General features: G+C 38.0%; 2 protein-coding genes, 1 long non-coding RNA gene and 1 other non-coding gene across 4 annotated transcripts in view; 1 reads left to right on the top strand and 3 right to left on the bottom strand.

The window, feature by feature from the left end:
* The first annotated feature begins 7,170 nt into the window (after positions 1-7,170).
* Positions 7,171-40,655, top strand: MCMDC2 (minichromosome maintenance domain containing 2). The gene is made up of 14 exons (XM_078072321.1): positions 7,171-7,264; positions 7,359-7,489; positions 7,560-7,619; positions 9,680-9,875; positions 10,791-10,913; positions 11,033-11,137; positions 13,947-14,072; positions 15,702-15,939; positions 20,936-21,141; positions 23,541-23,707; positions 24,213-24,392; positions 29,866-30,008; positions 34,000-34,109; positions 40,201-40,655. The coding sequence occupies exons 1-14, from the start codon at positions 7,171-7,173 to the stop codon at positions 40,365-40,367; spliced, it is 2,046 nt and encodes a 681-aa protein (XP_077928447.1). The 3' UTR covers positions 40,368-40,655.
* On the bottom strand, positions 26,395-45,828 carry LOC118542332 (uncharacterized). Its single transcript, XR_004920532.2, has 5 exons — positions 45,690-45,828; positions 43,094-43,206; positions 42,771-42,832; positions 42,454-42,588; positions 26,395-26,586 (listed from the first exon to the last, which is right to left on the bottom strand). It is a non-coding gene; the product is annotated as an uncharacterized LOC118542332 (long non-coding RNA).
* LOC118542342 (small nucleolar RNA SNORD87) lies at positions 42,907-42,995 on the bottom strand. The gene has a single exon (XR_004920540.1). It is a non-coding gene; the product is annotated as a small nucleolar RNA SNORD87 (small nucleolar RNA).
* A 19,702-nt stretch (positions 45,829-65,530) lies between the features above and the next one.
* The window catches only part of TCF24 (transcription factor 24), a 9,965-nt gene continuing 8,191 nt past the window's right edge, over positions 65,531-67,304 (bottom strand). Inside the window, exon 3 of the mRNA XM_036102423.2 lies at positions 65,531-67,304. This exon is cut by the window's right edge and continues 599 nt beyond it. The gene's annotated coding sequence lies outside the window, so the exon portion shown is untranslated.

Below are 67,304 nucleotides of genomic sequence, written 5' to 3'. Positions count from 1 at the left end.
GAAAGAAAAGAATAAAATTGGAAGACTACACTATCTGTTTTTAAGACTTACTATAAAGCTACAGTGATTGAGACAATGTGGTATTGGCAAAAGAATAGACAAATAGATCAGTGGAACATAATAGAGAACCCAGAAATAGACCCACAGAATTATACTCAACTGGTCTTTAACAAAAGAATAAAGGCAATACAATGAATTAAAGATAGTCTTTTCAATAAATGGTGCTTGGACAACTGGATACCCACATGCAAAAAATGAATCTAAAGAGAGACCTCACACCTTCAAAAAAATTAACTCAAAGTGGATTACAAACCTAAATGTAAAACACAGAACTGTAAAACTCCTAGAAGATAACATAGGAGAAAATATAGTTAACCTTTGTTATGTTGATGTTTTTAGATACAACGCCAAAGGCATGATCCATGAAAGAAATAATTAATAAGTTGAACTTCATTAAAACTAAAAACTTGTGCTCTGTGAAAGACAATGTCAGGAGAATGAGAAGACAAGCCACAGACTTGGAGAAAATCTTTGCAAAAGACATACCTAATAAAAGACTGTTATCCAAAATATACAAAGAGGGGGTGCCTGGTTGGCTCAGTCAGTGGAGCATGTGACTCCTGATATCAGGGTTGTGAGTTTGAGCCCCATGTTGGGTATAGGGAGTATTTAAAAATAAAATATTTAAATAAACATATATATGTATGATATACATATATATATATTCACATATATATGTATATACAAAGAACTCTTAAAAGTCAAGAATAAGAAAATGAACAACTCAATTAAAAAATGGCCTAGGGTTAGTCAGTTAAGTTGTTAGTCGGTTAAGCAGCTGACTTTTGATTTCAGCTCAGATCATGATCTCAGGGTCCTGGGATCCAGCCCCATGTGGGGCTCCATGCTCAACAGGGAGTCCGCTTGAGGATTCTCTTTCTCCCTCTCCCTCTGCCCTTCCCCCCTCTCGCATGCTCTCTGTCTCTCTCAAATAAATAAATTAATTTTTAAAAAATGGGCCAACGGCCTTAACAGACATCTGACCAAAGAAGATATACAGATGACAAATAAGCATATGAAAAGAGGCTCCACATCATATGTCATCAGGGAAATGCAAATTAAAATAATAATGAGATGCTACTACATACCTATTACAATGGTCAAAATCTAGAACAATGACAACACCAAAGGATGGCAAAGATGTGGAGCAACAGGAACTCTCATTCACTACTGGTGGGAATGCAAAATGGTATAGCCACTTTGGAAGACAGTTTAGTGGTTTCTTTCAAAACCAAACATACTCTTATCATATGATCCAGCAATAGTGCTCCTTAGTATCCTCCCAAAAGAAAGGACGTAAGAAAAACATACGTCCACACAAAAACATGCACTTGGATGTTTATAGCAGCTTTATATATAATTGCCACAACCTGGAAACAACCAAGATGTTCATTATTAGATGAATGGATAAACTGTGGTATATCCAGATGATGGAATATTATTCAGTTCTAAAAAGAAGTGATCTATCAAGCCATGAAAATACATGGAATAACCTTAAATGCATCATACTAAATGAAAAAAGTTCATGACCTGAGCTGAAACCAAGAGTCAGATTCTCAACCAACTGAGCCACCCAGGCAGCCCCCTTTTCAAAAAATATTTTGTTTTTAAGTAATCTCTACACCCAACAGGAGGCTTGAACTCACAACCCCGAGATCAAGAGTTGCATGCTCCAACCACTGAATCAGTCAGGTGTCCCTAGGAACTCCCTTTATCTTCTTCTTCTTCTTTTTTTTAGAGAACTCCCTTTATCTTCTGCTCAATTTTGTCGTGAACCTAACACTGCTCTAAAAATTTGTAAATCTTTAAAAAAAAAAAAAAAAACTGTGACAGAAAGCCCTGTGTAGTTGCTGAAAGACAGAAAAAAATGGGAGAGGAAACGAGAATGTAATGGAAAGGGATTTTGATTTGGGTAAAACAGTCCAGTTCTACACCACCATCTCTAAGTTAAAAAATTAAGATGACCCATCAGTTAAAAATTATTCATTTTTATAAATCTGCCTAACAAAACTCCATGTGAATATACCTAAAAATAAATGTTCTTTCTTCCTTAATGTACTAGTTTTACATGTTGGATATCTACTTAAAATTTTCAACCTATTGGGAAGTTTCTAATTCTCAACCTACCACTGAAAATTTATTTGTGATGTTCAGTGATATTCTGTAATAATGAAGTATTTACAGCTATGTCATAATAAAAAGCAATGAAACTTTGACTCTAGATATCACTATCATTTTCAGAGAGTTTGCAATGTGCAGTAATGCACTGAATACTTAAGGTTTTAAATGCTATTCTTACATCTAATATAAATATATGTGTGTATGTGTTTTGTTTTGTTTTGTTTTTTTAGAGAAGGAGTGGGGTTGGGGGGTGGGACGTGGAGGGGCAGAGGGAGAAAGAGAATCTTAAGCAGGCTCCATGCCCAGCACGGAGCCCGAAGCGGGGCTCAATCTCACAATCCTGAGATCATGACTTGAGCCAAAATCAAGAGTCGGATGCTTAACTGACTGAGCCACCCAGTGGCTAATATATTTTAAAGAATGTATTAAATACATAAAAACCTATTAGGTTTTACTGGACTTGGTTGATATAAAACTCTATTATTACTTTGTCATAGAAATGAATTGTTATCGTTAACTGATTAATCAAGACTAAAATAGATGAGTACTTTTTGTGAATTGATTCTACTTTATTTTTATTTATTTATTTATTTATTTATTTGAGAGAGAGAGAGAGAGAGAGCATGAGCAGGAGGGGCAGAGGGAGAGGGAGAGAAAATCTCAAGCAGACTCCATGCTGAGCACAGAGCGGGACATGGGGCTCCGTTTCATGACCATGAGATCACGACCTGAGCTAAAACCAAGAGTCAGACGCTTAACCAACTATGCCACCCAGGTGCCCCAATTGATTCTACTTTAAAATATAAGGCCCATCACCAGACCATAGCCTAGTTCTTCCCATCTAAAATAGTATTCATAACCAAAGAAATGTACAAGACAGTTTTAACATCCTTTTGCTGTTACAAGTTGATTGTAAAACAGGCAAAACATTTTCATCACCTCATCACTAACAAAGATTATATTCCCCAAGAGAAACAAACTCTGAGGTGTTTTGTCAACCCTAGTAAATATTAAAAAGAATGGTTTCATTTACTTTTCCATGGAAAGTGGTCCAACCCTCCACCCCCTGGATCCTCCCCAAAGCATGCAATACAGTGGGACTGATAACTGTACCAAGTAATACTAATGGGGAAGGAGTCAGCACAAGTTTTAAATTTGATTTTCTGGTAACAGCTTTATCGGGATTTAACTCAAATATGATACAATTCACCTATGTAAAGTGTACAATTGGGCGCCTAGGTGGCTCAGTCAGTTAAGTGTCTGACTCTTGATTTCAGCTCAGGTCGTGATCTAAGGGTTGTGAGATGGAGCCCACATCAGGGTCCGTGCTGGGTATGGAGCCTGCTTCAGATTCTCTCTCTGCCCCTTCACATTTCACATTTCACTGGCTTATTTCACATTTTGCTATGTGAAATAAGCCAGTCAAAAATGGTAAGTATCGTATGATTCCAATTATATGAGGCTCCTAGAATTGTTAAATTCATGGAGACAGAAAGTGGAATGCTGGTTGTCAGGTCTGATAGAAGGGGGCAGGGATGGGAGTGGTAAGGCGAGTTATTATTTAATAGGTAGAGAGTTTCATTTTATTTTATGTTGTGTATATTTTACCACAATTAAAAAAAAAAAAAGAAAGAAACCCTATATCCATTACCAGTCATTCTCCACATCTCCTCAAGTCTAAGTAACTACTAATCTACTTTCTTTCTGTACAGATTTGCCTATTCTAGGCATTTCTTATAAATGGAATCATACAATACTTGGCCTTTTATGTCTGGCTTCTTTCACTTTGTATAGTGTTTTCAGGGCTCATCCATGTTGAAGCATGTCAGAATTTCCTTCCTTTTCAAGACTAAATAATATTCCATTGTATGTGCATATCTCATGTTTAATCTTTTTTTTTTTAAGATTTTATTTATTCATTTGAGACACAGAGATACAGAGAAAGAGAGAGCATGAGCAGGGAGAGAGGCAGAGGGAGAAGGAGAAGCAGGCTCCCCACTGAGCCAGGAGCCCGACGTGGGGCTGGATCTCAGGATCCTGGGATCATGACCTGAGCGGAAGGCAGATGCTTAATGACTGAGCCACCCCGGCGCCCCAGTGCATATCTCATTTTTAAGGCCAAATAACATTCCATTGTAGGGATATACCACATTTTATTTATCCATTTATCAGTTGTTTCCACTTTTTGGCTATGAATATTGTGTATAAGTTTTTGTGTGTACATATATTTAAATCCTCTCATTATCTATGTATAATAGATAATGTGTGGCATGGACTTGTTGGATCATACCGTAACTCCACTTCTGAGGTAGTCCCAGGACGTTTTCCAAATTGATTACACCATTTTGCATTCCCAGGAGAGTTTTCAGTAAATTAAAAAACAAAACAAAACAAAACAAAAAACCAGGGAGACCCTTGGCCTGTGAAAACAACAAAAAGCAAAGGTTTGTATCTATCTTTCTCCCTCTTCTTTGCCTTACAGGGAGAGTGCAACAGTGATTTAATTAAAGAGGGCGGAGTAAGGGTCTGGGTAGCCACCCTGACGAGGTGGGGGGCGGGGTCCCGGCAGCCCCCGCGCCACCAACGTCTTCGAGGTGCGCGCACGCGTGCGAGGATCTCGCTGGGTCCTGGTCTCAAGGGAGCGCTCGCTCGGCGGGGTTCGGTGGGTGAAGATTGGGTGTTATGTGCTGTTGGGTCGGGGTTCCTGCTAGCAGAGGCTGCGAATGGCGGTGGGAGAGGTCCTAGATCCTAAGGTGTGAGGTCAGATTCGCTTTTATCCACTTTGTGAGGTGTTTTTCTGCTGACGCGACCGGGAGAAGACGCGACTCGCGCCTGTTGCAAGTGAACCAACACTTGAGTTCTTGAGGGGACGGGAACGCTTGTAGAATTTTACCCCCGTTCTCTTACTTAATGCTTTTCCACAGGCTTCCATGTCGTTTCTCCACTTTCCCCTTCTCAAAAGTGAATCTACTCCCAAGACCTCTGCTTTACACAGGGACACTGGAGCTTTATCTCTCGCCTTTTTTTTTTTTTTTTTTTAAAGCTGCTGGACGCCAGGCCTTGACTTCCGTGGCCCTAGTGCTTATATATATCTGGGTGTCCCAAGAGCCCGTTAGGGTTACGGTATCTAAAGTGAACTTTACATTATTTTCCTGCTCTTCTCCGGGGTTCCATATTTCCATTAGGGCAGCAGCATCCACCCACACCCATCCTGAAAACGCTTACAGGCTGGTCACCATGTCCAGCATGAAATCTTTAAAAGTCCAGAATCCATCCCCTCTACTTCATTTCATTCGTCATGCCCTGGATTAGGCCATACACATCTCTTAGGACTATTTCAGTAGCTAGAAACTGATTATCAACTCTTTCTCTATCCAACCCATCTTGCACTCTGGCAGCAGGCATTGATTACTAACATAAAAATCTGACCATATTTTTCCCTGTTAAAAATTTTGATGGCTTCCCTTTGCCTGTCTATATAATCGTCATGGACTTCAAACATTTTAATAATCTGATTGAGACTCATCCAACCATTTCAGAGCCTCCCTTCATTCAGCCCCAGAAACCTTATGTTCAAATGAAGCACAGATGTAATGTCCTGAACACAACATACACTTTAAGATCATTGTACCTATGACAACTGAGAAACTCTGAACTTTACCCCCTGTATAATAGCAAAAAGGACAGTCTGTTACTTTTATTTGGAAAGTAGCCTGAATGCCAAGTAGTAAGGACATGGATTCAGTAGTGTAGGTCTGAAAATTGGGGTAACAAAGGGTTACCCCATCTTTGGAAAAAATCCTCCTGTCTTTACATCTCCTCCAGTTAGTGAGATCTTTATCAAATATCACCTTTAAAGTAGAATTTATTGCTTTTTCTCTATGACCTATTGTATTAAGTCAAAATGTCCTAAAACAATAGAAAATATTATGACCCCAACACAAGAATGATGTCATTTTGTGAACTATATATCTTGTTCCTTTTGTGCGACTTAGTACATTAATATTTTTTATAGCAAGTCAATTGTAAGTTTTTTACGTATTTCTCATCCCTCACTATACTTTTTGTGAACAGTAGGAATCATATTTTACTCATCTTTGTGTCCCCAGTGTCTAGGACAGTCTGGTATCCAATAAATAGTAAATGCCCAATAAATGTTTGATAATGAATAAATGTGATGGTCATTATTTCTGACTTCTCTAAATTGGCAACTCCTTGAAGGCAGGATCCAATCTTAATCATTTTATTCCTAACACCTAATACAATTATTGGTATATATTGTTTCCAATTACTGTTTGCTGTCTTTGAATGAATTTTACATATTCCATTCTCATTACCAAAGTTTAATGTTTTATGTTGGCCACTAATAGAAGATTTAAAGCCAGAAGAAGCCTTATCATCTAATGAAACCCCCTCATTTTCTACAGATGAAGATACTGAGCCAAGAGAGGTCAGGTGATTGCCCCATAGCAACTAGGAAATGCTGGGTCTAGAACTAAGTTCTCAGATTTTTTAGGTTAACTACACTTTACTTAGATTGAATTTTTGAAACAACTTTTACCACTTTCATTTTTTAAGCAACTCCTGCAAGGGGACCTCATCATCTAATATTTATTTCAACAAGCATTTTTTAGGAACACCTACTCTGTAAAGAGATAGTTGAGGCTCCTGTTCTTAAATTTGCAATCTTGTGGAGAATCTGATGACCTACTGTTGATAAAAAATGTTATTTGGCAAAAAAACCCACAAAGTTTTGTTTCCTTTTGGGTAGGAATTTTTCTAAGTTGGAAATTTTACCTCATTTCATTTCACTCTCAATTTTAAGTTGAACAATTTGTAAGGTTTTATTAGAGATCATGAAGTGTAAATTCTAATTTATTTTATTTCTAGGTATTCTCATCTTTTCTGTGCGTTTCACCATCTGTAGTCTTTACCAGCAACTGTCGTTTAATCATTTAGTAATAGAGAAGAATCATTAATTAGGAGAAAATGTCAAGTCTAAAAATGAAAGAGGCAGCCCTTATCTATCTTGACAGAAGTGGAGGCCTCCAAAAGTTTATAGATGATTGCAAATACTACAATGGTATGTTCAGCAAAGGTGACATTGTATCTTAGAAACTTTAAAATAAATTTCTGCATGTAACTATCCTCATTTTTATATTTGTGTATTTTTACAGATTCAAAACAAAGTTATGCTGTCTATCGATTCAATATTTTAATAAATCCCTCTGATATTGTTGAATTGGATGCTGAACTTGGAAATCACATTTTACACGAGCCTTTAAAAGCTGCTCAAGTTTTTCAATCAGTAAGTTAAAGAAAGAAAGAATTTTATGTCATGTGGAATTTTTGGTAACTTTGTTTGTTTGAAACCACAGGTCTGTTTTACTGCTGTTAAGACTCTCTCATTAATTGGACAATTACAGACTGAAACTCAGGTAAGTTTTAGTTAAATTTAACAAAGAAAACTGAGGTAAAAACCTTTGAAGATTACTTGTAAATAAATACTTTTATATTCATATTTTTGTTTATTAAAAAAGATACTACATTTTTTCAGAGTTCAATAGAATATCTTAAATACACATCTTCACTTCCTGTATTATCACTTATAACATTGAATATTTTTATAATAGAACATTCCAAACATACTGCAAAATAAAGAGAATAATATGGTGAGCCTCTATATATCTATCATTCAGATTTAATAGTTTACAATATTTTGCCATACCTGCATCATCCATTTTTTACCAAAATATTTTAAGGCAAATCCCAGACATCCTAATGTCACCACTCCATCCTTTAGTATCAACCTCTAAAAGTTGTGGACATTTTTCTTATATAACCACAATGCCATTATGACCCCTTACAAAATAACAATTTTTTTGTATCTAATATCCAGTCCATATTTAAATGTACCCATTTGGGCTCTCAAGAGTGTCTCACAATTGATTTGTTCAAATCAGGATCAAAACAAGGCCTATACATTATAATTGGTTATTGTATCTCATTAAACCTCTTATAATCTAGAGCAGTTACCTCCCTCTTCCTTTTTATACCACTGAGTTTTTGAAGAAACTAGTTAATTGTCCTGTTAATGTTTCATAATCTGGATTTGTCTGATTATGTTCTTACGGTATTTAACTTATTCTTCCATACACCATATTTCTGGGAAATATAAATTGGCTCTAAAAACTTGCTTAAATTCAGATTCAACTCATTTTGACAAGAATACATCATACTTATTGTCATGTATTTCATATTGCACTACATTAGGGGAAATACACTATCTGTTTTCTACTTTTAGTAATCCCACAATTGATCAGTGGGTTCTGGTAATGTCGGTCTGATCTCTTCAATATACACTCTCCCATCAACTTTCATCTAATAGTTTTTGCAGCCACTGATGACCATTACCTAGAATCCATTATTTCATTAGAAGTTGTAAAATTGTGATTTTTTCTAATTTCAGCAACCTTTCTGAATTTAGTATCTGAAATTATTCTATAACAGAAGTTTTCTCTCATCAACTGTTTGGTTACCCTGAAATATAATTTGTACCTAAAAGGCAGAATGAATGGTTGATTTTTTTCCATTTATAAATCTTCAGAGAATAATGAGTTGAAATCTAGGAGCCTAAATGATGACCAATAATTTTTTTGGTTTTGTTTTTCCTTTTTTAAAGATTTTATTTTATTTATTTGACAGAGAGGGAGAGAGACAGCTAGAGAGGGAACACGAGCAGGGGGAGTGGGAGAGGGAGAAGCAGGCTCCTGGCCGAGCAGGGAGCCCGATGCGGGGCTCGATCCCAGGACCCTGGCATCATGACCTGAGCCGAAGGCAGACGCTTAACGACTGAGCCACCCAGGCGCCTCTTTCCTTTTTTTTTTATTATGAGGAACTCATGAATTTAAAGATATATCCGATATATTTCAATGAATCTTTGTCATTCTTTTTGATGTATATTATTGAACCTTTGGTCCATTGGGAGTCCAGTCCCTTAAAGTTTGCATTTATGTCCTTTTGACACATCCCATGTTTTAGTTTTTTGTAGCTCCCTTGGTTTCTGGCACAAAGAGGTGCACCAGGTCCATCTGGTATATTTTCTGTCTCAGACCTGCAGTCAGCCATTTCCCTTAAGCAGCCTTGGTTCCTTTTGGTGAAAAATTATATTTAAGAGATCATAATCTGGGCACTGGAAGGGGTCATTGCTATTGGATTCTCATTGTTTTGTAGGTCTTTTCAGTGGATATAGTCAAGAAATTGTGGTTTTAAAGAAAAATTACGAGTTCATAATAATATTTTCAATTAAAATGTAAGATTTAAGGGGTTTGCATCTTTAATTTTATATTTAGATCTTTTTTCTTATGCTTAAATTTGATTCCTAATAACACTAACAAGTTATTTACTTGATTTACTCCACAAATATACTTAATATAGTGTAATGCAAGTCCAATTGGATCTACAATTTTTATTAATACCATTTTTACCTTCTTATTAGATTAATATAGTGCTGAAGTTAACACATTTACCTCCTCTGCGAAGTTATAGTCTTGATCTTTGTGAGTTTCCACTTGATTATGCATCTCAAAGATTTTATATGATGCAAGGAATTGTGATTGCAATGACAACTGTAACCAAGTATACACAAGGTGCAAGATTTCTTTGTTCAGATGAAGCATGCCCTCTTTCAAAAGGTAGATATAAAAATGTAAAATCAAAACATCAAGCAATTTATTGTTTAATCCTAAATCATGTTTACCATTAGTTATGAAACACTCATAGAGTAGAAAGAATGGAATAAAACTTGGTGTTTCATGTTTACAAGTTTACTTCGCATAATCCTGAGGTGCATTCTTTTCTTTCCGTTCTCTCTCCCACAGTGTTAACAGGTGCTCTTGGATTGCTGAAGCACTTGTTCTCATACATTGTTTCATGACTGTTCATTGCTGTTTCCTCTCCCTGTAATGTCCTCTCTCAAACCTTTGGCTTAACTTCACTCCTTCTCAGGACATCTTTTCCATTCATCCCTACTTCTCATTGGCTTGAATGTCATTCCTCTCTTCTCTCTGAATACTCTAAATGAACACCACATATTAAAATTATCTGTTTCTTATTGCTGCCTTTTGAAACTGTGTTTAAGTATCCATATCACCAGTGCCTTAGCATAGTGCCTGGCAAGAAATAGCCATGCAATAAATGTGTTTTTTTTATTATGTTATGTTAATCACCATACATTACATCATTAGTTTTTGATGTAGTGTTCCATGATTCATTGTTTGTGCATAACACCCAGTGCTCCATGTAGAACGTGCCCTCTTTAATACCCATCACCAGGCTAACGCATTCCCCACCCCCCTCCCCTCTAGAACCCTCAGTTTGTTTTTCAGAGTCCATAGTCTGTCATGGTTCAGCTCCCCCTCCAATTTTCCCCCCTTCATTCTTCCCCTCCTGCTATCTTCTTCTTTTTCATGCAATAAATGTTAATTGAACTGCTCTGAACCCACCTGTACAATTGAATTAATTATACTTTGAATTAGAATAATTTTAAAGGAATGAAAATGGATAGCTAAATCCAAAAGCAAATTTAGCTTACCTTTGTTTTCTTTCAGGATTTCAGTATATAAGAGTGCATGTGCCTGGTGCTACAGAATCTGCTACAGTAAGAAATGACTTTTTGTGTAATCTATGTTCATCTTCACTTCAAGAAGACAGAAAATTTAGAGTACTTGGTGGTAAAGATGCATTTATATTTTGTAATTACAAATTTTAAAATAGTATTTGATATCTTAATGTGGAAAGTAAATTGAATGTATATTCAAATAACTAATTCTTTTTTGCTATTGGCCTTAAGATAAACAGATAGTTGAAATAATCACAGCAAAGGCACTTCATGCTTTTCGAGGATATTCTAACAACCAGCCATGTAGGTTTCAATCTCTTACAGTTTTTCTAAGAGGTAAGTAAGTTTTGTGTGAACTAAAAACAAATTGCTGTAAAATATATAAAATATGTAATTGACTTGTTTATAGCTATATATTATAAATGGTACTTCTATAGCTTAAGAATCATAGGTCTTCTTTTGAGTGTTTTAAAGAGTCATGTTTAGCTAAGGTATCAGTTATTCATTGAGTCATACATCATTCACTTAAAAAGATATTAGCACCTGCTGTGTCCCAAGCACCGAGCTAGGTTTCAGGGACACAATTATTTATGGTAATGATCTCCCATCATTTTATGTTGTGTCTTATGTAAACATTGGGGTTATTTAATTTATTTTTTGAAGATTTATTTATTTATTTGAGAGAGAGAATTTACGAGTGGGGGAAGGGCAGAGGGGAAGCAGACTCCCCACTGAGTGAGGAGACTGATATGGGGCTCAGTCTCCCTGACCGGGAGATCATGACCTGAGCGGAAACCTAGAGTCGGTCACTTAACCAACTGAGCCACTCAGGAGCCCCTGGGATTACTTTATAATGTAAACTTCATGAAGGTAAGGACTTGTTTTTTTTACTGCACATAGTAAAACCTCAATAAATATTTGTTTAAAAAAATGAATGAGTTGTGATGTATGATTAACTCTTGAGAACTGCATGAATAAAGACCTGTGAGTAGACAGAATCTGCCATGGAGGAAATCATTATTGGTATTAATCACCCAGGGAATGGTGAGTCTTCGTTGAAAAGCCAGGACTGTGAAAATGAGGGTGAGGCTCAGCCTCTTTTCTTGGGCTGAAATTGGAGAAGTTAAACTGTTTGGAAAGAGAGAACTTGAATGTCAAACATGTATCGGAAACTCAAGAGTTAGGGAAGTAGAAATTCAAATAAGAACTCTTCCCGCTGTGGCCTGACAAGGATGAGGCAAGCATATAAGCACAGATGATAATAGGTCATTTTTAAATAGCAGTTACTGTGTGCCAGGCACTCTTACATATATTAACTCATTTAGTCGCAACCCCATCAAGTAAGTTCTATTATTATGTCAATTTTACAATTTGGAAACTGAGGCACAGAAAGTAACTTGTCCAAAGTTACATAGCTAGTATGTGGCACAGCCATAATTCAAATTCAGGCATTCCAGCCTCAAAGTCTACTTAATTCTATTATATACTACATAAAAACCATACAACATAGAAATATAAGTGGCTATCCAACTTATATTTTGGTAGAAAATCCTTTCTTCAAATAAACTCTTCCATAGAACCTAAATGAATTTTTAAAGATTAAATTAATAAAAAACAGGCCTTTTGGGGTTGACATTAGAAGAGATAACCAGACTTCCCAGCCTCCTTACCTTTTTCTTGACCTTTCCTTGACCTCAAGATACATCTACCAAACTATGATTCCATGGAACAGTAGAAAAACAATTTGCTCTAATTATCCCCTCATAATTCATTCTGTATCCTTCAGTTAGTTGTTTTTTGTTGTTATTGTTTGTTTGATTGGTTGGTTGGTTTGTAGTTTTTATTTTCTCAATTCTCGAGCCTGATTCTTCCCTTCCAGTCTACAGGGTACACCAATATGCTCTGTGGAGATAGATAGATAGATAGATAGATAGATAGATAGATAGATAGATAAAAAAATTAAAATTAAAATTAAAATTAAAATTAAAAAAAAAAAGAAAGGAGGGACGCCTGGGTGGCTCAGTCAGTTAAGTGTCTGCCTCGGCTCAGGTCATGATCCCAGGGTCTGGGATTGAGTTCTGCATCGGGCTCCTTGCTCAGTTGGGGAGCCTGCTTCTCCTTCTGTCTGCTGTTCCCCCTGCTTGGGTGCTCTCTGTCTCTGACAAATAAATAAATAAAATCTTAAAAAAAAAAAAAGAAATGAGAGAGAGAAGAAAAAAAATGATGGAGAAGATCACCTTTTGATCTTCTTCATGGAGAGATGCTAATCCTGTTCCTCCTTTTAAGCCTTTCTTTCATAGCTTTACAACCAGCCAACTTCTGTGTAATGGAGGATCAAGATTTTTAGTGTATATTTTTAAAATAAATTTTGAGGGGTGCCTGGGTGGTTTAGTTGGTTAAGCATCTGACTCTTGATTTCAGCTCACGTCTTGATCTTGGGGTCATGAGCTCAAGCCCCGCGCTGGGCTCCATGCTGGGCGTGGAACCTACTTAAAACAATCAATAAATCAACCAATTTTGAACTTGTGCAAAAGCTTTGTCCAGTCTGTAGATGTGAGAAGGGAAACCTAGCATAATGCAAGAGATACCCAGATCTAGATGTGAACTTCAGTTCTGCTATGTACTATTTAGCCTCGTACAATTTACTTAACTTCTCAGTTTCTTCATGTACAAAGCAGGAATAACAATATCTAACAGTTTTCAATTAGATAATATATGTAAAAATACCTTGCCTATATTGTAGGTAGTGAATAATACCTTTTAAAATTATTTTCTTCTCAAATTATTATTTATAAGGTCATTTTTATTAACATTTTTTATGATTTAATGCAAATATGTTTCATCTTAAATAGAATGATCCTGTTTTTCCTTTAATTGTATTAGAGGAGACTGTCTTGTTGCTGTGTCTCATGCTTCTTGAAATTAATTCATCGTTGTCTATAAATATCAAAATTTATCAGCAATAAAATTGCCTCAATTTACATTATTGGTGTTACTCTATGTAGATATTATACTAAACAAAAGTAAATGCTTTACAACTAACTCAGTTACTAACTTGTTACTTGTTCTAGATTTTTGAACCATATGATCATGTACAAGTTTCATTTAGTGAATACATATTTTCTTTTGTGTTTAATAATCTTAGATGAATCAGTGAGTAAAATGAATATAGGAAATGAGTATAAAATTATTGGAATTCCAAGCTGTGTAAAAACGTCACAAACTGCTGTCTGTATAGAGGCAAACAGTATCATTTCTTGCAATCCAAAAGGTAAGGAAATTGTTAGTATCATATATTAACAAATATTTAAATTTAAGTCCATGTTTTCAGGAAATAAGTATTTGCTCAGGAAATAAGTATTGCTGGACACTCTTCTAAGCACTAGGTATATAGTTATAGTCAGGTTCCTACTCTTAAATCATATGGTAGACAGTCAGTAAACCTGTAAACTAATCAACAAGACGATAATGCTATGAAAGAAATAAAATGTGATAATGTAGAACCTTGCCCACAGGAAGGACTCCTTTTTTTGCCTGAACTTTATTTTGATTTTTTCATAATTAGCAATGAGAAAATTGTGTCCAGATGCCAAGAGTTAAAGGTTCATCAAAAGGTTTTTCTACCCAACCTTTTATTTTCTAACTAAAGCAATGTTAAGTAACTTGTGGTCTGAGAAAAAGAACCCAATACAATAGCATCCTTTTCCTCATCTGAGTTCTGAACCAATCAAGAAATAAGACAAAAGAGAAAGGCGATGGGGACCAAAATACACTTTTGTTACTGGTAATTTCCTTTAACAACTCAAACATAAATAAGCATTAGGTAAAAGTAGAGAGCAGACCTACTCTTAACTTGGCACACAAATAATTAAAGTAGGAAAGATTAGTTAAATCTTGAACAACGTTAGATTTTTTTTTGAATCACCAGATAACCATCTGCAAAAATAGAGGCCCAAGTTGAATTTAAATGCAAGTAGATTCTAGATACCTCTGCTTGTCTTGAAGAGAAAAGCTTCTTAAAAGAGTAAAAATATTGAAGAAAGAAAGCACTAAAGGAAAATAGATATTTTAATGTTATTTTAAATATTTTCTGCTGTGAAGTGTTTCCAGATTTATTGATTTGGTAGCAGAACATGACTTATATGTAGGTGAAAAAGTGTGCTTTCTCATGCTACACTATAGAATTAGGCAGATTTAACCACCCAAATGTGGCAGGAGTTACACTAAAGTAGGTCTCCCTTGGTCCATGGGCATGGATGAATAGAAGAAATCATTGCTCTCTGATGGCAGCCCAAAAGGAAGGAGAAACGGACTGGTTTATGCATGCACAGCTATTCCTCCCAGTGATCAGTTGGATTAAATCACTCATTCCTTTGAGGAGCTGGATAGAGTAAGGGAGTGGAGAAGATCTAGATTGTTACAGTATAGTAGAGTCCAGTGCTTTCAAAGTAGTAGAGAGTAATCTTCCCTTTTAACAGCATCATTCAAGTATTTCCCATTCTCCTGTTTAGCCCTCATTAAAGGTGGTATTATTTTAAACATAGATGTAGAAGCAAACACTGCAATACAGGAGCCCCCTGATCTGGCTTTGTTCATATAGGTCTTAAAAGGAAAAGAATGAGGGATTTGCTTGCCCCCCACAGCCAGTCTATGTGGACACATGGGGTGACTGCTTCCTTTTATTATATTCCCTGGGATAAAATTGAGAGACCAGAGTGACCTCTAATCATAATGTAATATAATATATATAATAATTTAATATTATTATAAGAATTTGAATGTGGCATTACTAGAAGAACTACAATTTGATAATATTTTAGATAAATGGAAGTAGAGATCTATAATGTCGTTTTCTTGTTTTAAAACCCTTTTTAATATATGTGTTAATATTTACTTTCAGTTCCCTCAGGAATTAGCGACAATTTCAAGTATCTTCTCTCTTTGACTTCCAGCTCATGCTGGAAATTTACGGCAATACTGGCCAATATCTTTGCATCACAAATTGTTCCTCCTGGGACTTACAATTTGCTCAAGCTCTGTTTGCTGATGAGTCTAGTACAGACAACTGACCGTAACAAGGAACTGAAAAATTGCCTGGATATTTTAATTATAACAAGTGATACTCTACTTGTAGACAGGTAAAATATGTGATATGAATGTTTTCAAATTATAAATTGGTCACAGATTTGCATAAATCCTTTCCATGAGCATTATTACAAGACAAATATTTAGAATTCATCTGGGCAGTATAAATATTTAAATAAACTTTGAAGTTCAAAACTTTAAAAACAGGAATTGATAAATTGGATATTTGCTTTCAATATTTTGGGAATCTAACCACTCAGAATTTCAACCAATTTCCCCACTCAGACCTTTACAAATAAATGTATCCTTCACAGACTTCTTTTTCCCTCATTCCCTAGTTCATTTTCTGCTTTTGTACTTTGCTTTCATTTTAAAATAATCTTCCCCCCAACAGCCAACAAGCCATTGTCTTATTTTTCTCCAAGATTCCATTCAATAATACTGATGCACTGTATCCAAATAAGTCTGTGAAAAGTGCCAAAATTACTGTTTGGGGACTATCACCCTAACTTTGGAATAAACTTCTACTCAGCATTTTGGGGCTCCCCACTAGCAAGTACTATTTCTAAAATTACTTAAATGTTCAAAAGCCAGGGATAAACTTCTTTTTTTTTTTTTTTTTAAGATTTTATTTATTTGACAGAGACACAGCAAGAGAGGGAACAGAAGCAGGGGGAGTGGGAGAGGGAGAAGCAGGCTTCCCGCTGCGCAGGTAGCCCGATGTGGGGCTCGATCCCAGAATTCTGGGATCATGACCTGAGCTGAAGGCAGACGCCCAACGACTGAGCCACCCAGGCGCCCCCAGGGATAAACTTCTTATATTAATACCTTGGATGAATTTGTAAAGCAAAAGCAAATTTATAGAATGAATTTAAAATTTTAAAAATGCAAATTTAACTTAATTGGACAGATGATGTTTTGCTAAAATTAAAATTAAATTGCAATGTAAATGTGGTACTAACTGCTACAGATTGCACCAATTTAATCTTCTACTGATGAGCATGGGAGTATTTGTTTCCTCACAGCCTCACCAACACTGGGTATTATCAAACTTTTAAAGTCAGCCATCTGATGGGTGGAAAATGGTATTTTATTTTAATTTGCATTTTTTTAACTAGGCGTAAGTTTTAGTATCATTTAGAGTTTGTTAAACACTTTTATTATTTTTTTATGAACCTCCTTGACTCCTGTCCACTTTTCTATTAAGTTGTTTATTTCTAAATGATTTGTGATATCTCTTGTAAATGAAGGCCTTTGCCTCTTTTCCTGTTTGTCATTAACCTCTGGCTTTTCCTGTGGTATTTGGGGTGGTATGAGAGATTTGGGGGGGTTGTTTTGTTTTTTAGTTAAAATTTATATATAGTGAAATAATCAGATCTTAAGGATATACTCCAGTAAGTTTTGACAAGTGCTTACATTGTGATAGCCACCACCACAATAAAATATAGAACATTTCCATCACCTCAGAAAATTCCTTCACTTAGTACCTATCTCCATAGGTGATTTCTGTCACCGTAGGTCAATTTTCCTGTTCTTGAACTTCATAAAAATAGAATCATACAGTGCATACAATGCATATTCTTTTGGGCCTAGTCTCTTTTACTCTACACATTTTTGAGATTGATCCAGTTGTGTATGTCAGTAGTTCATTGTTTTTATTGATGAGTAGTATTCCATTATATGAATGTACCAAAATTTGTTTATCCATTCTCCTAGTGATGGACATTGGGTTTTGCATGTTTTGACTATTATAAATGAAGCTGTTGTAAACATTCCTATACAGGTCTTTTTGTGGATGTGTGTTTTCATTATCTTGGATAAATACCTAGGAGTAGAATTGCTATGTCATTAGGTAGATATATATTTAACTTTATAAGAAACTGCCAAACAGTTTTCCAGAGTGGTTATACCATTTTACATTCCTACCAACAATGTAAGGTTCCAGTTGTTTCTATCATCACCAGTACCTGGTGTTGTCAGTCTTTCTCAATTTAGCCATTCAGGTGCATGTGAAATGGTATCATATTATGGTTGTAATTTTCATTTCCCTGATGACTACTGATCTGAGCTCTTTTTTTTTTTTTTTTTAAAGATTTTACTTATTCATTTGAGACACAGAGATACAGAGATACAGAGAGAGAGAGAGAGAGAGAGCATGAGCCGGGAGAGAGGCAGAGGGAGACGGAGAAGCAGGCTCCTTGCTGAGCCAGGAGCCTGATGTGGGGCTTGATCCCAGGACCCTGGGATCATGACCTGAGCTGAAGGCAGACGCTTAACCATCTGAGCCACCCAGGCGCCCCTGATCTGAGCTCTTTTATATGTGCTTATTGGCTGCTCATGTATCTTCTTTTATGAAGTGTCTGTTCAAGTCCTTTGCCCACTTTTAAAAGGGGCTGTTCTAGATATACATCCTTTGTCACATATATGTACCAAGAAATTTTTGTTTCAGTCTAAAGCTAGTATTTTTTTTCTTAAAAATGTCTGATGAGCAGACTTTTTCATTTTGATGAAATTCAATTTATTGGGTTTCTTTAAGTTTAGTGTTTTCTGGGTTCTGGGTTCTGTTTAAGAAATCTTTGCCTACACTAAGGTCATGAAGATATTCTTTTATATTTTCTCCTAGAAGCATTATAGTTCTAGCTTTTATATTAGGTCTGTTATCCATCATAAGTTAATTTTTGTATATGGTGTGAGGTAGGAGTCAAGGTTAATGTTTTTTCCTATGCATTTATACAGTTTTTCCATACCATTTGTTGAAAAGATTTTCCTTTCATCATTGAATTGTTTTGACACCATTGTTGAAAATCAGTTGAACTGGGTATAAACTAGGTATAAAATTGAACTGGGCAAAAATCTGTTTGAACTCTTTCTGTTATTTTGACCTATTTGTCCATAATTATGCAATACCATACATTTTTTATTATTGTAGCTCTATGTTGTTTTGAATCAAGTGGTGCAACTTTATTCTTCATTTTCAAGATTCTTTTTCACTATTTTAGGTCCTTTGCATTTTCTTATAAAGTTTAGAATCCTGTATTTTCTTATAAGGTTTAGAATCCATATGTTAATACCAGTCTCTCACCCACCCCCCAGAAAAGGCCATTAGAGATTTTTGTTGGAACTGCATTTAACTTATAAATCAATTTTAGTGAGAATTTATATCTTAACAATGTTGAGTCTTTTGATCCATGAATATGGTGTGTATCTCCATTTATTTAAGTCTTCCTTAATTTCTCTCAGCAATGTTTTGTAAAGGTCATGCATATGTTTTGCTAGAGTGATTTCTAAATATTTGAGAATATTGATATTATTAAAAATAGTAGTATTTTATTAATTTCATTTTTCAAATGTTTGCTGTGAATATGTAGAAATATAATTGATTTTTGTATTTTGACCTTACATTATGTGACCTTCACTATTTTTTTGAAAGATTTTATTTACTTATTTGGGGCGCCTGGGTGGCTCAGTCATTAAGTGTCTGCCTTCGGCTCAGGTCATGATCCCAGGGTCCTGGGATCGAGCCCCGCATAGGGCTCCCTGCTCCACGGGAAGCCTGCTTCTCCCTCTCCCACTCCCCTTGCTTGTGTTCCCTCTCTCGCTGTGTCTCTCTGTCAAATAAGTAAATAAAATCTTTTTTTTTAAAAGATTTTATTTACTTATTTGACAGAGAGAGAGAGCACAAGCAGGGGGAGTGACAGAGGAAGAGGGAGAAGCAGGCTGCCTGCTGAACAGGGAGCCTGATGTGGGGCTCAATCCCAGGACCCTGGGATCAACCTGAGCCAAAGGCAGACGTTAAACTGACCGAGCCACCCAGGCGCCCCCTTGTATCACTATTTTTAAAAATTTCTCATTGGATTCCAATGTGTAGACAGACAAGTTTGAGACCCATTGTTCTATATAATAGGTTCTCAGCCGTCCTGCATATTAGAATTACCTGGGAGAATTTTTTTTTCCTTTTTAAGTGGGCTCCATGCCTGGAGCCCATCATGGGGCTTGAACCCATGACCCTGAGATCAAGACCTGAGCCAAGGTCAAGAGTCGGATGCTTTACCGACTGAGCCACCCAGGCGCCCTACTTGGGAGAGTTTTTTAAAAAATTTATGATTTTGGCTCACCCCAAGAATGGTTTGGGGTGGGGCTTGACATTGGAATTTAAAAAATCTCCCCAGGTGATTTTAATGTGAGGTGGGGTTGAAAACCACTGCTTTATAGGCTTGCAAAAGTTTCTTTCTAAATCTCATTCCCCCATTTTATATATCTTCAAACTAACATCCAAATTCCTTGGAATGGCATATACACTAGAAATTTTATAGCATCTACCTATCCATATTTAAAGAATACTGCTTCATCCTCTTTTGCACTGGATGTCTATGTCAGCTCATCATAGTTGATTGCACCAGCAAGCTATGATTTCTGTGGGAAGGTTTTGAAAGCTAAGACAATCATAATCCTTTCTTAGAATTTAAATTTGAGAAATGAAGGGGCTGAGGCAATTGGCAAAGAGATCAGAAAACAGAAAGATGTATCAAGAGTTACCATGATACATAGGCAGCAGAGATAGTCATTATGGGCTACTGGCAAGCCTAAATGTGAAAATTCTGAATAAACAAAAGAAAGCAATCCATAAAGAGAAAGGCCCAGTTCAAATGTCATCTCTCTGTAGCTTTCTCTGACTTCCTTCCAGGAAGAAATAATACTCTCCTATGAATGTTCTCATGAAAACACATTGTGTTTTAGTTTTTTATGTCTCTCTTTCTAGGCTGTGAGCTTTCTAAGTTAAGGACCATGTCTTATATATGTTTTTATCCCTAGAAAAGGTGCTCATTAGGGGCACCTGGCTGGCTCAGTCAGTAGAGCATGCAACTCTTGATCTCGGGGTTGTGAGTCTGAGCCCCATGTTGGGTGTAGAGATTACTTAAAAATAAAATATTAGAAAAAATTTTCATTAAACACTGACTCAAATTAAATTTAATTGTGTAGTTGTTATACATGATCACTTTTGAAAATCAAACATTGAATAATAGTAACGAGTAATTTATTTTTTCCTAGGCTTTTGAATTTTAGTATAAACCTTGTGCCCCGTGGTATACGTCATCCAGTCTCTACTGAAATTTTTCCTACTCTATCCAGAAATAAGTATGGAACTGGCGCAGTTAGCATTCAAGCTGGCAGTGCTTTGCTAGCTAAAGGTGGTATCTGCTTTATGGGAGACTTGGCTTCACACAAAAAAGATAAACTAGAACAGCTTCAATCAGGTGAACAATATTTTTTCTAATTAATTTTTACCTGTTTAACTTACAGTCTCATCAGTGTCAAGGAGTTACTTAACAGTTAAGATTGTATTGTACACATTTTAGGAATTGAGAAATTATATTAAATGATACTTCTCATTTTACCTTTATTAATAAAAAGAGGGGAATTTAATATACAAATGCACTGTTTTAGCTTTTGCTCTCAGTTGTGCTAACATGTGAGTTTTTATTGGCCCAGATTTCTTTTCTTGTCTTACTGTTTTAGCTAGGACTTCCACTCTGATGCTGAAAAACTGTGGTAAAAAGAGACATCCTTGTCTTGTTCCTCATCTTTGCAAGAAAGTTTTGAGTTTATCACCATTAAATATGATATTAGCTGTAGGTTTTTTGGTAGATGTTTTTTTCCAAGTTGAAGGAGTTCTCCTCTATGGTGAAATACACATAACATAAAATTTACGATTTTAACCATTTTTAAGTGTACAATTCAGTGGCATTAAGCACATTCACAATGTTATGTAATCATTACCACTCTCCATTTCCAGAACTTTTCATAATTCCTAACAGAAACTCTGTATCCAGGGATGCCTGGGTGGCTTGGTCGGTTAAACGTCTGCCTTTGGCTCAGGTCATGATCCCAGGGTCCTGCCTGCCACTCCCCCTGCTTGTGCTCTGTCTCTCTGTCTCTCTGTCTCTCTCTCTGACAAATAAATAAATAAATAAAATCTTTAAGAAAAAAAGAAACTCTGTACCTATTATACAATAACTCCCTATTCCCGCCTACCTCCAGCCCCTGGTAAACTCTATTCTACTTTCTGTCTTTATGAATTTGTCTATTCAAGAATCTCTTATTGTTAAATAAGATTCCATTTTATATATATACCACTTTAAAAAAAAGTTCATTCATTTGTTGAGGGACACTTAGGTTGTTTCCATCTTTTGGCTATTGTGAATAATGTTGCTCTGAACATTGGAGTCCAGGTATCTGTTTGAGTCCCTACTTTCAACTCTTGGGTATATACCTAGAAGTGGAATTGCTGGATTATAAGGTAATTCTATGTTTAACCTAATGAGGAACCACCAAACCGTTTTCCACAGTGGCTATGCAATTTTGCATTCCGATCAGTAAAGGATGAAGATTCTAATTTCTCCACATCAGTCCTATTACATTTCATAAGTAATAAAATATTTTTTTTAAAGATTTTATTTATTTACTTGAGAGAGAGAGAACAAGCAGTGAGGAGGGACAGAGGGAGAGAGAAAGAGAGAGAGAGAGAGAGAAGCAGATTCCCTGCAGAGCAGGGAGCCTGATGTGGGGCTCGGTTCCCAGGACCTGGAGATTGTGACCTGAGCCGAAGGCAGACGCTTAACTGACTGAGCCACCCCGGCGCCCCAGTAATAAAATATTTTTAAAGGAAAAAGCTTTATATATTAGTACATTTAACAGCAGATTTTCCCTTGTGTTTGATTAACTTTTAGTTTACACTGGGCCCACATAATAAGTAGCTGGCCCTGGCTACTAGAATGGCAAAAATTTAAAAAATTGACAACAAATATTACCAAGGATGTGGAAAAACTGGAATTCCTATATATTTTTGATGAGAGTATAACATAGTACAACCATTTTGAAAACTGCTCTGGCCTTTCTATAGAGTTAAAAATATATTATTTATCTCATGACCCAAGAGAAAGATAAATATAGACAAAAGACTCTGTTATCATGAATGAAGAGAAGACTAATTTGAGAAATATTTGAAAGATAGAATCCTAGGAATTGGATTGAATCTATAGATTGAATGGTTATAAGGGGTGAAGGATGGATAGAAAGGAGATTTTGTTGCTTCTACATTTTTTATTTGGGTTTTAAGTAGTTGAATAGTGATACCCCTAATTGTGAGTAATGCACACAGAGTCATTTGAGGAGAAGAAATGATGAATTTGGTTTTCAACATGTTGGATTTGAGATATATTTTCCCCTAGTCATTGTAGTTTATATTTTCTCTAAGTCTTACCCTCTTTCACTCTTACATGCATGTCCTGCTTTCTTTTTTTCCACATAAAAGAACATTGCTTAATTTCAGCCCCCCTTGTAAGCATGACTTACATGACCAGTCTCTTAACTCTCTGCCTATTCCACCCAGACACTGACCATAATTCCAGCTATATGCTTTAGACTGTTGTTCTCATTAAGTCATGGGACACATAAACGTTCAAATATTTTTCTTGTTCTTTTTATGGCAGATCCTCTAATTTAGCCACATCTTACAAAACAACCAAATTTACTTGTGTCTTTACTGTCCAACATTTAGAGAGTAAAATTCTATATAATAATATCTGTTATTAATTTGTGGATATATAGACCAAAATGAACCTAAATAGTAAATGCATAATGTCTTTTGACTTAGTTGTGGAAAGCAGAAGCATCACAGTATACATCCCAGGAAAGAAGTTTGGGGATGATGTTAATCAACAAATGACTTTTCCAGTTCAGTGCAGTTTTTGGTCTTTTGTTGATATGGATTCATCTTCAAGGAAGAATATGCCGAAAACCAACACTCTAATTGGTCAGATGGTAAGGTATATGTATATTTTATTTTTAGAATGTTGTTCAGGGAATTTAATCACAGATTTTAATCTCAATGTTTTTGTTGTTCTTAATGTTTTATTAACCCATTTCTATCTTTAATCGGGTACTAGAACTAAATAATGATGCAATTGTTTGAAAATTTTCATTTTTTTAGTCATGCAAAGCGGGTGTCTGTTTACTAGAAATTATTATTTGAATAGGCAGTAGAGTAGGCTTTAATGAATAATGTGTAAGAAAATAATAAAGAGCATTCAAAAATTGGTCATATTAAGTTCCCATGATACTCAGGAATCACTTTAAATAATAATTAGTAGTAACAAATAATAAAACAAAAATAGTTATATAATTTAATATAATAAAATATTTTAATAATATAAATATGTTAATAATTTAAATAATTACAAACAATACTTAATTTATAATTATTTCTAAAGTGTTTGTGGAAATGCCAGAATTTAATGTTTGTCTTTTACATTTTCATTTGATGTAGGATTGCAGTTTGATTCCAGCTAATCTCCTAGAGGCATTTGGATTATTGCTTAGCTGCAATGAATCATCTCCTTGCTACCCACTTCTTTCTACTGTGCAACATACTTTAAAGAAAGCCATTGATCCTGAAGGGCAGCTTTATGTAGCTTCTAAGAAGTTCACAACTGAAGATTTTGAAAAGGTACAGGTAGGAAAAATGAGTACCAAGCATACTTGTGCTAATGTTTCTCAATTGAAATAGAACTCACTTGAGCTCTCAGTTTTCTTTATTTAGATTTCTTTTATTCCAAGTCACTTTCAGCCTTTAAATATTTTAAGGACATTGTATAGAAAATATTTAGGATTATAATTAAATAAAAAACTGCATAAGGACATAAATATTAAAATGTTGAGTTAATTCTTTGCACCTCTGTCCAAATAGCTTTAAAAAATCTCAATAAAAAGAAAACCAATAGAATATTTCTATGGAAAATTATGATGAGAGGCTGTACAGGTATACAGTTATTTACATTTTACAGATTATTCAAAGGGATTTACTTTATATAAATGCCTTCAGAGTTCTGACTTTAGAGAATACCTGTCATGACTCACTAACCCATTTCAGTGTCCTGCCATGAAAACATGGGCAGCATGTTCAGAGAACCTGAGAGTAGGTGATATAAATTAGTAATGATTTTTGTAGCTATTAAAGGTACACAAGTATTTACAAGTGACACCCTTGTAATATTGACTATTGAGAAATCTATCCACAGTAGAGTTAAAGTACCTAGATAGGATAGATAAAGGGCAGGAATACTGGGAGTGGGAATCTATGAGTCATTAAAAATTTTTTTTTCATACCTGCCTTCCTTGTAGGTAGACTGCATGGGTAAAAGGAAAAGTGAGGTGGACTTAAAACGGAATTATGAGCATTGTTTATTCACATAGCTTAGAACAGAAAAAGAATATGGTAAATCAGGTATTTTTGTTTTATTTATTTATTTTTTATTATTTATATTTGGGGGAGGAGCAGAGGGAGAGAATCTTTTTTTTTTAAAGAATTTTTTTTTTTAAGATTTTATTTATTTATTTGACAGAGAGAAAGAGGGAACACAAGCAGGGGGGAGAGGCAGGCAGAGGGAGCAGCAGGCTCCCTGCTGAGCAGAGAGCCCAATGTGGGGCTCAATCCCAGGACCCTGAGATCATGACCTGAGCCAAAGGCAGGAACTTAACCAACTGAGTCACCCCGGTGCCCCAAGAGAGAGAATCCTAAGCAGGCTCCATGACCAACACAGAGCCCAACATGGAGCTCAGTCTCACAACCTTGAGATCATGACCTGAGCTGAAATCAAGAGTCAGATGCTTAACCGACTGAGCCACCCAGGCACTTCTGTTTGTTTTAATATATAAGAAAAAAAGTAGTTAATCTCTAGGAATTAGGGTACTAAATATACTGACACACTAATGACCTAGAGAAATTTTTGCCCAGTTTTTCTCTGAAAAACAAACAAAACCCCTTGGGATTTATTATTTACTGAATCCTATATATATATGAGCCTACTTCTGCTCTTTTATGTTCTCACAGAAAAATAAATCTTCTTTAAATAGTTTTTCATTTAATTGAGATAAAAATAAGATACAAGAAACCATTAAGGGACAGTTTAAGTGCTAACCTGGGTGGTGCTAACTCTAAGTATTTTAGGAATTCAGGAAGGAAGATGTCAAGTAGAATGCAAGAGTTGGGAAGACTTCAAGGAGGTGAGATTTTGGGGCACCTGGGTGGCTCAGTTGGTTAAGCGTCTGCCTTCAGCTTAGGGCATGATCTCAGGGTCCTGGGATTGAGCCTCACATCGGGCTCCCTGCTCGGCAGGAAGCCTGCTTCTCCCTCTCCCACTCCCCTGCTTCTGTTCCCTCTCTCGCTGTGTGTCTCTCTGCCAAATAAATAAAATCTTAAAAAAAAAAAAAAAAGGTGAGACCTTAGTTGAGCCTCAAGAAAAGGTAAGATTTAGATGACAGGAAGGATGGACATCCTAAACAGGAATGAAAGTAGGAGCAAAGACAGAAGTAGAAATGAATATACATGGAAAACTATGAGAAGACATAGCTGACTGGAGCAAAAATTAGAGTCATTGGGATGAGGATTTGGCAAATTTACAATAAGCCTTGAAGCTCAGGCAAAAAAATTTATAGTTGATTCCTCAGACTGTACAGAACAGTTGGACTTTATTAGAGTTGTGAAACAGCGAAAATGATTTCTCCAGAAGATAAATCTGTCCACTACACGAAACAGATTGGATGTAGTGTATCAGAGCCTGGGCTCTCCAGGAGGCTGACCAAGATGAATTTAGTGTGCCATTGTTTATTCAGGAGTGCTCTTCTAGCTCTTCTATTAATACCTGTGGAAGGGAGAAGGAAACAGGATTGAGCAGAGAAAGGAGTCAACCTATGATGCAGGCCCAAAGATAGCCCTACAATGAGCTCTGGAGTTAAAGAGACCCACCAGAATTGTTTTGCTTTGGACAGAAATAGACTTTTTTGGTAACACTTGCCCCACTTCTACCTCAGTCATTTGATATGGGCTGTCTTGAGGCATTCCCTAAAGAGGTTGATACCTAGAGGCCAATGCTGACAGCACTCCCAGGAGCTGGTAGCAAATCCTTTCCTGAAGGGGGAGATAGGTGGCACATTACTGTGACTCCATAGGATAAAACCTAGAGAGGGCTACTGAGATTATTAATAATATTATTATCCAGTTCTGGGGAATTGGAACCGCCGCTGCTGCCAACAAGAACTTGAAAGCTGCGAATTTTCAGCATTGGAGGGGGCCATGGTGCGGCCTGTGAGGCATAAGAAACCAGTCAATTATTCACAGTTTGAGAATTCTGACAGCGATGATGACTTTGTTTCTGCAACTGCACCTTTAAATAAGAAACCCAGAACAACACCAAAGGAGTTAAAACTAGAAACAAGGAAACCTAAACTGAAGAATCTCCAGAAAGAAGATATCTCACAACAAGAGAAAACCCCTAAAAAAAGGTTGAGCAGCTGCTTGGAGTTGGTAGTAAGGACTGACATTACACAGAAAGGAAACAGTACTTAACAATGGTGCTTATGCAGAAGAATGAAACTGGACCATTTCCTTACACCACACACAAAAATAGACTCCAAATGGTTGAAAGACCTCAATGTGAGACAGGAGTCCATCAAAATCCTAAAGGAGAACACAGGCAGCAACCTCTTCTACCTCAGCCGCAGCAACTTCTTCCTAGAAACATCGCCAAAGGCAAGGGAAGCAAGGGCAAAAATGAACTATTGGGACTTCATCAAGATAAAAAGCTTTTGCAAAGCAAAGGAAACAGTCAACAAAACCAAAAGACAACTGACAGAATGGGAGAAGATATTTGCAAATGACATATCAGATAAAGGGCTGGTATCCAAAATCTATAAAGAACTCATCAAACTCAACACCCAAAGAACAAAGAATCCAATCAAGAAATGGGCAGAAGATATGAACAGACATTTTTCCAAAGAAGACATCCAAATGGCCAACAGACACATGAAAAAGTGTTCAATATCGCTCGGCATCAGGGAAATCCAAATCAAAACCTCAATGAGATACCACCTCACACCAGTCAGAATGGCTAAAATTAACAAGTCAGGAAATGACAGATGTTGGCGGGGATGTGGAGAAAGGGGAACCCTCCTACACTGTTGGTGGGAGTGCAAGCTGGTGCAGCCACTCTGGAAAACAGTGTGGAGGTTCCTCAAAAAGTTGAAAATAGAGCTACCATATGATCCAGCAATTGCACTACTGGGTATTTACCCCAAAGATACAAAAGTAGGGATCCGAAAGGGTACGTGCACCCCGATGTTTATAGCAGCAATGTCCACAATAGCCAAACTGTGGAAAGAGCCAAGATGTCCATAGACAGATGAATGGATAAAGAAGAGGTGGTATATATATACAATGGAATATTATGCAGCCATCAAAAGGAATGAGATCTTGCCATTTGCAACGACGTGGATGGAACTGGAGGGTATTATGCTGAGTGAAATAAGTCAAACAGAGAAAGACATGTATCATATGACCTCACTGATCTGAGGAATTCTTAATCTCAGGAAACAAACTGAGGGTTGCTGGAGTGGGGGCTGGGGTGGGAGGGATGGGGTGACTGGGTGATGGACACTGGGGAGGGTATGTGCTCTGGTAAGCGCTGTGAATTGTGCAAGACTGTTGAATCTCAGATCTGTACCTCTGAAACAAATAATGCAATATATGTTAAGAAAGAAAAAAAAGAAGAAGAAGAATGTAGGAGGAGGGGAAGAATGAAGGGGGGGAAATCGGAGGGGGAGAAGAACCATGAGAGACGATGGACTCTGAAAAACAAACTGAGGGTTCCAGAGGGGAGGGGGGTGGGAGGATGGGTTAGCCTGGTGATGGGTATTGAAGAGGGCACGTTCTGCATGGAGCACTGGGTGTTATGCACAAACAATGAATCATGGAACACTATATCTAAAACTAATGATGTAATGTATGGGGATTAACATAACAATTAAAAATTAAAAAACAAACAAACAAACAAAAAATAATATTATTATCCAGTTCTTAAGGTCTAGAGGGAACTGTGGAGTGTAAGGAGAATAAAGAAGACAGGACATACCTAATACAGGACATATCCAGATCCTTTAAAAGGTTGTATTTAGGGGGCGCCTGGGTAGCTCAGTCCATTAAGTGTCTGCCTTCAGCACAGGTCATGATCCCAGGGTCCTGGGATTGAGCCCCACATCGAGCCCCACATCGGGCTCCTTGCTCAGTGGGGAGCCTGCTTCTCCCCTGCCTGCCGTCCCCCCGCTTGTGCTTGCTCTCTGTCTCTCTGTCTCTCTCGTTCTCTCTGTGTCAAATAAATAAATAAATCTTTAAAAAAATAAAAAATAAAAAGTTGTATTTAAAATATAGTTAATAGCAACCTTATTATGATTAAATTTTCCTTTCGATTCTAAGTTGAAAAAGCAGAAAACAAACAGGGTAGTGAAAAGTCTGGAAATGATGTCACAAATTAAGGATTTAAGGGACTGGGAATCCTCAGAAAGAAAAAAAGCACAAAGCTCAGAGAAGACAGTGCTAATCATTATGTTGAAGGCTTGTTCTTTCCTGGAAGTCTTAATCTCCAAGGCCCACCTTCATAGTGGTTAACACAGTGCCTCCCACATTGCTAGCGTTCAGCTGTGTTCTTTAAAAGGAAGGAAAAGAAGTAACGTGAAGGCAGGTAGCTCTACGGCCCATGAGAGAAAGTTTTAAGGAAATAAATAGTCAAAGAATTAAAGCTGTTCAAAGGGAAATGAGCTGCTGGGGGAAGCCTCTCTCCCACTGAAAGGATCTAAGTGAGCCTTTACTCCACTGGAAGCAAAGCCTTGATCCTCATTCAAATACGTTGCACAGAACATTTCTGCACTAAGAGGGAGGAAGAGGTTACTCTGGCTAAACTTTAACAATATTTACAAGTATAATACGATGATTTAAAGTGCTCAATGACTTTGAGATGGTCCCAGATATTTAATCAACTTTGATGTAAATAAAATATGCAAACTTTGGATTTTTGTAATATAGATTTTATAATAAAGTTTGAATTTCTTTTAAGTTTGAATTTCTTAAATTTTTCACACTTTTAATTTAGCTGTTGGCTTTTGCAAAGAATTTGAATGTAGAATTCAGTTTGGAGGCAGAAAGAATGATTCATGGCTATTATCTAGCAAGTCGAAGAGTCAGAACAGATTCTATAAGTGGATCAAAACTGTCATCATCTGCATTAAAATACTTGTAGGTATTCAATCTAAAATTTTAAAGCCAGTATTGACTTTTAAATGATGTGTTTAATTAATTTGTTTATGTTTCACTTGTTTCTTTCTTTCTTTGATTGCTAGTTGGTTGGTTTATAATTTACCTTACTCCAAAAGATTTTAAGGTGATATAACAATTCCTTTTGTTATATTGTTACATCATTTGAACCTCCAATATTTGTTTTCATGAAATTATTTTTGTATTGGAACCTCTGTATAAAATGTGTCTAAGTAAAGTGCACTGATTTCAAATGCAAATGATTGTTTTTTGAAATACGGCTTTTTTATATTCCAGGTATTTTTTAGTTGAACCTAGAAAAAATTCTTTTTAAGTACATTGTTCTCTGTACTTTTAAATACTTCAATAGACTCATCTATTATTGTTCTTTGAAAAGGTATTTTTAAAAACTAATTTTTATTATAAAAGTAAAGGATGGACACAGTAAAAGTCCAAAATAATGAGTAAGGTGTCCAGCTAACTCTACCCATTGCTGTCCCACTCTCTAGAGAGATAATCACTGTTAACAGTTTTTGTGTTTTTTTCCAAAACTTATCCATTCAAATACTAGCATGTACAAACATATGTAATTTAAATATATGATGTATATTAAATACATACTTTATTTGAATATGCTTTTTAGATGAATATGTTACTTAAACATATTATATGTATAGACGGTCCCCAACTTAGGATTGATCGACTTACGATTTTTCAACTTCATAATAGTGTGAAAATGTACATGTTCGGTAGAAATCATACTTTGAATTTTGAATTTCTATCTTTTTCCCAGCTAGCAATATGCAGTAGGATACTCTCTCCTACTGGACAATGGGCTGCAGCTCCCAGTCAGCCATGAGATTAAAAGGGTAAACAACTGGTACACAGACACCATTCTGTATCCATGCAGCCATTCTGTGCTTCACTTTCAGTGCAGTATTCAATAAAATATGTGAGATAGTCAACACTTCATTATAAAATTGGCTTTGTTTAGATGATTTTGCCCAACTGTAGGCTAATGTGTTTTCAGCACTTTTAAGGTAGGCTAGGGTAAGCTATGTTTGGTAGGATAGGTGTATTAAATACATTTTTGACATGATATTTTTAGTTTACAGTGGGTTTATTGGGATGTAAACCCATTGTAAGTTGAGAAAGATCTAAATATAAATATATATTCATATGGATAGATCTTTTCCTTTTGCCCAAGTGGAATCATGCATGGTTTACATATTATATTATAATACTATCAGAACATAAGGAATTACCTTATTCTGTTTTAATAGCTGCATTATAGTTTTACTGTGTTCCAGTGTGGCTGTACCATAATTTAAACAGTCCCCTATTGGGGCGCCTGGGTGGCTCAGTCGTTAAGCGTCTGCCTTCGGCTCAGGTCATGATCCCAGGGTCCTGGGATCGAGCCCCGCATCGGGCTCCCTGCTCAGCAGGGAGTCTGCTTCTCCCTCTCCCTCTCCCCCTGCTTGTGTTCCCTCTCTCGCTGTGTCTCTCTCTGTCAAATAAATAAATAAAAATCTTTAAAAAAAAAAAAAAAACAAAAAAAATAAACAGTCCCCTATTGATAAACCATTACTTCTAAATTAATGTGTAATTTCAAACAAATCATGAAGTAGGACCAGGGGTAAAATAATCCATTAAATAAATAAATATCTTGTTATAACTGCAATATAAAATAAGTGAAGGACTGGCAGGAAATGTCAGATAGAGGTCTACAAAAGATAAATATATTTAGTTAACTTTCCTAGCTGTATATTTATCTTCATAGACCCGAAAAAAAGTGCTGAAGATAAGATAAGGTAGAAGTCAACTGTGATGTTTTAAAATGGTGAACGGAATTTTGTTATGTTTCCCATTTTCTGAAGGAATATTTAAAATATTCAAATCAGGGATGCCTGGCTGGCTCAGTTGGTGAACCATGCAACTCTTGTTCTTGGGGTCATGAGTTCAAACCCACATCGGACATGGAGCCTACTTAAAAAAAAAATTTTTTAAACAATAAAATAAAATACTCGAATCAATACTCAAATAGTCAAAGCCTTGAAAATCCTATTTTCTTATTTTTTTCTCTGTAGCAAAAAGATATTTAAACTCATATCTCAGTTTAATTTGTTTTTTTGTGTTTTTTTTTTTAAGATTTTATTCATTTATCTGACAGAGAGAGACACAGTTAGAGAGGGAACACAAGCAGGGGGAGAGGGAGAAGCAGGCTTCCCACCAAGCAGGGAGCCCGGTGCGGCGGGGCTCAACCTGAGCAGAAGGCAGATGCTTAACAACTGAGCCACCTAGGCGCCCCCTTAGTTTACATTTGACTATATTGATCCAAAAATAAAGCAGAATTAAATTTAATGTGGTAACTCTACTTCTTCCCATTGTAGAAATAAACACTAGAAGTGGAGATGGAGTTTAGGAAATAACAAAGTAAATGAACTCAGAAGAGTCATAAACTTTAAATTTTTCTCCTGCTTCTTCTATAGACAGGTACCTAATAACACCATCCTTGCTTTTCTAGAGTAGAGCTGAATGGTACTCTTTTCTTGCCCTGAAAAGCTTTATACATATTCATTTGGGGTCAACATTTTTAGAAGGAGCTTAGGTGAGGACATCAGGAACATTATAGTCAAATTGGAAAATAAACAACTCTGGAGAGATCTCCATAGACTCAAAGGATGATCTTGGTCTAACCAAGTATGAATGGATAAGAAAAGGTTGATGTCTTAATATGAAAAAAACTTGAGGTTTCATTCTTTTTATGTTTAATATGGGTAAACAATTTAATATGGCTCTTAATAATACTGTGAATTCAGGTTGTGTTAATAGAATATAGTATCTAGAGTAAAAAAAAAAATGCTTGTTCTGCCTCACCTCTACATTGCTGGTTAAATCACACCTGTAGTACTGTACTGAAAAAGAATATTAACCAAATCTGGTCATGAGGAAAGTAGCCAGAATGGTGAAGGGCCTGAAGATGATGTCTCATGACATATTAAAAGAGCTAGGAATATTTTATCTTAGAGAAAAGAAAATGTAGGGCAATTAGGAAATTTTTCTTTGAATATTTGAAGAGCTGTCATATTTAAGAAGTATTAGGCTTGTTTTATAATCTCAGAAAACAGAACAAGGGACCAGTGGGTAGAAGTTTCAGTGAAACCAATTTCAGCTTAAATTTATATAATCTTTGTGTGTGAGTCCCAAAATTTTCAAATGCTTTATTTGAAATCATAATAACTGTGAATTATTATTGTTCCCATTTTATACCTGAGCTTCAAAAAAATCCCAGAAAGTAAATAAGTCACACAGCTAGTAAATTCTAAAGACTTAGCCCAGGTTTTCTGATTTCCAAGTTCAGCAGTCATTCAAATACATTACATATGCCAAATGAGAGCTTGAGGGAGATTTTTTAGGTAATCAAAAGTTAGTTTAAAAATAAAAGATAAAGGACTGGCTTCCTAGTGAGCCCTAGGAAAAGTTCAAAAGAGACTGGACAGTAAGTAGCCTGAGACATTGTAGAGAAAATTCAGTTATCTGATGGGAGTCTGAACTTTAAGGTCTCTTCCAAAACTAAAATTTCAAGATTCTATGAGGACTTTAAATAGATGAAGAACTGGAAGAAAACACCAAAGATATCTATAAGAGATATTTAGTTACGTTAATTTTCCCAACTATGTATTTATCTGAACAGAACTTGGGGAAGAGGGTGTAGAATAATAAAAATAAAGACAAGTCAGGGTGGAAACCAAGTCTTTGATAACAAGTCAGGATATTTGCTTGTTCTGGAATAGTCTATTGAACTTGGTAGGAAAAACATGCTTTGAAAAGAAACTGAATTTTTTTTAAGTAAAAATATGCTGATCTTTAAGGTATGGCTTATGTACACATATGTCTTGGTTTGTTCCTGCCAAAATATATATTATCTTTATAATATCAACATATTTTGATTAGCATCAGTTTTCTTTTTCAGAGTTTCCCTAGCTGAATCCCATGCTCGACTGAACTTAAGGAATAAAGTGCTTAAAGAAGATGCACTAATTGCAGCCTTATTATTTGAAACATCTCTCACACTGAAATATGGTAATCTATTAATTTGTTTTTTTTTTTTTTTTTAAGATTTTATTTATTTATTTGACAGAGAGAGAGAGATAGCGAGAGCAGGAACACAAGCAGGGGGAGTGGGAGAGGGAGAAGCAGGCTTCCTGCGGAGCAGGGAGCCCGATGGAGGGCTCGATCCCAGGACCCTGGGATCATGACCTGAGCCGAAGGCAGACGCTTAACGGCTGAGTCACCCAGGCGCCCCAAATTTGTCAGTGGTCACTATAAATAATTATATTTAAATATTCTTAGTCTGTTAAAATAAAATGTTATATATATTTTAAGTATTATTTTAAAGAATAATAAATTTTTATCAGGTAAGGCCTGTTTGAATTTGAACACTTACTGATTGTTTATAGGTAGTATCATCTGTTAAGTTCCTTATGGTGCATGATTGCTTGGATATTTAAACTTTTGCAACACTTATAGAATTCTGAAAAAACATGTACTTAATTCAACACATGAAGTGATTTTAAATTCATCTTCCTTTTAAAATAACATGCAACATTTAATTTTCAAGCAGCCCCCCTCAATGGAGTTAGGCACATAGCCAAAGAAAATGTGATCATCTGGCATCACCACCTTTCTGAATTGCTAGCTATACTAATCATGTGACTATAGCATTTAATTATTTGAAATGAATATGAGTTTATTATGGTTTTGTTAATAAATACATAAAAGGGCTCTTAGAGTAAGAGTAAAGAGAGTTATGCTCACAAAGGTCTTTGTTGAATTGGATGAGACATTAATTTTGATAAAATATTACCATCCTTGAAACCAAACTTTGGTCCCAACCTTGGGACTTAAAGGATGTATTAACACTGACTTTTCTGTGTGTATACATTCAGTGCTTAAATTTGTCTTAAATTCAATTTATATGGTAATAACTTTTTGCAAAGATTCATTAGAACATTAGAACTTTGTTCTATAATTATCTAAATCAAGCATTCTTAACCTGGGATTCATGAATACTGAGAGAGTTTCTAGGGGCTCATGAATCTCTAAATTCTGTAAAAATTTTTGTATGTATGTGCTTTACACCTTTATGCTTACAGAAATGAATGGTAAGTTTTATTAAGTATGTCTTACAGGTTCATGATCCCCAGAAAAAGTTAATTATCATCCTGAATTAATTTTATGTACTAAAAGAGATAAACATTGGTTCCCAACCAATACTAAATAAGAGGAATGATATAAAAATATTTTTATTTTTAATTTGCTTTATTATTTATATTCTTCTTCTTTTTTTAAGATTTTATTTTATTTTTTTTAAATAATCTCTACACCCAGTGTGGGTCTCAAACTTACAACCCTGAGGTCAAGAGTCCATGTTCTACTGACTGAGCCAGCCATATGTCCCTATCTTTTACGTTCTTCTTATTCTGTACTTAAAAGCATTCTTTTTGGGGCGCCTGGGTGGCTCAGTCGTTAAGCGTCTGCCTTTGGCTCAGGTCATGATCTTGGGGTCCTGGGATCAAGCCCCACATCGGGCTCTTTGCTTCTTCCTCTCCCTCTGCCTGCCCCCAACCCTGGCTTGTGCTTGCTCTCTCTCTCTTGCTCTTTGTCTCTCTCTCTCTCAAATAAATAAATAAAATCTTTAAAAAAAAAAGACTTAAAAATCAATATGAAGGGGGGGAAATAAGAGGGGGAGATGAACCATGAGAGACTATGGACTCTGAGAAACAAACTGAGAGTTCTAGAGGGGAGGGGGCGGGGGGATGGGTTAGCCTGGTGATGGGTATTAAAGAGGGCACGTATTGCATGGAGTACGGGGTGTTATACGCAAACAATGAATCATGGAACACTACATCAAAAACTAATGATGTAATGTATGGTGATTAACATAACATAATAAAATAAAAATAAATTAAAAAAAAGTAAACTAAAAAAAAAATCAGGGGCGCCTGGGTGGCTCAGTCATTAAGCGTCTGCCTTCGGCTCAGGTCATGATCCCAGGGTCCTGGGATTGAGCCCCGCATCGGGCTCCCTGCTCCAGGGGAAGCCTGCTTCTCCCTCTCCCACTCCCCCTGCTTGTGTTCCCTCTCTCGCTGTGTCTCTCTCTGTCAAATAAATAAATAATATCTTAAAAAAAAAAAATCAGTATACCTAACAAATTCATTATGAAAACAAAAAGTAACTAAAGGGAAAAAAGTCTTCACAGAGTTTTATTTTCCTCAGCAAATGCTTTCTTAAATGCTTCAAGAAAGTCTTGACAAAATGATTACCAAGTGAAAATTGCCATATTCTACCACAGGAGTCCTTAATAATACCATAATTTTTAAGTTCAAAGACACACATTTTTGTCTTCTTATTGATATCTAGTTGTGTCTTTTTTTTTTTTAAGATTTTATTTATTTGAGAGAGAGAGCAGAGGAGGAGGGGAGGAGCAGAGGGAGAGGGAGCAGCAGACTCTCCACTGAGCACGGAACCCTATGCAGGGCTCCATTCAGGGCTTGATCCCAGGACCCTGGGATCATGACCTGAGCTGAAGGCAGACGCTTAACCGACTGAGCCACCCAGGCACCGCTCTTGTTGTGTCTTAACAATTTTGATGGCATACCATAGTAAAATAGGCAGCAAGTTTTCGTTATAGTACATTAAAAAAATGTGTGTTAGTTTTTATCAAGAATGCTTTTGGGGCGCCTGGGTGGCTCAGATGGTTAAGCCTCTGCCTTCAGCTCAGGTCATGATCCCAGGGTCCTGGGATCGAGCCCCACATTGGGCTCCTGGCTCAGCGGGGAGCCTGCTTCTCCCTCTCCCTCTGCTCTCCCCCTGTTCATTCTCTCTGTCTCTGCGTCTCAGATGAATAAATAAAATCTTTTAAAAAAATAAAAAAATGCTTTTTTTTAAAAAATATTTTATTTATTTGACAGAGAGAGACACAGTGAGAGAGGGAACACAAGCAAGGGGAGTGGGAGAGGGAGAAGCAGGCTTCCCGCCAAGCAGGGAGCCCAATGTGGGGCTCGATCCCAGGACCCTGGGATCATGACCTGAGCCAAAGGCAGACGCGTAACGACTGAGCCACCCAGGTGCCCCAAAAAGATTTTTAAGTCTTAAGCAAAAAACAATGTTAAACCTCCTTAAATGTTACTTTAAACATAATAAGAAATTGGAAAAAAAGGGAAAAAAAAATAACAGCAGGAAGTTGATCCCTACTCAGGGACATTTTTCTTGGATACAAAAACCAATAGGTTGGCTCATGAACTAGATTTAGAAGCTGGGGCAGAGGGAAGAATTAAGGAAAACTCCCAAGCTTCTGCCTTGAGCAACTGAGTGGATCATGGTGTCATTTGCCAAGACTAGCAAAAAAAGAGAAAAAGGGTTGGGAGAAAAACCAAATGATAGATATAAGTTTGAGGCATCCTACAGAGATACCAATAGACAGATACAAGAATTGTTTAGATGAGAGTTCTAATTTAGAAACTTAATTTGGGAACCATCAGCACAGAGATGGTACTCATAGCCATGGAATGGATGAAATCACCTGAAATCACCTAGAGAGAGACTATACTAAGAACTCCAAGGATGGCCCTTGAAGAATTCCAATATTTAGAAATGGGGTTGAGGAGGAGGAACTAACAAAGGAGAGCTGCTACTGAGAAGTAGCAGCTAAAATGTAGAAAGAAAATCACGTGTAGTTATAAAAGATAAGATTTGGCAACCTAGGGGATATAGGTGTCGGTGATCAGAGCTACTTCAGTGGAGTGGGATTTGGGTGGGATAAGAAGTGAGGATATGGAAATAGCACACATAGACAACTTTGAGATGTTTGACTATAAAGATGGGGAAGAAAAATAGGGTATTAGTCAGAGAAGGATGTGTGGTGCAAGAAAGGATTTTTTTAAGAAGATTTTATTTATTTGATAGGGAGGGAGGAAGAGGGAGGGAGAGAAAGCAGCAGCAGTAGAGGGAGAGGGAGAAGCAGACTCCCTGCTGAGCAGGGAGTCTGATACTGGACTTGATCCCAGGACCCTGGGATCATGACCTGAGTCAAAGGCGACGCTTAACCGTTTAACAGGCTCCCGAGGATTTTTTTTTTTTTTTTTAAGAATAGATAGATCTTATGATGTGCAACAGAGAGTAAACTAATGATACTACAGAATCAGGGGAAGATCAAAGGAGTAAAATCCTTTAAAAGGTGAGAGAGGATGGGATCCAGAGCACACGTGTAGGTATTGGCCTCTAATAGAAAAGTCAGTTCATTTTACAGGAGGGAAGACAAATGGATACAGAATCAGGTTTGTAGATTTGGTCCTATACTCTACACAAGGTCATCAGCTAAAAACAAAACGTTTGAGGAGAGAATGGAATATAATAGTCACGTTGTGGGGGACAGAAGAACAGTTGTGCTAGACAAACCCAGCAGGGTTGTCTGGCAGTTCAAGTGCCCATCCATTTGAGGTTTCTGATTCATTTAAAGTGAAACCAAGAAATGCCAATTAGGTGATTTTCTGTCTAGCAGCCCGAGCGCAGGCATAAAGCAAACGGCTGGGCTCATGCAGAGTTGAGGTTTTGATAGGTGAGTGTGACAGAGTGTTGCAGGGGGCAAGGGAGTTGGGGGACTGGCTTGGGAGAGATTCTTAAATAGGTTAGAAAAGGAAAGTGAATTGAAGGAAGCTGATTAGAAGCCTGGGAGATAAAAGACCTAGAAGCTGGAAGTAGGTAGTGTAGGGAAAGGGGACATTTGAACTAATGGTTTTTAAGTTTTTGGTGATACCAGTTTCCTGTGACCTTACTATGCATAGTGGAGGTAGAAGGGAAAAGGTCAAGACAGGGAGGTCTGGAATTAAACGAGTAATTCACATGGAAATCACTGAATGGCAAGGTATTAGGGAAGAGAGGAAGATTGTGAGCTATGTGCTGAGAACTGGTTGATGACTTTACCATGGAAGGGAAAGGGTAATAAGTAATAAGCCTAGGGGGCACTGGGCATTAGAGGAAAGATTTTTATTCAGAGGAAAGCAGGGGTGAAAATGGTCTGGTAGCTGCAAGGGGGCAGCAAGTTAGGCACTGTCTCTGTCTTGTGATACTAAGGTATGAGGTGTTTTGAGAAAAAGCAGCTTCACCTGAGAGAGCCACAGGGAAGAAGGCAGTGTTCTCAAGGGACAGCAAAGATTCCGGTAAGATAAAGGGAGTAATAAAGGGAGCAGTGACAGAAGTCTGAGGCTATGTAAGTATTTACTGAGGACAGACAGATCTAGGAAGAAAGGCACTGTCTGCTTGGCTAGCAACTGTACACCTGGCCAGTCACAGTGTAGGTGCTCATTCATTGAATCAACAATGAAACATACAATGGTGTCTTTATCTTCAATCATCCATTTAACCTTTATCAAAGTGTTTCCCTACCTTCTAATACCTTCTCTCCCTACTACTTCCAACCTCCTCACATCACTATTCAGGTTCCAAACTGTAATGATTATGTCAAGAGATAACAAATTTCTGTAGTTTCAAAACTTTAAAATGTAATCAACATATTTCTTCTTGGTGCTGGTTAAGTTTGTGCATGTACCAAAACTGTCTCATGAGTCTCAAAAACAGGTCAGCTTTAAATGATTATTAATATTCTATTAAGGGATGCCTTAGTCAGTCGGTTAGGTGTCTGCCTTCAGCTCGGGTCATGATCCCAGCTCGATCCCGAGGTCCTGGGATGGAGTCCCACATCAGGCTCCTTGCTCAGCAGGGAGCCTGCTTCTCCCTCTGCCTGCCACTCCCCCTGCTTGTGCTCTCTGACAAAATCTTTTTTTAAAAAAAAAGTCCTATTAGATAAGTCAGAACTTAATTTTAAAATCTACTATTTTGTTGAAAATGTGATTTCACATTTAGCATTTTTTTTTTTAAGATTTTATTTATTTGACAGAGAGAGACACAGCGAGAGAGGGAACACAAGCAGGGGGAGCAGGAGAGGGAGAAGCAGGCTTCCCGCTGAGCAGGGAGCCCGATGTAGGGCTTGATCCCAGGACCCCGGGATCATGACCTGAGCCGAAGGCAGATGCTTAACGACTGAGCCACCCAGGCGCCCCACACATTTAGCATTTTAAGGAATTCTCATTTACTTTTTTCCTTCTTTACTTAGGGGCCACTGTATTTTGTGTTGCTCCAAATGCAGTATTTCCATTTGAATTGTATAACGAAGAATATTTAGAGCAAAGGGATATCTATTTGACTCAGTGCCAACAGCAGCTCCAACAGTTTATTGCCACATACGGACCTGGGACAACTCTTTTCACTAGTGATGAATAGCCAATCTGAGGACACTATTTTCTTCATATTTAAATTAAATGTGATTTTGAAGTAATGCTTCAGGTAGTACTGTGTACAGCAGTATGTTAGAACGCTATCCTGAATGTATGAAATATGGTCTCAGGATGAAAGATTTACAAACTAAGCAATGTAAAATATCACTTTTGTGTAGTTCCCACTATTTGTCACAAGATGGCAACAACACTTTAAATGAGAACATTTACCTACAAATAATCATTTTAAACCATTTTTCTTGCACCTGTGAACCTGACAAATGGTAACAGCAATTTCTTTTAACAGAAGCCTCAAATTTAAGGAGCTTTCATACTTTATTATATAGTGTTATGTCCATTATATCATTTTGGAAGCCCTAATTATGGAGTAAGGGAAAGCTTGTATATTTCCCATTTTCTAAGCCAGGTTAAATGGAAAAAAAAAAAAGGAATTTAAATCAAATCAAAGAGCAAGAATTGGCTCTTTAAACCTAATTGGTTACAGGAAAGGTACCAAAAGGTGAAGAAACCAATTTGCAAACCCAGTTGTTTTTGGAGGGAAAAGATCTACTCTGAAAGGTGGGGCAGGGGGTGGGTTGGGGAGAATTTATAAGACTGTGAGAAAATATACTTAACTTGTAAAATCCCCAAATCCTTTTCATTTTCCAAAGCTTGAGAGAAATTCTAAAATAAATAAATCTTACTAAAAGGAAAATGTCATCACAAAATTGCCACCTATTTTACCCAGATACTACCATGCTGATTCTTTAGAAACTGGTACCTCATGGAGCTTAACCATCTCTCTATGGACCTTTGACTATCATTCAAAAATAGTGAATATTCACTAGTCCCAGACACTTGCATTCAGAAAGCAAAGCTAGTTTTTTAAAAACAATTTACTTATTACAGTTCTATAATGCTAGTCAAGACCTTATTTTGTGGCTTCTTTGTTGCTGTATAGGTTTTGTACTGTTTGACTTGCCATAGTGAAATTTTAACTTGGATAAAGGCAGGTATTATATGTTGTGGGACTCAACAGGGGAAAAGCAAGATTTACCTAAGTCTCCAGTTAGGAATTCAGTTTTAGAATTTTTTCTTTAAGATTTGAGAGAGAGCACAAAAGGTGAGAGGGAGCAGCAGACTCCCCGCTGAGCAGAGAGCAGCTCCATCCCAGGACCCTAGGATCATAACCTGAACTGAAGGCAGACACTTAACCGACTGAGCCACCCAGGCAGCCCCTAGTTTTAGAATTCTTGTAAATCCTCAAGTCCTGGACAGACTGGACTGTCCAGTCACTATTTTCCTTCAGGTAACATTATTTGTACTAGGACCAGAATTACTTTTTTTCCCAGAGCAACTGTTTAAAAAATTTTTTTATTATCATTTAAGATTTATTCATGAGAGCGAGCGAGGGAGGGGGAGCAGAGGGAGAGGAGAGAAACCTAAGCATACTCAAACGCTCAGTGCAGAGCCTGACGATGGGCTTCATCTCACAACCTGAGCAGAAACCAAGTGTCAGATACCCAACTAACTGTACCATCTAGGCACCCCAGGATTACTTTTTTATTCAAAGGTAAAAAAAGAAAGAATAAAATAAGATTTAAATTTTAAACAAACTGTAGGTCACAGGTGAAATCTTTACTTGTAAGAGAGAATTCATTAAGGTGTTTAGGAGATTCCAAATACTTATTTTTTAGGTATACCTCCATGGTAATCTAGTTTGCTGAAATCCCCTAAGGCAAGAAAGGGCATCGGTTCACAAATGAGCTAGTTATTGACAAGAACATACTATACTTAAAGTATGTTAAAAACAAGTCTGATGGGGCGCCTGGGTGGCTCAGTCGTTAAGCGTCTGCCTTCAGCTCAGGTCACTGATCCCAGGGTCCTGGGATCGAGCCCCACATCAGGCTCCCTGATCAGCGGGAAGCCTGCTTCTCCCTCTCCCACTCCCCCTGCTTTTGTTCCTGCTCTATCTCTGTCAAATAAATATATAAAATCTTAAAAAACAAAACCAAACCAAGTCTGACTAGTGATTATGAAAATGGAACTGTTTAAACATTTGATATTTTTTAAAGATAATAGACTTTACTTGCCTAGCAATTACAAGTACTCAAACATGTATTTTTCTACATAATTTATTGTGAGGTGATCAATGTTAAATAAAATATTAATCTTCATCTGTTTCATGTCTTCTTGACCAATTCTTTTTTCCTTCCAATTGCATGCCTCTAGGAAAAAAAAAAAATTAGAAACCAACAGTGAAAACCATTCCATAGTCAAAAATCAAAAAGAAATCATACTCCTGACACACACAGGCAATTTTAACAGGAAATGGCCCTAGCCCTCTGGAGTTTCAGATACTTTTGAATTATTAATAGCTGTGATTACTTGACAAATCATAATTACTTACTTGAGGCAATGAATTTTAACGACAGTTTTGCACTTGAATATTCATCTGCAGCTACCTATATGCTGAAAAGAACATTTCACCCATTTTAATTAAAAATTGCATTATACTTGTGTAATTAACATAAACAATATAGGTTACTGGCATCTCAGTCTTAAAATTATTTCTTCAAAGAAACCCTCAGCTGGGTAAACGGCAAAAAGTAATTTAAGTCATCATTGTGCCAGTTTTTACCCTATGTCAAAAATGTATTAAACATTTGTGGTACTGCTCTTCACGAACAGTACCACAAATACATAAAAAAGCACAACATTAACTTTTGGTACCTCATTACATGCAGTTGTGCTCCTAGTGGTTTTATCAGAGCCATCCTGTGAGCAGTTTCTGGAAAACATCAGGACAACCGTCATTCATCTTCACCTCATAGGCTCTACTGCACCTGGAAATTAAAATATTTAAAATTCTCATTTGTACTTGCATCTGTTTGGCATCTTTTATGTAGGAATGGTCCAATAAGACTTTTTCCTTCTCATCAGGAACCATAAACATAATATTTGCAACCTTCCTGACTCCCAACTAACTTTTTAATAAAAACTAAACATTAAGGCCATATACTGGAAAAATTTTTCTATTGTTTAACACATCTCTAATGAACAAAGTACTTTCTGCTTAATTCTTTTTTTGGTAGTCAAAGCAGATAAACCCCAAACTTAAAATGTCTATGATGATTTGAGCATATTAGTACTTTTGACTGTTTAGGCCCTAATAATTCCATAAATGATCTTTCCAAGCTGGAAATGGGTTTATTAGCATGAATAGGAAAAACAGTGGATACATATGATGTTCTTTACTGGGGCAGTATCGATTTTAAGACATGATGGTCCTAATGAGTACTCTAGCCATTGCTTTTCTGTCTCCGAGCTTGACAAGGATGAGGTATGAATCAGGTTAAAGGTTAGGTATATAAAAACAAATGTGCAGACCTCCAACTAAAGCATCACAATGGCAAATCTAATATAGTTTTAGAGCAGATACATTATGTTGGCATCATTATTGGACAGTCTTGTGGAATTATTAAGTCCCAGGTTGCCTGAAAGCACACTTAGGTAGTGCAAAGGGAATGGCCAGGGCCACAGATCATATCCCGCAGCACCCCAGGAGGATAAATCACTGAATCAGACAGCTACTGGAAATGATTTATGAAGACACATCAAATGTTGGGCCCTGCGAAACAATTTATCATTTTCAAGTCTGGAAATAATTTCACATAATATCAGGAACACAAACTATTAGTTATGAATAATTCCAACTGGAAAATTTCAGTAATGAGATTGATGGGAACTACTGAAAACTACATGCATAATCCCATTTCTGTAAAGCCTACAAGCATGTTTAGGGGTACATTATTTGGAATAAAACTGCTATCCATCCCACTTAGCTCAAAAAGCTAAGAGACATGGATACAAAAGCCCAGATGATAGGCACCTCAGGATGGAAGGCAGGAGAATGGGACACGGAAGAAATGAGATGCCACTGTACTGATAAAATCACCGTTCTTAAATGGTTTGGTGGGCTCTGTATTTATTATGCTTCAGGAATTACCTACATATTTTACCAAACATTTAGTTTGTAAAATTAAAAAAAAAAAATCCCAATATTTACCAATAAAAACAGGATTCAAGCCCCTCAGGCCTCAAAATAATGACTAATACCAAATATACACTATTTTCAGGGGCGCCTGGGTGGCTCAGTCGTTAAGCGTCTGCTTCGGCTCAGGTCACGATCCCCGGGTCCTGGGATCGAGCCCCGCATTGGGCTCCCTGCTCGGAGGGATGCCTGCTTCTCCCTCTCCCACTGCCCCCTGCTTGTGTTCCCTCTCTCGCTGTGTCTCTGTCAAATAAATAAATAAAACCCAAAAAATCTAAAACCTACTTTCAGCCATTACAGTTGCCTTGTCGTCAGCAACATATTTGGGGGAGGGAACAAAAAAACCACAGGATTACACCAAGTCTCATCGGTGAAGTATTCATTAATAACTTGTTTTTGAATAGGCAGTGTTTTTTTTCCAGTCTCCCAGCTGTTGACCAGTTTCTTCCGTATTATGTTCAGAAATACACATCTCTATATAAACGCAAACATCTAAGGGTAGAGCAGGCATTTATGGCCTGGGGGTGGGGGGGGGCAGGAATCTATACAGTACATATTGTTCTCCAACTTCAATACCACTCAGAGCATATTTACAAAGGAAGACTCACAAATGCGACAAATTAACTCTACTAAATCCCTACCAGAACTGTTACTAAACTGCTGTTAACAAGTTTAAAAGCCAATGACAAAGTACAGTTAAGTAAAGGTTGTCTTAACATCCTAGAGATAATCCCTTCCCCATTTTACAAAATGCTCCCTTACTAGGGCTAAATACGCAACCCATTTAGGGGACCTTAAAACCTTCTAGGCCGCACTCAAGGCTTTGCTGGGGATATAAAACGGCTTCGGAAAAGGGCGGGGAGGAGCACCAAACCCACCCGCCGTACCCTCCAACCGCCTCGGAACCACCTGAATCTGAGAAGGCCCTTTATTATTTTTGAGCTTAGAAGAGTTGAAGCCAGGGTCTACTTAAAGAGAAGGGTCAGGTTAAGAGTCGCGGCTGGTTACTCAAAAAAAATGCGACTGAACCAACGACCCGGAAGTAAGCTCCGGCCCCGTCAACTGGGGCGGGGGGAGGGGGGAGAGGAAGGGGACGGTTGCCTCCCACGCAGACCTCGCGGCCGTGCAGACCACTCGGCTGCGCTCGGGCAAGGGTCGGAGGCCCAGGGCGCGGGCACCCAAGGGCAGAAGGCCCGAGGCGGGCATGGGTTCCGGAATGGAATCAGGCTCCCGGCAGGAACAGGGGGAACTAAGTAAGACCGCGAGGACTCCCACCTCGAAGAGCCCAGCGACTGGCCCGCACACCCCGCCGCCCGGCCCGCCTGGCCGACGGTGCTCCACGCACCCTCATTCTTCGGTGTCCGCGCGAAAAGAAAGCACAGCTTCTTCCGCTGGGCGTTTGGCGCTCCGGGCCCCGCCTCTTCCGGGTCTTGGCCCCGCCCTTGCCCGGGGTGGGGGCGTTCGCCCGGCGGCGGAGAGCCCGCTGAGAGCTAGAGCGGGTGGTCGGGGTTGCGGTCCCAGCGTCTCGCCCAACTTGTGGCGCCGCCGGGAGGTCTGGCATCTCGGCCTGCGGTGGAGTGCCGCAACGTAAGTTCCTATTGGGGGGGGCCGTTTGGAACTCCGTAGAGGCTTTCAAGGCTCACGAGGACTTCACCTAGAGCCATTCACTGAGTATGCAAATGTTTAATCTAGTTTGTAATGGACCGAAGAGAGCGGAAAATGCTCCAAAAACGAAGGGTCTCCCATTCCTAGTACGCTATATTTGCTTAGTCTTCTACTCTCTCACGTAGTTCAGTGCGTATAAAACTAGTGGTATTGGACATCCCAATTTAGAGTAAGGGTATCTGGAATCGACCCCTTCACACACAACAGAAGAACCAGTTACCAGAAAAAAGGAAGCTGCTATATATTTCTCTTCTAACAACAGCTACTGCTGCTGTTTTTATAGATAATAATAATTATAGAGCATTTATAAACAGCATTCGTAAAGCAGTCACGTGCCTTGTTTATGAACATGTTCTAATTTGCTATTGATTTTTGTGTTTTGTGGGGTTCCCCCCCTGTTTATTCTCTCAGTCATTTTATATTGAGTCCTGGCTGCAAAGCACTAGGCTTAGTGCTGCAGGGGGCAGGTTGATGATCTTGTTGCCAGAAAGAATACACATGAAAGCATGTAATTAAACAACTGAATCAGTAAAAGACACATCATCTTTCCTTTAAACACTGAAAGTCTAGGAAATTCATACAAAATCCAGTACAAAATATATTTGCCTCAAAGAAACACGGTATAAAAATCTAAACCTTGCAAAACAAATTGTGCTTATAGTCACTTTACCAAAGAATTTCTCTCTATATAAAGTCTTTGCTGAATGTTTTATAGGGGTTTAAAATTCTTTGCTTGGGGCCCCACCTGGGCAGTTCTGTCAAGTAGTGGCTTTGGACCTCAGCCTGCATCGCAGACTCCTGGCTGGATATTACTTCTACAACCTAATTTTGCAGCCTGGACAGCCACCTCCACCAAGCAAGCCTTTGCCCACAGCTGGATGGGCAGGTGTAGGAGCCACCATTACTGAAAGTTATAGAGGAGGGTGAATTTGGATGCTGAACCTATAGATGTTAGGGCAACATTTTAGGCAGCTTCTCAGTGCCTACAGCCATATGAGAAGGGACTGGAGACCAGCAGGGACACTTCTGCAACAGTTCCTTACAGGATAGCTCCTAAGTTGCTAGTTTTCCTGTCAGTGCTCACGTGGCATGGTGTTTATTAGCATCGCTTCCAAGAGATACCTGACCTGGAAGGATAGAATATGGAAGGGGCCACTGTCTTAATGACTTAATATGTTCTTTCTTCAGACTGGATACAGTTAAATTCCATGACTAAAATTTAGGTGTTCCTAAAACTCCAGAGACACCCATTTTCAGATTATCATTTTGTCAGTTATTTTAATTGTTTGTCATCCGTTAAATAGATGTAATGTGCTCAACTGCAAGTAACAAGAAATGCAACTAAATGGCTTTTAAAAAATGAGTAGTGTATTATTCCACATTGCAGGAAGTCCAGAGGTAGCTGGCTCTAGGGTTGGTTAATTCAGCAGTGCAGCATTGTCAGAGTTTGTGGTCTTCTGAGACTCTTGATTTTCCCTCATGGTTGCCAAAAGGCTCCCACAGCTATAAACATCACATTTTCTTGTAACAACATCCAAAGGCAGGAAGAAGGTACATTTTTTTTTTTCTTCTCTTTTAATCTGGGTGGAAAATCTTACCCAGAATGGCCTTCAGGTACCATTAACCATGGTTAGGTTACATGTCCAGAGATTATCAGTTTGTAATGTGAGAAGGTAGGTTGTGGCAGAAAAGAAAGAGAAAGGGGAATGGCTGTTAAGAAGACTGTCAACAGTCTTTGCCTCAGCAGGTAATCTTAACTTTAAGCTTTGGGGGTATTGCTGTAAGCCTCAAGAGCTCTCTTTTAATTACTCTGAAAAGGAAGATAACATTATAGGTGCATGACGGAGGGTGCAGGAATTCTGAGGAAGGATGGGTTCAAATTTTCAGTTCAACTTCTGCCTCAAAATTGCCACAAAAGCAAAAGTAGCTTTTCTTTAACACAACTTTATTGACATACAAAGAATTGAACATATTTAAAACGAAAAATTTGTAAGTTTTGACATGTGGATACATGTGAAACATCCCATTAAAGATAATGAATATATTCATCACTCCCAAACATTTCCTCATGCTCCTTTGTAATGTCTCCTTCATGGCCCCCAAACCCCACCTTCAAACCCCTTCCCCAAGCAACCACTGACTTACTTTCTGTTACTATAGATTAGTTTGCATTTTTCTATAATTTGCTTAAATGCAATCATACAGTATATACTCTTTTTTTTTAGAGGAGGGGGAGGGGCAGAGAGAATTTTTTAAATTAATTTATTTATTTGAGAGAGAGCAAGCTTGCACTCGAGTGGGGGGAGGGGACAGATGGAGAGGGAGAGAGAATTTCAAGCAGACGCCCTGCAGAGCATGGAGCGGGAGGGGAGGGGTGCTCAATCCCACGACCCCAAGATCATGATCTGAGCTGAAACCAAGAGTCAGATGCTTAACCGACTCAAGCCACCCAGGCGCTCCAGTTTGTACTTTTTTGTTGGCTTCTTTCATTCAGCATAATCATTTTTATTTTTTTTTTATTTTTTTAAAGATTTTATTTATTTATTTGAGAGAGAGAATGAGATACAGAGAGCATGAGAGGGGGGAGGGTCAGAAGGAGAAGCAGACTCCCCGCTGAGCAGGGAGCCCGATGCGGGACTCGATCCCGGGACTCCAGGATCATGACCTGAGCCGAAGGCAGTCGCTTAACCAACTGAGCCACCCAGGCGCCCAGCATAATCATTTTTAAATTCATCCATGCCGTTGTATGTAACAACAGTTAATTCCTTTTTAGTGTTGAACAGTTTTCCCATATTTGGCTATACCACTATTTGTTTATCTGTAGACCCATTGATGGACATTTGGAGGTTTCAGTGTTTGGCTATAACAAATAAAGCTGCTATGAATATTCATGTAAGTCTTTGTATGGACATGTGCTTTTATTTCTCTTGATAAATACCTAGGAGTAGAATGGCTGCATTGCGTGGTAGGTGTGTGTTTAACGTTTAACATAAGAAACGGCCAAACTGTTTTCCAGAGTGGTTATTACCATTTTTTATTCCCATCAGCAGTGCTTGAGAGTTCTGGTTGTTTCATATTCTTGTCAACACTTGGTATGGTCAGTCTTTTGCTTTAGACACTCAAATAGGTGTGTAGTGATATTTCATTGTACTTTTAATTTGCCTTTCCCTGAAGAATACTGAGCATCTTTTAAAATGCTTATTTGCTATCTGATATCATTTGCAAGTATTTTCTCCCAGTCTATAACTTGTTTTTTTTCCCATTCTTTATTTTATTTTATTTATTTATTTTTAAAGATTTTATTTATTTATTTGACAGAGAGAGACAGCGAAAGAGAGAACACAAGAGGGGAAGTGGGAGAGGGAGAAGCAGGCTCGCAGGGAGCCTGACACGGGGCTCGATCCCAGGACCCGGGGATCATGACCTGAGCCAAAGGCAGACGCTTAACGACTGAGCCACCCAGGCACCCCTTTTTCATTCTTTTAATAGTGTCATTCAAATAGAGGTTTCATTTTGATGAAAAACAATTTATTATTTTTTTTCTTACAGGGATTTGGCTTTGGCTGTTTTGTCTAAGAAACTTTACATAACTCAAACTTCTGGGAAGTACCTCCCCCCCTCCACCCCAACCATAGACCAACTCAGTTGTTCCTCATGAGAATAAATATGCCCTTCTTAGGACACAGATCACTCCACCAGGCTCATCAAATGACTGTTTCTATCCAAGATTCAGAGCTATGTCTATTATAAATTAGGTCATGAATTTTGCCCAAACCTAATAAGCCCCCTTGACTCTTGATTTTGGCTCAAGTCATGATCTCAGGGTTGTGAGACTGAGTCCTATGATGGGCTCTGCGCTCAGCAGGGAGTCTGCTTGAGATTCTCTCCCTCTGCCCCTCACCCTACACACTCTGTCTCTCAAATAAATAATCTTTAAAAAAAAAAAAAAGATTCATCCTAATCCAGACTCTGAAAAACCTTATAATATCCTGCCATTCCCTCCCTGTCTAAGAAGCTAAGACTGTCAAGGCAGTAGTCTCCCTTATTTCTCTTATCCTTCCCTCCTTACAAGTTTTTGTGATAAGCAATGAACTTGACTTTGTTCTTTTTTAAAAAAAAGACTTTATTTATTCATTTGACAGAGAGAGAGAGCACACAAGCAGGGGGAGCGGCAGGCAGAGGGAGAGGGAGAAGCAGGCTCCCCACTGAGCAGTGGGGTTCAATCCCAGGACCCTGGGATCATGATCTGAGCCGAAGGCAGACGCTTAACCAACTGAGCCACCCAAGTGCCCAAACTTGTCTTTGTTCTACCAACAGGTTATTTTGGTGGTCTTTTCAAGGAGTCAGCCGTCACAGCAGTCAAAAATAAATAGATAGAAAGAAAGAAAAGGAAGGGAAAAGAAAGGAAAGAAAAGATGTCTCCAAAAGCATAGGTAGACAGATTAGAAGAATATCCATCCACATCCACAGTGTGTGTGTGTGTGTGTGTGTGTGTGTGTGTGTGTGTGTGTTTTAAACAACCAAAATATCCAGAGACTGGTAAAATGAATTACCATACATCTAAACAGTGTAATGGAAATCCCAATTTTGTTTGGCAAATTTATTTACTCCCTTTTCCAGACTATTTCAGCCCATTTCTCCCCAAACCTCCTCTTTCCCCTCCCCACATTCTTAGCTTATAACTTATTAGGTAAGTCAGGACCCTTTAAGAGACCACAAAGAGAAACCACAAAGTATTTTAAACAGGAAAATTTAATATAAAGAATTAACTGTAGGGGCACCTGGCAGGCTCAGTCGGAAGAGTGTGCGACTCTTGATCTCATGGTCATGAGTTTGAGCCCATGTTGGGTGTAGAGGTTACTTAAATGAATAAATAACTAGAAACTTAAAAAAAAGAATTAACTGTAATAAGGGATTATCTATTAAGAGAAAAAGAAAATTTTAAAGCATATGGAAATAACATATTGAAGCTGCCACCCCCTCTGAGCTGAGACAGAACCTAGCAAGGAACAGATTTGGTGGAGGCCACCCCAGACTTTGTGGCTAAGTGAATGGTAGAGAAGTAAGGTGCCCTCTGGATCGCTAGGGGAAGCTACCCACAGGAAGGTGCTATGTGGTGCTGGCCACAGGGCACCGTAGGAACCCGTTGAAAGGAGCAAACCAGAAACAGGAAGAGAAGCTCCTCCTGCAATCTCCCTTCAGTACCGTTTGCTGACAAACCTTAACATTATATGTTTGGCAAAAGAGAAATGTTTATATGGTCCAGGTCCATTATCACAGAGCAGGTAATATGGGTTAGATCTGGAGATGAAAGACAGTAAATTGATAACTGGAACATTCTTTCTTCTCCATTGAACAAAGAGAAGCCACCAGCTGGGAAATCACCATCCGGTTCACACCCCTCCGTACATTAGTGCCTGCTTTCTCATGCTGTCTTGTTGCTGCCCAAAGTGTCCCTCCTGTTAAAGGCTCTCGGTTCTCTCCTGCTCAAGGATGCTCCTTCAAGTGTCTTCTCTCTTCTGCCTCATCTATCTCTCCCTTACCAATGGACCACTCCAGCAACATATAAACATATTCCAGTCTCTATACTATTTATTAATTTTTGGCTGCCTAGTATCCATTCCCACTTTTGATAAAAGCATGTACTGATATTGCCCAAATTTACATTTCTACCTCAGACCTCACCTCCAAACTAACATATGTTTTTCTACTTCACTAGCTCCAGCGCTGAGGGTGGAGTAAAGAACTTAGACCTGACTTTTGACCTTTCATTTTCTTACCTCTCTTTTTCTATTGAAGCCTTTGTATTTCTCCTTCCTCTCTAATGGAAACTTCATTTAAGTCATTTCTTGAGACTCCTTTTCCTAGCCAAAATTTAATGTTTACTCCTTTAAACTTTGTTCTTAATAGTAAAGGGATTTTTGGAATTTAGAATTCCCCTCTCCCTTTCAAGTCTATCACCTTCAAAGGGACTTAAGAAAGTCAATGTAGGGACTCAGGGTTGCCAGATGACCTTGATTAATGTGAATAACTTGGGGCACCTGGGTGGCATAGTTGGTTAAGCCTCTAACTCTTGATCTCAGCTTAGGTCTTGATCTCAGGGTCGTGAGTTCAAGTCCCACATTGGACTCCACGCACAAAAAATAATGTGAATATATTCCCTTTATACCTAAAAAATATCCACTTGCATAAATGGTCAATTGATCTTTGACAAGGATGCTAAGACTATTCAATGGGGAAAAGACAATCTTTTCAACAAATGGTACTGAGAAAACAGTATCTATATACAAAAGAATAAAGTTCTTAAATTAACTCAAAATAGATCAAAGACTTAAATATAAGAGCTAAAACTATAACACTCTTAGAAGAAAATAGGGGAATAGTTTCATCAGTTTGGATTTGGGGATAATTTCTTGGATTTGACACCAAAAACACAAGCAACAGAAAGTAAAATAGATAAATTGGACTTCACCAAAATAAAACTTTTGTGCATTAAAAGACAGTGTCAAGAGAGTGAAAAGATAATCCATAGAATGGGAGAGAAAATGTTTGCAAAGCACATATCTGATAAGGGGTAAATATCCAGAATATATGGAGAACTCCTAAACTCAACAATGAAAAAAACCAAACAACTCAGTGCAAAAATGGACAAAGGACATGAAAAGACATTTCTCCAAAGAAAATATACAAGTGGCCAATAACCACATGAAAAAGATGCTCAATATAAGTAGCTATTAGGGAAATGCAAATCAAAGCTGCAGTGAGATACAGTTCACACCCATTAGGGTGGCTGTTATCAAAACAACAACAACAACAAAATAACAAATATTGGTAAGGATACGGAGAAATTGGAACCCTTGTATCATTGCTGGTGCATTGCTGGTGAGAATGTAAAATAGTGCAGCCACGGGGGAAAACAATCTGGCGGTTCCTCAAAAAATTAAACATAGAATTACCCTGTGATCCAGCAATTCCACTTCAGGGTATATACCCAAAAGAACTGAAAGCAGAGACTCAAATACTTGTACACCAATGTTCATAGCAGCATTACTCATGATAGCCAAAAGGTAGAAACAACCAAATATCCGTTGAGAGGAGCAAATGAGTGAATGATGAGTGAATGATGAGTGAATGAATAAACAAAATATGGTATATAAAATTTTGCAACTGTTTACAATGCATGCCTCTAGGGAGTGAAACTTGGGGTTTGTGGGGAAAGTGGTATTTTAATTTTTTATTGTATACCATTCTCTACTCTTTGGATTTTTACTGTGTGTATGCAATTTTATAATTAAGCTTAAAAAATAATTATTAAAATAGTACATTTTTGCCTCCAACTGCAAAAATAGACCATTTCTAAAATTTTTCCCTTCAGCTCATCATCACTCCTTTCTTTACCTTTGACCTGCCTTATGAAAAGTGTTTGGTATTCTCCAGCAATGAGCACATCCCTGGGGGTTGCTGGTCTCCAAGGTGCTGAACTGAGTTAATGTTGCCAGTTTGCAGATACAATTAAAACCACTTCAAGGGAAAAGATTTATGGTTTAAATCTGATATAGCAGTTTATCAAAAGTAACTTTTTAAAAAAGAGCCACTGATTTGACAGTATAACCAGGATTACCTTAGAAAGTTTACATTTTGTAGATAGACATATGTGTGGATTCAGGACATATAGGATATTATTTTCTCTTAAGCTGTCAGAATCTATAGTCTGTACTTTACACATGTAAAACTCATTAGTAAATTAATACATTTGCCCTTCAGTCCTTTTTCATATTAGTGAATGATTTGGAGAACCTCCTAGTTCCCCTGGATGTTTGCAGCAGAAAATGAGGTTGGAACTGGAAGGAAGTTGACTATAATAACCACATGCTTGTGCTCTCCCTTGCTCAATAGTAAGCATGTCAAAATAGAGTTAATGCAAGAGAAATGTAAATGACCCTAGTTATAAACGCATGACTTTTATATATAAGATCCTTTTACCTCAGGCAAGATTATTTTTAAACATAATATTGACATTAAGATAATCATAGCATTTATACCTCTCGTCAAGGTTAAAGTTCCAAATCTGTGAAAAATACATTAAATTGTCAGAAAATAGGGCACTGATCTGAATGAAAGTTGATTCTTAAATACTTGAAGTGCATGAACTTTACTGAGATAATTTTGGTGAAAATTACCTAAATTACTTATGATTTCTGCCCGGATCTAAAATAATGAATGGCTTTAATTGTCAGTGTGAGACACTAGGGTTTTCCTTTTCTGTTGAAAAAATTTAACTTTTATATTAAGAGTAAGCCTTGCAAACAACTACTTAAATCCTTTGACAAATTCTAAATGTAATGGAATGTTATTGAAATTATTCAAGCTGACCAATGGGACCTGAGGGGAAGTCTGCTAGGAGACTTCAGGGAAAGTTTTCTTCTTTGATGAAAAGACACAAATGGGAAGAAATAGCTCTTCTTCCCCTAGATATTATCTGTGAAAGAATTCTTGGCATCGCTGCAGCCATCTTGTTAAATGAGGGGAGCTTGCTGGAAATGGCAAAGTAGAAAGGAGACGAAATCAAGCAACTTAAAGACATCGAATAGTCACCAAATTAACCAGCCAGGGAGCCACCCCAGTTCAGGCTTCTTGTTTTGTGAAATAATACACTTTTCTTAGTGTTTAAAGAAATTATTTAAGGACGATTACATAGAGAGTTGAGAATGTGGAAATAATTGAAAAATTCAAACTAAGGTTAAATTATGTTGTTATTCATACCTTAGTGATGATCTAATGCAAATGATGTCCTGAAATTAATACCCCATAAACTTAAACATGGTATAGATTCTGAATGTTTCTTCCACAGTGTTTTGTGCATATGCATGAGAGTTTCTCTGTGTATGGTGGTATTCTGCTAAATAGGATCTAAAAACAAAGCAAAACACCCAACCCTGATTTATAGCGTTTGCAGATTTCTATTGTGTAAATATCCCCATCATGGCTGATTTCAAGATGCTAACTATTTAACAACTGGTTTACATAATACCTGAATACTTGAATAATTCACATTTGGTCTCACAGAACACCATTCCCAAGAAGCTGAATTGCTGGGTTGAAGGATTGAAGGAGGAATGCATCTTCGTACTTAGTATAGTCAAATTGTTTTCTAAGTGGTAGTACCACATCCCTGTCAAAACTTGTTTCAGAATTTAAACATTTTTGCCAATCTGATAAATGCAGAATGGTATTTATTGTTACTTTAATTTGCATTTGCCATGAGGTTGAAAAGATAACTTTACATATATTTTCTTTTTTCCTTAATTTTTTTTCATATGTTTTTTAATCATTTGGGTTTTCACTTCTGTAAGTCCTAGCCTTCACCCAATTGTTTATTGGAGTATTTGTAATTTTTAAAATTGATTTATGGGATTTCTTTATATATTCTGCATACTAATCTTTTGTCAATTAACAGTTACCTGCATGGCAAATAACTTTTCCCAGTCTTTATCATTATATTTACGGTGTTTTATGTTGTTTGAAAATCTGTATTCTTCTGCTTACCAGCAGCTCCCTAACACCCAACACCTCTGCGTTCCTATGGAGAATTTCTGGCTACCTTGAAATCCAAATCTTTAATGTGCCTTCTAAGGCCTTCCTTGATTTGCAAATTGGGAATGATACAGTACTTATTCCTATGATTTTTGTGGGATGAAATGAGATAAAATATGTGAAGTATTCATCCCTCTTCCCCGTGCTTTCTTTCTTTCTTTCTTTCTTTTTTTAAAGATTTTATTTATTTATTTGAGAGAGAGAGAGAGAGCACAAACTGGGGGAGGGGCAGAGGAAGAGGGAGAAGCAGAGCCTGCTGAGCAGGGAGCCTGCCGTGGGGCTCCATCCCAGGACCCCGGGATCATGACCGAGCTGAAGGCAGACACTTAACTGACTGAGCCACCCAGGCGCTCCCCGCCCCCCCCCCCCAAGCTCTTTCTTTCAAAGCAGCATATTCTTGCCTTTCCATGTGCCTGGAATACTCTTCTTGTCCCTTTTTGCCTTCTTCTTCTTCTTCTTTTTTTTTTTTTGAAGTAGAGCCCAATGCAGGGCTTGAACTCATGAACCCGAGATCAAGACCTGAGCTGAGATCAAGAATTAGACAATTAACCAGCTGAGCCACCCAGATTCTCCTCCTCTTTTGTCTTCTCAGTAAAGTCTTGATCTCTTAAGACTGAGTGAGGTACCCATGGCAGAGACTCTTGTTGCTGTCTCTGTAGCCATCCCAGCCCTCTTCTCTGATATTGAAACCCCGATTTTATTTGTGTTTTATGCCTAGTCTTAGGGCTAAGCCAATCTGTTTGCCTCTCTCTCCTGCCTCTTGAGGTAGATGCTGGAGACTGGCTCACTTGATAGCTATTGCATTTCTGTATTTGAGAGGCTGAAAAGCTAAGTATTACATATTTCAAGACTCTCTTGCAGCTAGGATTCTGGATGTGAATTGGGTCCTGCCGATCAAATGCATTGGTACAAAGCCTGAATTCTAAATCAAAGTTATGTGATGAGAAAAGCAAGCCACAAGCCATCCATTTTGCTGGCATATATGTGGCAAAGGCAGTGTGCTTCTAGAGTTAGCCACTGTCGGGGTAGTTTCTCATTTGGCAGGCAGGGTCCAGATCCTTGCAGAAGTATCAGCTGCCTTGGCAGCCGAGTTCTGTGGAATGATTTTGAAAATTGTTCCTATAAATTAAGCCTGAGTTTGTTTCATCTCAATGACTCTGTAAGTCACTAATGCTCTATAATAAGCTCTTTCTTTCTTTAAAAAAAAAAAAAAAAAGATTTTATTTATTTATTTATTTGAGAGAGAGAGTGAGTACGAGCAGGGGGAGGGGCAGAGGAGGAGAGAGAGAGAATCCCAAGCAGACTCTGCTGAGGGCAGAGCTGAATGCGGGGCTTGATCCCAAGACCCTGAGATCATGTCCTGAGCCCAAACCAAGAGTTGGACGCTTAACTAACTGAGCCACCCAGGCACCCCATTCTTTCTTTTACTATTTATTTTTATTTTTTAGAGAGAGAGTGCATGTATGTGCACAGTGGGAGGGGCAGAGGGAGAGGGAGAGAGAGAATACTAAGCAGGCTCCATGCTTAGGATGGAGCCTGATGCGGGGCTAGATCTCAAGACCCTGAGATCATGACCTGAGTTGAAATCAAAGAGTCAGACGCTTAACTGACTGAGCCACCCAGTGTCCCACATATTTCTTTTTAAACTAGCTGGAGCAGATACCTCAACAAAATCCAGACTGATATACCTTCCTTACACCTGGGGTGAACTTGTATCCCAGTTCTGGCCAATGAGAAAAAATTAGAAGCCTTGGACCCTGATGACTTTACAAAGCCATCTTACCAGTCTGGACTTCCTACCTATGGATTTCTTTTACATGAGAGAATAAAGTCCTAATTTATTTAACCCCCTGAGGGTCTTTTTTATTAGCAGCTGAATGCAATTCCTAAATGATATAGTAAGCAATGAAAGTGTGTACTGTAGTGTTAAAAAATACTAACACAGTAATAATATAGTATTATAATGTTGTAGTATAGTATTAAAAAATGGGCAGAGGACCTGAATAGACATTTTTCCAAATAAGACATATAAATGGCCAATAGACACATGAAAAAATGCTCAACATCACTGATCACCAGGGAAATGCAAATCAAAACCACAATGAGATATCACCTTACACTGGTCATAATGGATAGAATCTAAAACACAAGAAACAAGTGTTGGTGAGGATATGGAGAAAAAGGAACTCAAGTGCAGTGTTGGAGGGAATGCAAATTGGTGCAGCCACTGTGGAAAACAATATGGAGGTTCCTCAAAAAATTACTAATAATACCATATGATCCATTAATTCTACTACTGGGTATTTATCCAAAGAAAATGAAAACACTAATCCAAAAACCTGCACCCCCATGTTTATTGCAGCATTATTTACAATAGCCAAAATATGGAAGCAATGCAAATATCCATCCATAGATGCATGGATGAAGAAGATGTGGTATAGGGGCGCCTGGGTGGCTCAGATGGTTAAGCGTCTGCCTTCAGCTCAGGTCATGATCCCAGCGTCCTGGGATCGAGCCCCGCATCAGGCTCCCTGCTCAGTGGGGAGCCTGCTTCTCCCTCTCCCTCTGCTTCTCTCCCTGCTCATGCTCTCTCTCTCTCTCTGTATCTCTGTGTCTCAAATGAATAAATAAAATCTTAAAAAAAAAAAGATGTGGTATATATTTACAATGGAATATTACTCGTCCATAAAAAAGAATGAGATCTTGCCACTTGCAACGCCAGAGGGTATAATGCTAAGTGAAATAAATCAGAAAGACAAGTACCATATGACTTTAGTCATATGTGGCATTTAAGAAACAAAACAAATGACCAAACAAAGAAAAAAGAGACAAACAAACAAAAAATAGACTTAAATTCAGAGAACAAACTGGTGGTTGCCAGAGGGGAGGTGGGTGGGAGATGGGTGAAACAGATAGAGGGGATTAAGAGTACAGTTATGATGAGCACTGAGAAATGTTTAGAATTGTTGAATCATTATGTTGTATACCTGAAACTAATATAACACTGTATGTTAGTTATACTTCAATAAAAAAAATAATGGAAAAATCTCTATGGACCAACTGATGATTTATGAATAAAGGCACTGAAGTATGAAATAGTAGGGGGTGTGTGTGTGTGTTCTATAGTGGAAAGTGTAAAATAGGAAGTGGTAGAGTAAGAGCAAGGATATAGGTAAGGGTTTCACAGGTGAAGTTAGAGCGTTAGATACCTTTAGATAATAGGGAATCTTTAAAGGGATTTCAGCAGGTGTGTTACATCCTCAGGTTTGCATTTTTGATAGGTTACTTGGGTGCAGCCAAAACTGCAGGTAATACTGCATTGTTAAATCTACAAATTGCGAGGTAAAAAACAAATACTTGGAGTAATTATTCTTACATTTGTGAGTATAAGAGTATCTTTAGGGAAATCCTTTAATGTGCAGTTACTAAGTCGGAGTGTATACACTTAAAATATTGAGAGATATCGCCACATTGTATTTAAAAGGGCTTGCACTCCAATAGTGTGACAGTCCTCATTTCCTTATCCTCACCAATAATGGGTATTTTAAATTTGTACCATTCTTCCCCCCACCCCCACCATTGCTCCATTTAATATTACCTGGGAGAGGGGGAGAAAGGCATGAGGATAAAAACTAGAGATTTATTTTCATCAAAAACATACATTCTTGGGGTGCCTGGGTGGCTCAGTCGGTAGGGCGTCTGCCTTCGGCTCAGGTCATGATCCTGGGATCCTGGGATCGAGTCCCTGATCGGGCTCCCTGCTCCCCTTCTCCCTCACTCTTTGCCCCTCCCCCCCCTCGTTTGCTCTCTCTCTCTCTCAAATAAATAAGTAAAATCTTAAAAAACAAAACAAAACATTCTTAAGCATTAGGGCCTGGTTAAAATAAATTAACTCCAGTATGCCAGAAAAATTAATCATCACTTACCTTCTGAGTCCAGTTAACCATTTCCCCCCAGTTTACTGAGACATAATTGACATATAACATTGTTTAAGGTATACAACATAACGTTTTGATACATGTATATGTTGTGAAATAGCACAATAAGTTCAGTTAACATCCACCTCAAATAGTTACAAATTTTTTTTTCTTGTGATGAGAACTTTTAAGATCTACTTTCTTGGGGCGCTTGGGTGGCTCAGTTGGTTAAGCGTCTGCCTTCAGCTCAGGTCATGATTCCAGGGTCCTGGGATCAAGCCCTGCATCAGGCTCCCTGCTTGGCGGGAAGCCTGCTTCTCCCTCTGCCACTCCCCCCTGCTTGTGTTCCCTCTCTCGCTGTCTCTCTCTGTCAATTAAATACATAAATAAAATCTTAAAAAAAAAAGATCTACTTTCTTAGCAACTTTCAGTTATATAATACACTATTGTTAACTATAGTTGTCATGCTGTATGTTACCTACCCAGGACTTACTTGTCTTACAACTGGATAGTCTGTATCATCCGATAGGTGAAATATGTTGTTTCATTGCTTTTTAAATTTGTATTTCTTAATCATATGTGAGTTTGTGTCTTTTCATAAAAATATTGGCTGTTTCCTTTCTATGAACTTATACCATTTGCAGAATTTTCTACTGAGTTTCTGGTTTTTTAACTTCTGAGAGCTAATTTTATTTTTTTAGATTTTATTTATTTACTTTTGTGAGTGAGAGAGAGAGCGAGCACGTGATCACGAGCAGGGGGAAGGGCAGAGGGAGAAGCTGACTCCCTGCTGAGCAAGGAGCCCGATGTGGGGCTCGATCCCAGGACCCTAGGATCATGACCTGAGCCAAAGGCAGACACTTAACTGACTGAGCCACCCAGGCACCCAAAGCTGATTTTATATAAAGGAAATTATTGCTGTGACTATCTTATATGTTGTGTCCCCCCAACATACCCCCCCGTTTGCTTTTTGTCTATTTGCCTTGTTTATGATTTTTTCATAACATAATTTTTCATAAAAGAATTTATTTTTATATAGTCAAAATTACCCATCTTTTCCTTTATGGCTTTTTGGGTTTTGTTTTTTCTGTATGTGTGTCATGCTTCCCCTTGCCATCTTTAACCCTCCATCTAATTGAGCTAACCAGCCAGAGAAGACATTCCTGACTTCTACTGTCTACATGCATTTCCTCAGCTATTATTTCCCATCAACTTTATGAGCTGAGGGGAACAGGAGGAAAAGGCAAGGGAAGTTTGTTGAGGGCAAACACTAAGCCAGATGCTTATCACAGTGAGAGACCTGAAGCCAGGAAATGTGTTTTCCAACAGGACTGGGGGTAGAACACTAGAATGCCTAAAGCATCCAGGTAGGTAACAGGGCAGGCAGTCTCAAGCAGGTAAGAAGCAGACTCTCAGGGGCGCCTGGGTGGCTCAGTTGGTTGGGTGTCTGCCTTCGGCTCGGGTCATGATCCCGGGGTCCTGGAATCACTCTACCCACAGTGGATGACATCGGAGAATTATGTCTGCACTGCAGCCTTTCTCCCTGTCTGCCCCTTGGCCTGACTCTCCCCTCTGTTACCATTTAGAGTAAAACTCTATTTAGAGGCCTCCAATCTTGGCTGTTCTTCATATAGGGCAACTTTTGGAATTTCAAATTTTATTTTCTCTTTTAATAAAGTTTGAAGTTTAGGTCTATTATCTTACTAGGGATTCTGAGTCAGTTTTATGACTTCAAAGGTGAACAATGACTTCATTCTAGGAGTCTCCCTTTAACCAGAGGTCCTTAATTCAGTGAGTAGGAGAGCCTGCACACTACTAAATCAGTTTAATATTTAAAAATATATGATCCCCGGGGCACCTGGGTGGCTCAGTCGGTTAAGCATCTGCCTTTGGCTCAGGTCATGATCCCAGGGTCCTGGGATGGAGCCCCACATCAATCGAGCCCACATGGGGCTCTGCTCAGTGGGGAGTCTGCTTCTCCCTCTCACTCTCCCCTCTGTGCTCTCAAATAAATAAAACCTTTAAATACATATATACATATGTATATATATGATCCCCTCCTCTTGTTAGTAAACTACTTCGTGCCCCAAGGAAATTTGCTCACATAGGTGTCCCCCAACTCACCTCCTATTAGGAAGTGGGATTTAGGTTTTTATCTAGGATCTATTTATTTTTCCACCTCTTCTGGCCTCCCCATTCCTCACTTCCTCAAGTTTGACTAAAGGTGGATCTTGAGTAACATGCTCTCTCTCCTCTCATCATTCATTTTTGCAGGAAGCTCTGCTTCCTTTCACCAAGGGAAGGGAGAGCACTAATGTAATGAGTGTGTATCCCTAGAGTGGCCGTAAGTCTGGGTGGGGCTTGCATGGGTTGGGGGAGGGGGAGAGAACAGCAGTTACTGTTGGAGTGACAAGAAATTTCTGTCTTGAGTCAAGCCATTCCCAATCACTCTAGACATTGTCCAGCTTCTGGCATTGGCTGTCCGGCCAGAGAGGGAAATAGAACCACCTGGGTCTAGTCCTCCCTGAGACCTCGTGCGGCTGCTCTCTGGACCTCTCAGGTCAGGTGTAGCACAGCATCAGCAGCTTTTTCTTGTTCTGGTCTTGTCCTCAAGTCAGGTCTTTTGAAGGCAGTCTTTCCAACACTTCTAGAGTCTGACTGGTTTCATGGTGGAACTGGCCTCCTCTTTCTGAAAGGAGGCTTTGGAAATAGCTTCCCACTTCCCACCTTTGTTCCTTCCCTTGACTCTCCTGTTTCTGCCATGGCACACCACCTTTTCCACTTGGTTATGGCCTATGTTTCAAGACAACTCTGGCATAGGGGCTTACAATCAGCAAGAGAGACAGGTGTGCTGCACACAAAGGAGAAACAATCTTGCACAGGCCTTTTTTTTTTTTTAAATACGACTTAGTTTTTATTTTTTATTTTTTAAGATTTTTATTTATTTATTTATTTGACAGAGAGAGAGACAGCGAGAGTGGGAACACAAGCAGGGGGAGTGGGAGAGGGAGAAGCAGGCTTCCCGCCAAGCAGAGAGCCTGATGTGGGGCTCGATCCCAGGACCCTGGGATCATGACCTGAGCCGAAGGCAGACGCATAACGACTGAGCCACCCAGGCGCCCCTAAAATACAACTTAATTTTTAAAAAAATACTGAGTGGCTGGGTGCCTGGGTGGCTCAGTTGGTTAAGCATCTGCCTTCAGCTCAGGGGATGTTCCCAGAGTCCTGGGATGCCTTTGGCTCAGGTCATGATCCCAGGGTCCTGGGATCGAGTCCCATTTTGGGCTCCTTGCTCAGCGGGGAGCCTGCTTCTCCCTCTGCTGCTCCCCCTGCTTGTGCGCTCTCTCTCTGTCAAATAAACAAAATCTTTAAAAAAAAATACTGATCCACATGATATACACATCTACATAAAGCATTAAGATGCTTTCTAATAGGACACGCTTAGATTTTTAAATTGACTGATTTCAGAACTTACTGGAAAATAAGATTGCTCTAATCAATTCTTATCTAGACCTCACACTGACCATAAAAATGGAGTCAAGTGATTTAAGTCCACCTCCAGAGCTCCCCGTGGACATACTTCTTGGTTCTGAGAAGGCAGGAATGCATGAGTTTCTTCAGTAACATTCATAGGCACAGGAAATGACTATTGACATAATCTTTAAGCCTAATAGTTAAGATTATTCTTCAGTTTATAATTTAAAAGCTTCTGACAGCTGAATGCTATGGTAAAATTTATAATGAAAGAGTTTGAGTGATTGAGGTATATTTCACTGAGCTGGTTTCTCTTATGAGTTGAAACTAAGACTTGTATAAACATAGGAAGGGAAGCCCTTCCCGGGCTTATGTAGTTAGGCAAGAATACTTAATGTCCCCCATTCCCAGCTGTGCTGCAGTACCATCTGTGCTGTACTCAAAGTTTATAGGAAGCAAATCTATAGGATTTAAGGGGCGTTTTTCCCCCAGTAAGACAGTCCTATACTGCTACCACTATGTAACAGAAGTACGTATTAATTTCTTTGAGATACACAATTTTATATTTCCCTAGTGTTCCTTTTAAAAATTGGGAATCTTAACTTTTGGATATTTTTTAAGTTACAAGAACAAAAACAAAACTAAAAAAATCAAGTGTACCATGGAGCAAGATAGCATTAGTACACTATTAGTTATAAGTCATTTGGGAAACTGTAGATATCACATCCTCCAGTAAGGTTAAAAAAAAAAAAAAAAATTTGGGGTGCCTGGGTGGCGCAGTGGGTTAAGCGTCCAACTCTTGGGTTTGGCTCAGGTCATGATCTCAGGGTCCTGGGATCGAGCCCCATGTTGGGCTCCATGCTCAGCGGGAGTCTGCTTGGGACTTTCTCTCTCTACCTCTCCCTCTGCCCCTCCCACTTGTGCTCTCTCTCTCTGTCTCAAATAAATAAATAAACCTTTTTTTAAAAAATAGAATTTGTTACCAGATTAAAACAATATGCCAATGCTCGAAGAGTCCAAGTTCATATCTTTTCAAATAAAATACACTATTGATATAACCTGCAATAACCTATGCCTGGTTAGGAAAGAGCATTTGGATTAAGCCATCCTCTCAAAGTAAGATATCTAATATATAAATTTGGATCAGAAGCAATCTGTTTGATTTATAATTTCTTTTCCCTGCCAGCTAAGAATACAATTTGTGTGGAGCCAATAAGCACCTTTTCTTATAATTACGCCAAGTACAATTCATGTGTTGATTTTTAAGGGAATCATGTAGGCCACTGGAGAAATGTTTTGTCTGTTTGGCTTATTTCCTCAGAATGACACTATGATACCCCAAGGCTTAAATAAAAAGATTAAATGATGTGCTGGAAAATATATATACAACTACCTCTCCCTCTCCCTCTCCTACTTTCGCTTTTCTTGATAATAACTGGTTAGTTGCTTTCAAGAATATAAAATGAGGACCTGGGAGAGAAAGAGAAATTATTGAATAATTTAACCTAAAAAGCAATTTCAACTCAAATAATGACTGGGTGTTTCAGTAAGGTCAATTAGCATTTATTTTCTTTTTGCAGTTTCTTCTAAGTTTAAATAAAGTCTCCATGAATAGATAAGAAAACCACTGTTTAGGATATCTATAACTGCAGATTGAAGTAGTTGGGCCAAATAAGCCTTATAAAAATGCAAAACCCATCTTTATTACCAGGTAACGTGTGAATAGATTTCCCCACCCTTGTTCTTTTTTTTTTTTTAAGATTTTATTTATTTACTTGAGAGAGTGAGAGAGAATGAGAGAGAGCATGAGAGCGGGGAGGATCAGAGGGAGAAGCAGACTCCCCGTCGAACAGGGAGCCCGATGCGGGACTCGATCCCGGGACTCCGGGATCATGACCTGAGCCAAAGGCAGTCGCCCAACCAACTGAGCCACCCAGGCGCCCCTCCCCACCCTTGTTCTATATCCCAAACACCCTCTTCCATTGCAGGACTTTTATTTTCCATGTAATCCCTTTTATTATTAAGTTTTAATTTGTAAAACAGGTATATATATACTTTTAATATAATTATTGATGCATAATCGACATACAATCAACTGCACTGTATTTTTATAATCAGAAAAGGAAATAATATTTTTAAAGTCTGTTGGAACTGGTTATGCTTCTAAAAAGGCACTTCCCTATCCTCTAAAATTTTCATTACAGAGGAATTTAAATATATGTCATATTGCTGAGAGCTGAGTGAAATGACGGAAATTTAGGATTTCCCTTGCAGATTATAGGATAATACTGTGATCCAAATATACCTCCCCTCCCCAGTCCTAATATATACTCCATTAAGGGAAGCATGGTGAAGAAGCTAATGCCAAATAGTTATCTATCTTCTAGAAAGATTTCAAATGTACCTTAAGTACCTAAAGTCTTTGTTAAATATCCCCAGAGACAGATGCAAATTTAACAGACTAAATTAATTTTCAAATTAATGCTTTATTTTAGTAATACCTTTATCTCGACCGTGCACCATTAATTAAAACAGCATGCTCCTTTGAACCTTTGGGTGAAAATATGCAATTTCTCCCTTGAGATTTTCCAATCTACCAAAAGCTGTTAACATATTTAGCAATTTAATGAAGTGTTATGAAAACCTAGGACAGAAATATACTTCTTTGGCATTAAAACATTTCTTTTCTGTAAGTGGACAAGAAGAAATAAAAAGTAATACTGCCAAAGGCAAAGCTTAACTATTTAACAGGATGATTTAGGAAAGTCTGGCAATTCAACAAAAGTCATTAATTTTCCCCCAATTAAATGCTTTAACAACTGTAGCCAAATAGATCATTATTAGCAAGAAAACCATTTTTCTGAAACTCTTGCTATCAAATGTAGTATTTAGAGTTCAGTTTCAGGTAACTTTAAAGAACTTTGCTTTCATGCTTAAGATAAAGATTAGTCATAGCACTTTTTATGGAAATAACTTATAATAGTGAATAGCTGAATTCATACCTCATTTTACATTTTATTCCTTTCCATGTTATATGAGTGGGTAAATATATTCACAAATATTTAAATATACAAACATTTTTGCTACATATTAATATGTAGAAAATTTTTTATTATATGCCTTTTCTTTTAAAGACATGCTTTGGTCACATTACTAGGAGTATTCACATTAAAATAATAAAAATTACAGGCTATCAGATATGAGCTGAAATATGGTCACGTTCAGCTGAATCAACTGAGTGATGGTTTTTGCCTTCAAATGGTCCTTTACCTCATTTCACTGGCAAAAGTTGGAAGAAAACCGCAGTGAGGAGAAAAATAAAATGATGGTTCAACAGCTATATTAATCGGTTCAACCAAGTCCATTAATATACTTTCCTATTTGCTAATCTTGGATCAAATTCAGCTTCTTTAACACTCGGTTATTGAGAAATAAATGAACTTTACAGTTGGAAAGAGGAATAGTAAAGATGAGGAGAAAGAGAAGAAAGGGAGTTAAAGACATGACAAGAGACCTGTTTTGGGATTCAGTGCGGTCCCTGACAGACATTTCTCCTTCATGGCTCTGACCCCCGAGCTCCTGTTGAAACCGGAAACGGGCACAATCAGGTAGAACAGCTGCTCCCTGGGCACCTGGTGTGCAGTGTTGGGGGAGAGGCCCACAGCAGAGGACCTTCCCAATCGTATGTTCACGCTGCGGCAGATTCAGGGCGATATGCTCTGGCCTGATTGAGCTCAGGGTAGTCAGTGTGTGTCCTCAGACCCCCTCAAGGTGCAGATCAGTGCCAGAATTCCCAAATCAGACAGGTTTTCTCTCCTATTTCATAATGGCCACGTAGGTAGATTGTGAACAGCAACTGACAAGGGGGAGAAGGAGCTTAGGCAAAGCTGAGACTGGGAGGGGTTGACTCTCTGTAAGGTGGCTAACTGTACCTGCTCATCTAGTCCAGGACCTGAAAGAGGGTGGAGCGGATATGGAGGGACCAGGGAGGAGGGAGAGGAACCCTGCTGCCCAGTGACACTCGTCTGCTATTTACACTGGGCTACAGGGATTCCCAAAGCCTTCCACAATTTGGAAACATAATAAGATATTTCATAGTCATCTAGGAAGGTGGCCAAGCCCTGTCCAATACAGCAAACTCGTCTAATACTCCAAACAGGTTTTCTAAGAGGGAAAAATAACTAGTTGTAGAAGTTACTGCAACTTCCTAATACCTCAACAATCTTTTCACACATCTTTA

This window comes from Halichoerus grypus, chromosome 5 (assembly GCF_964656455.1).
Source record: "Halichoerus grypus chromosome 5, mHalGry1.hap1.1, whole genome shotgun sequence".
Classification (NCBI taxonomy): domain Eukaryota; kingdom Metazoa; phylum Chordata; class Mammalia; order Carnivora; family Phocidae; genus Halichoerus; species Halichoerus grypus.
The sequence above is the reverse complement of the archived record's forward strand: the minus strand, read 5'-3'. Positions and strand labels throughout refer to the sequence as shown.

Coding starts and splice junctions, on each gene's coding strand:
- MCMDC2 (XM_078072321.1), top strand. CDS start 7,171: ATGTCAAGTCTAAAAATGAAAGAGGCAGCCCTTATCTATCTTGACAGA. Junction 7,265..7,358: donor TGATTGCAAATACTACAATG/GTATGTTCAGCA, acceptor GTATTTTTACAG/ATTCAAAACAAAGTTATGCT. Junction 34,110..40,200: donor ATCTCTCACACTGAAATATG/GTAATCTATTAA, acceptor TTCTTTACTTAG/GGGCCACTGTATTTTGTGTT.